This window comes from Hordeum vulgare, chromosome 4H, assembly GCF_904849725.1.
Source record: "Hordeum vulgare subsp. vulgare chromosome 4H, MorexV3_pseudomolecules_assembly, whole genome shotgun sequence".
NCBI classification, from domain to species: Eukaryota; Viridiplantae; Streptophyta; class Magnoliopsida; order Poales; family Poaceae; genus Hordeum; species Hordeum vulgare.
The window spans coordinates 514,679,301-514,751,389 of NC_058521.1; the positions used below are offsets into that span (position 1 = coordinate 514,679,301).

Consider the following 72,089-nt stretch of genomic DNA (forward strand, 5'->3'; position numbering starts at 1 on the left):
CTGATTTTAGCTGGTGTAAAGTAGATTATGAGTTTTTAATAATCTGTCCATCTAGTTTTTATAATCTACACCATAATCTGCTCTGTTTGGAGACATGATAGATTATAAAAACCGGATTATATAATCTAGGTGGTTCCAAACAGGGCCTATATACATTCTTTTTTTTTAAACGCGGTCTCTTAGGTACCGATCTCATTAAAAAAGGTCGAAGAGAGTTGTTCGGTTAATAATTGGAAAACCGGACTAAAACTGTCACAATGCGCCCGCCACGACAAGGCACACAGGGCGACCTGGCAACCTACACAAGAACGCACACACGCCGCCTAGGGGAAGAGCTTCGTCAAGGTTGTAATCTGGCGTCATCATCATCACGCCTTCGCGAGGGCGACTCCGACTTCACCATCGACGACCACCGATGTAGCCTCCACCGCAAACAAGCGTAGAGGCCTACGCCGGACAACGCCAAAAGTCCACCACACGCGCCGGCGACCAGGCAGCTTCGACTCAGCCGACGAGCATTGAAGGAAGAAAAGCACAGGACCTGCGTCGAGCCAGCGCCAGAACCGACCACCCGTCTTCACGTCATCGTCGCCGCAAGGATCCCCCTCAAACAGCTCCGACTTCAGAAGACAAGAGAGGGACGGCGACCCCTCGAACACGTCGGACGATACCGACTACCATAACCCAACAGCAAATCCTTCTCCGCTTGAAGGGGCCTATATACATTCTTATGTAACCCGTTAATAATACATCTAAAAAGACTTACATTTAGAGACAAAAGGGAGTATATGCAAATGCATATAGACATACTTTACAATATATATTCATTTATTTTGTTTTGTATAGTTCATAATGAAATATCTAGGATGATCCTTTTTTCTGATTTGCGAGGCTGTACAATGTGGGGAAAACTGATAGTAGCTGGATTTTTTTACTATTCTGACCCACAGGTTGTAAAAAATTCACAGAACGAACTCAATTTGAAAGTATTTTCGGATTTGACCCTTTTAGAAACTCCAGAACCCGTGGCGTTGCTGTTTCACGTAGAAACGCCAGTCTATCGTGGCGTTTCTGGTCCACATTCAAATGCCAGTCCACCGCTACGTTGTTGTCCACTTAGAAACGCCATAAATGTTGGCGTTGCTAGACAAGTTCAAAACGCCATGGACAATGGCGTTTGAGCACTACACATGTAATGCATGCTGCATTCTGAGAACTACCTGCCATCTTAAATCCCTAAGATATTTGCTACTAGCTACTAGCGTATAAAGCTGCATGCGGCTGGTCAGTCCAATCCGGCCCTAGTCACTAGCGTATAAAGCTACATGCATGCTACCAGCGTATATCCCTGAGATATTTGCTACTAGTTCGTTCTTCTCTCTGAATTGGAGGAGCATCAGCGCGCCATGGGAACGGGAGAGGAGGAGCAGGGGAAGAAGAATGGCGGCGATGCGGGTGGGAGGACGAACAAGTACGCGGTGGCCTGCTCCGTCATCGGCTCCATCATCTCCATCCTCATGGGCTACAGTACGTACGTGATCAGAACGAAACACCATGCATGCATGTCCTGTCGCCCGAACTCTAGCTGTCGAGAGAGGGCAGGGAGGAAGAAGCAGTGTGTTTCTCTGAAACAAGTTTTGTGCTGCTAAAAACCTACAGCGTTTTCAGTTCTTTCTTCCTCTTATTCGTTGCGAATACAACCGATCATGCCCGAGCTAAGTGCTCCACTACTGACCACGTCCATCCCCATGATCCGAGCTTCGAGCTGGGCCTACTACGACTAAGCCAGGGCGCACAAATCGCAACCAACTCGCGAGGGAAAAGTGCTAAGAGAAACAAGACACTAGCTAGACTCTGACGAAACTGAATGTGTCTAGCGACACTTATCTGAAGAAGAAAACGTGCAGACCAAGGGAGAGAGAGACAGGGTTTAAGCCAACAATCTCCCCCTCAACCCTGTCGAACGAACTTGACGTTGCCAATCCCAATCTTACCGAGCAGCTCCTCGAAGCGAACACGACCCAACGGCTTCGTCAATATGTCTGCCCTCTGCTCCCGCGTACCGATGAACTCCACGGCAACAAATCCCTTCTCGACATAGTCTCGAATGAAGTGGTACCGTAGGTCGATGTGCTTGCTGCGATCATGGAGGACTGGGTTCTTGCAGAGAGAGATCGCAGACTTGTTGTCGATGAACAAACTGAACGGCGCCGCTGCTTGGTTCATCAGCTCGCCGATGAGGCGCGCAAGCCAAATGCCTTGGCAAGCCGCCCTAGCTGCCGCGATATACTCCGCCTCACACGATGAGATGGCGACAACCTTCTATTTTTGGGATTGCCAGCTGACAGGGCTCCCCCCAAGAAAGAACAGCACGCCTGAAGTGCTCTTCCTGGTGTCCACATCGCCGGCATGATCTGAGTCGCTGAAGCCTGTCAGGATCTCGCCGTCGCCGTAACGATACATGCAGCCATAGCTTAGTGTACCAGCTATGTATCGAAGAAGCTGCTTAACTGCTGCATAGTGATCCGCTGCTGGTGCCTCCATGAACCTGCTTAGGAATCCCACGGCGAATGAAATGTCCGGGCATGTGTGTGTAAGGTACCTTAGGCTGCCGATCACATTGCGGTAGAGTGTGACATCCACCGCAGCCTCCTTGCTTTCCCTCCTCAGCGAGCACCGTGTCTCCATGGGAGTGCGTATCGGGTAGCAGCCGGTGAGCCCAGTCTTGTCGAGCAGTTTGCGTGCATACGCCGTCTGCGTGATTGTGGTGCAACCAGGCTCCTGCTTCACCTCCAAGCCAAGGTAGTAGCGAAGCAGGCCCACGTCGCTCATGGAGAAGACCTGCTGCATCTCCTTCTTGAACCCGAGCACTTCCTGCTCCCTTGCACCGGTGATCACCAGGTCGTCGACATACACCCCGACGATGAGCAGTTCTGCACCGGTTCCCCGTGCGTACACACCGTGTTCTGCGACGCTGCGAGTGAAACCGAGAGATGTTAGGCTGGCATCCAGCTTGGCGTTCCATGCCCTTGGAGCCTGCCGCATGCCGTAGAGGGCTTTGTGCAGCTTGTACACCTCTCGCTCACGCCCCTCCGCTATGAACCCAGGTGGCTGGGACACATAGACCACCTGTTGGAAATATGCCCTAGAGGCAATAATAATTAGTTATTATTATATTTCTTTGTTCATGATAATCGTTTATTATCCATGCTATAACTGTATTGATTGGAAACACAATACTTGTGTGGATACATAGACAAAACACTGTCCCTAGTAAGCCTCTAGTTGACTAGCTCGTTGATCAAAGATGGTCAAGGTTTCCTGGCCATAGGCAAGTGTTGTTAGTTGATAACGGGATCACATCATTAGGAAAATCATGTGATGGACTAGACCCAAACTAATAGACGTAGCATGTTGATCGTGTCATTTTGTTGCTACTGTTTTCTGCGTGTCAAGTATTTGTTCCTATGACCATGAGATCATATAACTCACTGACACCGGAGGAATGCTTTGTGTGTATCAAACGTCGCAACGTAACTGGGTGTCTATAAAGATGCTCTACAGGTATCTCCGAAGGTGTTTATTGAGTTAGTATGGATCGAGACTGGGATTTGTCACTCCGTGTGACGGAGAGGTATCTCGGGGCCCACTCGGTAATACAACATCACACACAAGCCTTGCAAGCAATGTGACATAGTGTAAGTTGCGGGATCTTGTATTACGGAACGAGTAAAGAGACGTGCCGGTAAACGAGATTGAAATAGGTATGCGGATACTGACGATCGAATCTCGGGCAAGTAACATACCGAAGGACAAAGGGAATGACATACGGGATTATATGAATCCTTGGCACTAAGGTTCAAACGATAAGATCTTTGTAGAATATGTAGGATCCAATATGGGCATCCAGGTCCCGCTATTGGATATTGACTGAGGAGTCTCTCGGGTCATGTCTACATAGTTCTCGAACCCGCATGGTCTGCACACTTAAGGTTCGACGTTGTTTTATGCGTATTTGAGTTATATGGTTGGTTACAGAATGTTGTTCGGAGTCCCGGATGAGATCACGGACGTCACGAGGGTTTCCGGAATGGTCCGGAAACGAAGATTGATATATAGGATGACCTCATTTGGTTACCGTAAGGTTTTCATGCATTACCGGAAAAGTTTCGGGCTCATCGGTAGTGTACTGGGAGTGCCGGGAGGGGTGCCGGGGACCATCAGGAGGGGTGTCACGCCCCAAGGGGTCTCATAGGCTATGGGAAGAGATAAACCATTCCCTAGTGGGCTGGAATAAGTTCCCACTAAGGCCCATATGGTTTGAGAAGGAAAAAAACACAAGGTGGAAAGAGTTTCCAAGTGGGAAGGTGGAATCCTACTCCAAGTAGGATTGGAGTAGGACTCCTCCACCTCTAATTTCGGCCAAACCTTTAGGTTTTGAGGCTGCCTCCTCCCCTCCCTCCCTCCTATATATAGTGGGGTTTTAGGGCTGATTTTAGACAACTTTTGCCACGGCAGCCCGACCACATACCTCCACGGTTTTACCTCTAGATCGCGTTTCTGCGGAGCTCGGGCGAAGGCCTGCTGAGATTAGATCACCACCAACCTCCGGAGCGCCGTCACGCTGCCGGAGAACTCATCTACCTCTCCGTCTCTCTTGCTGGATCAAGAAGGCCGAGTCATCCTCGAGGTGTACGTGTGCTGAACGCGGAGGTGCCGTCCGTTCGGCACTAGATCGTGGGACGGATCGCGGGACAGTTCGTGGGGCGGATCGAGGGACGTGAGGACGTTCCACTACATCAACCGTGTTTCTTAACGCTTCTGCGGTGCGATCTACAAGGGTACGTAGATCAAATATCCCCTCTCGTAGATGGACATCACCATGATAGGTCTTCGTGCGCGTAGGAAATTTTTTGTTTCCCATGTGACGTTCCCCAACAGTGGCATCATGAGCCAGGTTCATGCGTAGATGTCTTCTCGAGTAGAACACAAAAGTTTTTGTGGGCGGTGATGTGCGTTTTGCTGCCCTCCTTAGTCTTTTCTTGATTCCGCGGTATTGTTGGATTGAAGCGGCTTGGACCGACATTACTCGTACGCTTACGAGAGACTGGTTTCATCGCTACGAGTAACCCCCTTTGCTCAAAGATGACTGGCAAGTGTCGGTTTCTCCAACTTTAGTTGAATCGGATTTGACCAAGGAGGTCCTTCTATAAGGTTAAATAGCAATTCATATATCTCCGTTGTGGTGTTTGCGTAAGTAAGATGCGATCCTACTAGATACCCATGGTCACCACGTAAAACATGCAACAACAAAATTAGAGGACGTCTAACTTGTTTTTGCAGGGTATGCTTGTGATGTGATATGGCCAACGATGTGATGTGATATATTGGATGTATGAGATGATCATGTTGTAATAGATAATATCGACTTGCACGTCGATGGTACGGCAACCGGCAGGAGCCATAGGGTTGTCTTTAAACTAACATTTGTGCTTGCAGATGCGTTTACTATATTGCTAGGACATAGCTTTAGTAGTAATAGCATGAGTAGCACGACAACCCCGATGGCAACACGTTGATGGAGATCATGATGATGGAGATCATGGTGTGACGCCAGTGACAAGAAGATCGTGTTGGTGCTTTGGTGATGGAGATCAAGAAGCGCATGATGATGGCCATATCATGTCACTTATGAATTGCATGTGATGTTAATCCTTTATGCACCTTATCTTGCTTAGAACGACGGTAGCATTATGAGGTGATCTCTCACTAAAATTTCAAGATGAAATTGTGTTCTCCCCGACTGTGCACCGTTGCGACAGTTCTTCATTTCGAGACACCACGTGATGATCGGGTGTGATAGACTCAACATTCACATACAACGGGTGCAAAACAGTTGCACACGCGGAACACTCGGGTTAAGCTTGACGAGCCTAGCATGTGCAGACATGGACTCGGAACACATGAGACCGAAAGGTCGAGCATGAATCGTATAGTTGATATGATTAGCATAGAGATGCTTACCACTGAAACTATTCTCGACTCACGTGATGATCGGACTTGAGATAGTGGATTTGGATCATGTACCACTCAAATGACTAGACAGATGTACTTTTTGAGTGGGAGTTCTTAAGTAATATGATTAATTGAACTAATTGTCATGAACATATTCTAATGGTCTTTGCGAATTACGATGTAGCTTGCGCTATAGCTCTACTGTTTTTATATGTTCCTAGAGAAAATTTAGTTGAAAGTTGATAGTAGCAAACTTTGCAGAGGATTGTCCTCGTTGCTGCGCAGAAGGCTTATGTCCTTAATGCACCACTTGGTGTGCTGCACCTCGAGCGTTGTCTGTGGATGCTGTGAACATCCGACATACACGTTTCTGATGACTACACGATAGTTCAGTGCAAAATACTTAATGGCTTAGAAGCAAGGCGCCGAAGACGTTTTGAAACGTCACGGAACATAAGTGATGTTCTAAAGAGATGAAATTGTGATTTCATGCTTGTGCCCTTGTTAAGAGGTACGAGACCTCCGACAAGATTCTTTGTCCATAAAGTAAAGGAGAAAAGCTCAATCGTTGAGCATATGCTCAGATTGTCTGAGTACGACAATCGCTTGAATCAAGTGGGAGTTAATCTTCCAGATGAGATAGTGATGGTTCTCCAAAGTCACTGCCACCAAGCTGTGAGAGCTTCATGATGAACTATAACATATCAAGGATAGATACAATTATCCTTGAGCGATTCTCGATGTTTGACACTGCGAAAGTAGAAATCAAGAAGGAGCATCAATAGTTGATGGTTAGTAAAACCACTAAGTTTCAAGAAAGGAAAGGGCTAGAAGGGATACTTCGTGAAACGGCAAAACAGTTGCTGCACTAATGAAGAGACCCAAGATTAAACCCAAACCCGAGACTAAGTGCTTCTGTAATGAGGGGAACAGTCAGTGAGGCGGAGCAACTCTAGATACTTGGTAGATAAGAAGGCTGACAAAAGTCGAAAGAGGTATATTTGATATACATGATGTTGATGTGTACTTTACTAGTACTCCTAGTAGCGTGAGGGTATTGGATACCGGTTCAGTTGCTAAGTGATTAGTAACACAAAATGAAAGCTACGGCATAAACGGAGACTAGCTAAAGGTGAGGTGACGATACGTGTTGGAAGTGTTTCCAAGATTGATATGATCAAACGTCGCACGCTCCCTCTACCATCGGGATTGGTGTTAAACCTAAATAATTGTTATTTGGTGCTTGCATTAAGCATGAACATGATTGGATCGTGTTTATTGGAATACAATTATTCATTTAAAGAGAATAATGGTTGCTCAATTTGCTTGAATAATCACCTTCAATGGTTTATTGAATCTCGATCGTAGTGTTACACATGTTCATGATATTGGTGCCAAAAGATACGAGGTAATGATGATAGTACCACTTACTTGTGGCACTGCCGCTTGAGTCATGTTGGTATAAATTGCATGAAGAGGCTCCATGCTGATGGATCTTTATACTCACTTGATTTTGAATCACTAGTGACATGCAAATCATACCACATGAGCAAAGCCTTGTTTTCATTGAGATGAAACAAGAAAGTAACTTGTTGGAAGTGATGCATTTTGATGTATGCAGTCCAATGGGTGCTGAGGCACGCAGTGGATATCATTATGTTCTTACTTCAATGACGATTTGAGTAGATACAAGAGTATTTACTTAATGAATCACAAGTCTGAAATATTGAAAAGTTCAATTCTATTTCGGAGTGAAGTTCGTCGCAACAAGAGGATAAACTGTCTACGATATGATCATAGAAATGAATATCTGAGTTACGAGTTTTGGTATGCAGTTAAGACAATGTGGAAATTGTTTCGCAGTTCATGCCACCTGGAACATCATAGTGTGATGATGTGTCTGAACGTCATAGCCACGCACTATTTGGTATGGTGCATGCTATGATGTCTCTTATTGAATTACCACTATCGTTTATGGGTTATGCATTAGAGACAACCGCATTCACTTTAAATAGGGCACCACGTATTTCCGTTGAGATGACACAGTATAGACTGAGGTTTAGAGTAATCTAAACTGTCGTTTCTTGAAAGTTTGGGGGCTTCGACACTTATGTGAAAAGGTTTCAGTCTGATAAGCTCGAACCCAAAGCGGATAAATGCATCTTCATAGGATATCCAAAACAGTTGGGTACATCTCCTATCTCAGATCCGAAAGCAAAGTGTTTGTTTCTAGAAACGGATCCTTTCTCGAGGAAAGGTTTCTCTCGAAAGAATTGAGTGGGAGGGTGGTAGAACTTGATGAGGTTATTGAACCATCACTTCAACCGGTGTGTAGCAGGGCGCGGGAAGTTGTTCCTGTGGCGCCTACACCAATTGAAGTGAAAGTTGATGATGGTGATCATCGAGCATCGGATCAAGTTACTACAAACCTCGTAGGTTGACAAGGTCGCGTACTACTGCAGAGTGGTACGGCAACCCTGTCTTGGAGGTCATGTTGTTGAGCAACAGTGAACCTACGAGTTATGGAGAAAGCAATGGTGGGCCCGGATTCCGACAAATGGCTGGAAGCCATGAAATCCAAGAGAGGATCCATGTATGAAAACAAAGTGTAGACTTTGGAAGAACTACTTGATGGTCATAGGACTATTGAGTAAAGATGGATCTTTAAAAGAAAGACACACGATCATGGTGATAAGTCACTATTAAGAAAAGCTCGACTTGTCGCAAAGATGTTTCCGACAAGATCAAACAGTTGACTATGATGAGACTTTCTCACTCGTAGCGATGCTGAAAGTCTGTTAGAATTATGTTAGTAGTTGCTGCATTATTTATGAAATATTGCACATAGGATGTCAAAACATTGTTTCCTCGACGGTTTCCTTGAGCAAACATTGTATGTGATACAACCAGGAGGTTTTGTCGATCCTAAAGATACTAACAAGTATGCAAGCTCCAGCGATCCTTCAATGGACTGGTGAAAGCATCTCGGAGTTGGAATATACACTTTGATGAGATGATCAAAGATTTTGGGTTTGTACAAGGTTTATGAGAAACTTGTATTTCCAAAGAAGTGAGTGGGAGCACTATAGAATTTCTGATAAGTATATGTGGTTGACATATTGTTGATCAGAAGTAATGTAAAATTTTTGTGAAGCATAAAAGGTTGTTTGAAAGGAGTTTTTCAAAGGAATACCTGGATTGAGCTACTTGAACGTTGAGCATCAAGATCTATGGAGATAGATCAAAATGCTTAATAGAAGTTTCAACAAGATGCATGCCTTGACAAGTTTTTGAAGGAATTCAAAATAGATCGGCAAAGAAGGAGTTCTTGACTGTGTTGTAAGGTGTGAATTTGAGTAAGACTCAAAACCCAACCACGGCAGAATAAAGAGAATAGACGAAGGTCGTCTTCTATGCCTTAGCCAAGGACTCTAAAGTATGCCATGCTGAGTACCACACCTGATGTGTGCCTTGCAGCAAGTCTGTTAAGAGGTACACAGAGTGATCTAGAATTGAATCACTGATCAGCGGTCAAAATTTATCCTTAGTAACTAATGGACTAAGGAATTTTTCTCGATTATGGAGGTGGTTAAAGAGTTCATCGTAAAGGGTTACGTCGATGCAAGCTTTGACATTAATCCGAATAACTATGAGTAGTGAAACGGATTCGTATAGTAGGGTAGATATTTGGAGTATTTCCGAATAGCCCTAGATTATTGACTCTAGTGCAAGTGGGAGACTGTTGGAAATATGCCCTAGAGGCAATAATAATTAGTTATTATTATATTTCTTTGTTCATGATAATCGTTTATTATCCATGCTATAATTGTATTGATTGGAAACACAATACTTGTGTGGATACATAGACAAAACACTGTCCCTAGTAAGCCTCTAGTTGACTAGCTCGTTGATCAAAGATGGTCAAGGTTTCCTGGCCATAGGCAAGTGTTGTTAGTTGATAACAGGATCACATCATTAGGAGAATCATGTGATGGACTAGACCCAAACTAATAGACGTAGCATGTTGATCGTGTCATTTTGTTGCTACTGTTTTCTACGTGTCAAGTATTTGTTCCTATGACCATGAGATCATATAACTCACTGACACCGGAGGAATGCTTTGTGTGTATCAGACGTCGCAACGTAACTGGGTGACTATAAAGATGCTCTACAGGTATCTCCGAAGGTGTTCGTTGAGTTAGTATGGATCGAGACTGGGATTTGTCACTCCGTGTGACGAAGAGGTATCTCAGGGCCCACTCGATAATACAACATCACACACAAGCCTTGCAAGCAATGTGACTTAGTGTAAGTTGCGGGATCTTGTATTACGGAACGAGTAAAGAGACGTGCCGGTAAACGAGATTGAAATAGGTATGCGGATACTGATGATCGAATCTCGGGCAAGTAACATACCGAAGGACAAAGGGAATGACATACGGGATTATATGAATCCTTGGCACTGAGGTTCAAACGATAAGATCTTCGTAGAATATGTAGGATCCAATATGGGCATCCAGGTCCCGCTATTGGATATTGACCGAAGAGTCTCTCGGGTCATGTCTACATAGTTCTCGAACCCGCAGGGTCTGCACACTTAAGGTTCGACGTTGTTTTATGCGTATTTGAGTTATATGGTTGGTTACCGAATGTTGTTCGGAGTCTCGGATGAGATCACGGACGTCACGAGGGTTTTCAGAATGGTCCGAAATGAAGATTGATATATAGGATGACCTCATTTGGTTACCGTAAGGTTTTCGTGCATTACCGGAAAAGTTTCGGGCTCATAGGTAGTGTATTAGGAGTGCCGGGAGGGGTGCCGGGGACCATCAGGAGGGGTGTCATGCCCCAAGGGGTCTCATGGGCTATGGGAAGAGATAAACCATTCCCTAGTGGGCTGGAATAAGTTCCCACTAAGGCCCATAAGGTTTGAGAAGGAAAAAAACACAAGGTGGAAAGAGTTTCCAAGTGGGAAGGTGGAATCCTACTCCAAGTAGGATTGGAGTAGGACTCCTCCACCTCCAATTTCGGCCAAACCTTTAGGTTTTGAGGCTGCCTCCTCCCCTCCCTCCCTCAAATATATAGTGGGGTTTTAGGGCTGATTTGAGACAACTTTTGCCACGGCAGCCCGACCACATACCTCCACGGTTTTACCTCTAGATCGTGTTTCTACGGAGCTCGGGCGGAGCCCTGCTGAGATTAGATCACCACCAACCTCCGGAGCACCGTCACGTTGCCGGAGAACTCATCTACCTCTCCGTCTCTCTTGCTGGATCAAGAAGGCCGAGATCATCGTCGAGCTATACGTGTGCTGAACGCGGAGGTGCCGTCCGTTCGGCACTAGATCGTGGGACGGATCGCGGGACGGTTCGCGGGGCGGATCGAGGGACGTGAGGACGTTCCACTACATCAACCGTGTTTCTTAACGCTTCTGTTGTGCGATCTACAAGGGTACGTAGATCAAATATACCCTCTCATAGATGGACATCACCATCATAGGTCTTCGTGCGCGTAGGAAAATTTTTGTTTCCCATGCGACGTTCCCCAACACCACCTCCTCGAGGTCGCCATTCAAGAACGCCGATTTGACATCCATGTGGTGCACTCGCCAGCCTCGGTGTGCCGCCAATGCCAGAATGAGCCGCACGGACTCCAGTCTGGCCACCAGCGCAAACACCTCCTCAAAGTCCACGCCGGCGCGTTGTACGTAGCCTTTTGCGATGAGATGGGCCTTGTGCTTGACGACATTCTCGTTCTCGTCCTTCTTCAACTTGTACACCCATTTGAGGCCTATTGCACGATGATCTGGTGGGAGTGTGGTGAGAGTCCAGGTGTTGTTGTCGTCGATCGACTGCAGCTCATCGAGCATTGCCTGACGCCAGCAGTCCTCGTGCTCGGCTTCCTCAAATGACGTTGGTTCCTCCCCTGTCACCATGGTTAGCTCCTCATCGTCGCTGTCACCCTCCGCTGGCGGAGGCATGTCAGCACATTGTGATGTCGTCGAGGTTGCGCCAAGCAGGTCCTTGAGCAGACAGTATCGGCGCGGCGCGGAGCCGTCGTCCGCGTCGTCGAGCATTTCTGGGTGCACCGACGGTGGGGACACGAACTTCACCGGTGTGACCTCTGGTGTGGCTGCAGAAGCACTGTCATCGTGCACGGGCGACGACGTGGCCGCAGGCGTGCCGAGCACGGCACTCCCTGCGATTGGCGAGGCACCGGACGCACCCGCTGAGGCTGGCATTGGCATTGCTCCTTCTGCTGCTGCTGCCGCGGCAGTGACGCCTCTCGTGGCATACACGGGGTGTTTGACAGTGAAGGAGCTGCACACCGGCGACTCCCCCGGTGCCTCCCAATCCCAGCGCGCCGCTTCGTCGAACACAACGTCTCTGGACACGTGCAGCCGCTTCGTCGCTGGATCGTACATGCGATATGCTTTGCATCCGATCTCGTAGCCGATAAACACCATCGGGGTGCTTCTATCGTCCAACTTGCGGAGGTGAGGCCCGGCCACCTTGACATGGCCGACGCACCCGAAGATGCGCAGGAACCTCACGTCAGGTTTCCTTCCGTACCACGCCTCGTATGGTGTCATGTTGTCGACAGAGCGCGTGAAGCTGCGGTTGAGGATGAACGCAGCGGTGAGCATGGCCTCCCCCCAGAACTGGTTGGGTACCTGCTTAGCTTTGAGCATGCTCCTTGCCATGCCCAGGAGCGTCTGGTTGCGCCGTTCGACAACTCCATTCTGTTGCGGCGTGTACGGTGCAGTCAGGTGCCGCTGCACACCGCTCTCCTCGCAGTGTTTGTAGAATGTGGCCGAGGTGAATTCCCCACCATGATTGGTACGGAGTACACGGAGCTTGTGCCCGCACTCCACCTCTGCTGCAGTCTGGAACTTTACTATGGCGCGTGCGGCTTCGTCCTTCGTCTTGAGCAGCTCCACCCACATGAACCGACTGCGATCATCGATCAGGACAAGCACATAGCGCCGCCCGCCAGGTGTCGGTGGAGTGATGGGGCCGCATAGGTCGCTGTGCACAAGTTCCAGTGGTGTCGACGCTCTGTACTTGGCCTTCTGCGGGAGAGGCATGCGCCGCTGCTTCCCAGCGAGGTAGGCCTCGCACAGCTCCTCGATGTGAGTGATGTGCGGGAGCCCGTGCACCAGCTTCTTCTTGCTCATCTTCTCAATGCCGTCGAAGTGCAGGTGGCCAAGTCTCCCGTGCCATCGCCAGGCGTCAGAGACCACACCACAGCTAGGCACACGGGATGCACAGGCATGAAGGTCAGCTTGTACAAGCGATTTGTGGAGCGTTGTACCTTGACGAGGAGCTTCCCGCGGTCGTCGCGGATGGTGAGGATCCCGCGGCGGATGTGCACGTCGTACCAGCTCTCGTCAAGCTGTCCCAGGCTGACCACACTGTTCTTAAGTGCAGGGATGTAGTACACCCTGGTGAAGGCGTTGTGATCACCTGTCTCGGCAGCGAATACCACCGTACCACGGCCGCCGATCTTCACCGTGGAGCCGTCAGCGAAGCGCACCGTACCGGACACCGATCTGTCCAGCTCCGCGAAGGATTCCAGGGAGCCTGACATGTGGTTCGTGGCTCCGGTGTCGAGGAACCACGACTGTCGCCCCTGGTCGTCGTTGAGGGAGGGCGTGATGGCGGCCTTCTTTTCGTTGAGGAAGACTTGGCTGCCGTTGTGCACCGCAGAGTTGCATGATGCAGTCACTAGTGTTGATGCAGGGGTGATCGCGTGGTCGGCGCCCTCGACTACTTCCTCCACACACGCCATCATGAGGCCAGGTCCGCCGTCCTCTTCTGCCTCGGTGAGGTTTGCAGCAGCCGTCGGCGGTGGTGCACCTCCCTTGGCTGCCTTGGCGTCCTCGCCGCGCTGTTTCTTGCGGCAGTCCCTGGCCCAGTGGCCTTTCTTGCGATAGTAGCGGCACCGATCCTTCTCCACGCCCTGGGCCGAGCCAGGTGGAGACGAGGTGGGAGGCGGGTTGCCTCCTCTCTTGCCGCGATCGTCGTTCCTGGCGCCAGGGCCACCACCCCGGGGTTGGCGTCTCTGAGCCTCCCATTGTTCCCGGGTGAGGAGCAGCTCTCCGCCAGCGGGGCTGCTTCCCTGGTCCCCATCCATGCGTTCCTCAATCGCGTGCAGGTGGCCCGTAACCTCCTCGACAGTCAGTGATGCAGGGTCGAGGAGGGTTTCCATCGAGAAGGCGATCTGAGCGAAACGTGAGGGAACAACAGAGAGAAATTTTCTCACAATTTTTTATTCGTCGACGGTGTCCCCTAGCGAGCGTAGTGTGGCCACAAGGTTGGAGATGCGGATGGGGAAGTCCTGGATCTTCTCGTCGTCCTTGAACGCCACGGTCTCGAACTCAGTTCGAAGACGCCGCAGACGTCCATCACGCACGCGATCAGGTCCCTCGTACTGGACTCGGATCGCCTCCCATGTCGCCTTGGCTGATCCCTTCCCGATCAACATGCAGTGCATGTCGCCCGGGGTAGATCGAAGCAGCGCCGCCATGGTTTTCTTATCATCGACGCGAGGGAGGGGTCGTCCTCGATCGCGTCCCAGAGCGACGCGGCCTGAAGATTGACCTCCATGACCATCGCCCATTGTGTGTACCCGCCGCGCGTCAGCATCGGGAACCGCAGGTTTGCACCGGAGCCACTGCTGGACTCATGCACAACCTGCTGAACAACGACCTCGCCGCCACCACGCCGAGTTCTCTCCTACCACGGCTGAGCGAGCGCCGTCGCTCCTGCGCGGGAGGATTCCCCGACTGGTGCGGCGTTCCACCTGCCGATTTGTGTGACATGGCCGCAGGATCTAACCGGCTCTGATGCCAATTGTCGCCCGAACTCTAGCTGTCGAGAGAGGGCAGGGAGGAAGAAGCAGTGTGTTTCTCTGAAACAAGTTTTGTGCTGCTAAAAACCTGCAGCGTTTTCAGTTCTTTCTTCCTCTTATTCGTTGCGAATACAACCGATCATGCCCGAGCTAAGCGCTCCACTACTGACCAGGTCCATCCCCATGATCCGAGCTTCGAGCTGGGCCTACTATGAATAAGCCAGGGCGCACAAATCCAACCAACTGGCGAGGGAAAAGTGCTAACAGAAACAAGACACTAGCTAGACTCTGACGAAACTGAATGTGTCTAGCAACACTTATCTAAAGAAGAAAACGTGCAGACCAAGGGAGAGAGAGATAGGGTTTAAGCCAACATGTCCATGCTCATGATCGCGCCCGTCTACGCCGCTGAGATCGCGTCCGCGGACATCCGTGGCTCGCTCACCTCGCTCCCCGAGATCTGCATCAGCTTCGGCATCCTCATTGGCTACGTGGCCAACTACTTCCTCGCCAAGCTGCCGCTGGTCTACGGCTGGCGCACCATGCTGGGGCTTTGCCTATGCTTCGCTTCAGAATGCAGCATGCATGCATGTGTAGTGCTGAAACGCCATTTTCCATGGCGTTTGGAACTTGTCTAGCAACGGCAACATCATGGCGTTTCTAAATGGACTGCAACGCGACGGCAGACTGGCGTTTGAATGTGGATCAGAAATGCCACAATAGACTGGCGTTTCTACGTGGAACAGAAACGCCACGGGTTCTGGCGTTTCTAAAAGGGTCAGATTCGAAAATACTTTCAGATTGAGTTCATTCTATGAATTTTTTACAGTCCGTGGATCAGAACAGTAAAAAAAACCATAGCCACTAGTGGGGACAGGGCCTATAGCCCCGGCCCGTAAGGGGCTTTAGTCCCGGTTCACCAACCGGGACTAAAGAGGCGGGACTAAAGGCCTAACCTTTAGTCCCGGCCCTGTTCCAAGCCGGGACCAAAGGTGCTCCACGTGGGCGCCTCGGAGCGCCCTCAGGGGCAGGCCCTTTAGTCCCGGGTCTTAACACGGACCGGGACTAAAGAGTTTCAGATTTTGTTTATTTTTGGGTTTTAGGGTTTTAGGGTTTAGGTGTTCGGGAGATTAATGTGATGCCTCGTTTGGTGTTCGGGAATTAGTTTTGATATAATTCTAAATAGAAATAATTATGCATATATATATAAGATTAAGTTATCTTACAAGCGAGCATATATATACAATTATATGGAGATCTGAATTATCGGGACTAGAGCCCGTCTATTCGATTACATGGACCAACATCAGTAATGGCCCCTAGCTACACTAAATCGTCCTTTGTCATCTATAGCTTCCGTCCTCAGAAAGGTCGCAAGCTCCTCTGCAACAGCAATCGCGCGTTGCTCTGGTAGGGACTTCTCCCTCATGGCCGTGTACTATATAAGAAGAGGAGATGAATATGAATATCAATCATGATAACAAAGAATGACGGGTAAAAATAGAGGTGTGAATGTTCATTGCTTACGTCGTATCTGTGATCCTTGTGCTCAGAGGTAAACGTGCGAATGGTCTCGCAAACATAGTATCCGCATATATGCGTCTCCCGTGGCTGCTGGTCACACTTTACGAGAATAGAATATATATAATTAAAATAATAATCTAGCATCATAAATGTATTGAAATAGAAGTATATCATACTACTACTTACCTGAGTCGCTCTAAAGGTCAGCTTCTCGGGCTCGATACCGGAAGTCACGCACTTGAACCGCTTCCAAACCCTGCCCGACAAGGAAAATGATTTGCTAAGTTTTTCATTAATTGATATATCAGAAAATCATCGAAAGAGACCGATAGAGCGCAAGAATGATTGAAATTACCCTTGGAGCATGTCCTGCGGGCTTTGGAACTGTTCCAAGGGTCTCGATAATGGGTCGAAGGCATCAACTCTTCCCTTATCAATTTGAATATCCAACAGAATCCAATGGAAGCTGCACATGTATATATATATATGTGTGTGTCAGTAACTTATCAATTACACTTATAAGTGAATGGACACAACAGAGTAAAGACCCTCACCTGAAGTTGTATGGAAACAGTATGTGGTCACAGAAATTTTGATCTGTTAGAAACCTTAGAAGGTTTTCCTCCGTCTCCTTGGGTTTATCAGTTAGCGTCGCTATATGTATTTTATATGGGTCAATAAACCCAATATTTAGGATGTTCCTATTTTTACAATCCAGAATCTTCATTCTGCATAATAGAGTACAAGTTATATGTAGACAATGAATTGAAATAACTAAACAAGTTATATGTAGACAACGAATTGAAAAACTTACAGACAATAGCAACTCATAAGCGATTTGTCGAGGGCGTCGGCATTGTACATCTGGAAGAGTTCATCAAAGTCGATATGGATTTCTTCGGGGCGGCCATAGTACTCCCGTGGGACACTCACCACGATCATCGTTCTCCCATTCTTTGATTCACTTAAGTACCATGTATGCAAGTAACGCATATTTGTTGGGAGATCATCTTTGCTGACCAAAGGCGCTCCCATGACAAACTGTGGCTTAGGGGCTACCACAGCCTTGGGTAACCTGTCGTCTTGGGAAGCTAGAATATCTTCAACCGGGATACCCCATTCATCTGCCCACTTCTTTGCTAATTCCAAATCTTGCCCCTGCACCAGAGGGGGGACATTCTCGGGTAACACCCTGAGGGGTGGGATCGACTGTTTGGCCTGTTAGCTGAGGAACGTCTGATCTTTTTTTGCTTGTAGTTGAACTTGATTTGCTCCCACTTGCACTTGCACGTGATCTTCTCTTTTTCACTTCCTTCTACAATGTGCGTGTATAGTCATCAGGCTTATGGTATAAGTCATACTGTGATGGAAGGTTCGTGAAGTATTTTGCAAATGCTATTTGCTTCTCGGTGTATTCCGGGCGGGGCTCGGGTTCCTTCTTTTTCATCTGCGCATCATGATGTTCCTTTGCTATCCTGGCGTTTCCTCGGCGGTACGATCATAAGGTCTGATAGGAAGATTAGCATGAGGTACCTTTCAGAGGGGCGACAGTTTGCGCTTTGGGGGGCTCCGTCGCTTAGAAATCATCGGCGGAGCGTTCTTGCTGGCACGCTTCCGCTTAGTATCCGGAGCGGGCGGCGGCGGAGACGGACGGCCCAAGTCCGGCGGCGGTGATCGAGATGGACTCGTGTTGTGCTGGCCGACGTCATGTGGAGGGCTTGGAGGTGATGGAGGTGTAGGTGACCTGCGACGACTCGGAGGCGGTGTTGTCCTTGGGGCCGATCCTGGAAGCTTGATGTAGTTCTTGTCCCATAGGATGACTCCACCCAGTACTTCTCCGAGTGTCCTCTCATCTTCGGGTCCAGCTATGTCGAGCTCCATATCATGAAACCCCGCCATGATTTCATCCACCCCGACTTTAGCAAAGCCAGCTGGAATCTCACGGCCATGCGAGCGTGCATCAGGGCCAGAAGGTAAAGCTTGAACGACGGCCACCTTCATGGATATGTTCTTGAATTTCTGATGGAGTTCACATGATGTTGACTCCTTGATTCCATCCACGGGGTAGCCGGGACCGCCCTCTATCATTCTTCGTGCATCGTCGGGCGGGGCCTCTGATTCAACCACGCTGCTTTTCCGCTTAGATGGGGCGCCGGTAATATCGAGTGCAGGATCTTCCTGGCGCGCTACTCCTCTAAGCTCATCAATCTGCTTCTATTACTTGTTAATCCTGGCAAGCAACTGGTTGAACTTGTCATTCTCCTCATCCTGCTGCCGCTTCTTTCCTCTCGCTCGGCTTCTGTAAGTGTCTTGGTCTCTGGCAAACCCAAGCCACCACGGGTAAGAAGGACCGAAGCCTCGCGTTCGTCCTCCATGTTCGTCATTGCTGAGGACCAGTGTGAGCAAATCTTTCTCTCTATCTGCAGTGAACTGTCTTTTTCCCTCCTTAATTTCTTTCACTATCCTTTTCCAATTCTCCCTGGGTATCCTAAGACCGTCACTGCAGATGAGGTCCCCTGTTTCTTCGTCGTACGAACCACCATGCGCAAGGAACCAATTTCTTGCTCTCAATTCCCACTCATCACGGAGTGGTTCGGGTATGATGCCTTTAGCTAGCAGATCTTGCTCTTTCTCATCCCACTTTGGGATGGCAGTCTCATAGCCCCCTGGCCCCAGCTTTTGGTGATATTTCTTCTTGTCGGCATTTTTCTTGTTCTTTTCTGATAATGCCTGGGCATCTTCTGACTCCTTGTACTCTTGAAATGCCTTCCAGTGATTCGCCTCCTTGGCTAGATACCCCTCGAATACTGGCACTTTCTTTATCTTCAGATAGTTTTTCCATAGCTTCTTCTTCCAGCTACGGAACAGTTCGGCCAACTTCTTTAGAGTCCACTGCTTGACTTTGGCCCTCAGTTTTTTTGCGGCGTCTTCATTCTCACATTCTGGCAGGTTGAAATGTGACATGAGATCATTCCAAAGATTATCTTTGTACCTTTCGGCGACATAGTCACTATCGGCTGCCCCTTTGCGCTTGTTCCACTCCCGGACACTGATCGGGACGTGATCCCTAACGAGAACTCCGCATTGCTTCTTGAATGTGTCAGCAACATTCTTAGGAAGATTGGGTTCGCCCGTAGGCAATATCACCTCAAAGGTGTAATGCGTCCGTGCATCCAACTTTCTAGTCGGGCCTCGTTTCGTAGCTTTGCTCGATGTGGAGGCCTAAGAGGGAGAAACATTCGTCAAATGAATGTATATGTATACAATATAGAGCTATCTCCAATATTTTTCACATATTACAAGTGATTGTCGAACTTCATATGTATACCTCGCCGGACTTTATTATTTCTCCACCGGCTTCTCCATCAGTGGAGCTATCACCTTCTCCGTCATTGGACCTATCTCCTGCCCCATCGGCTTCATCTTCGTGTCGGTCGACCTCCATTCCATATCTGGAGGGGTTTAGATATGACGACGGAGATTCAGCTGGTTCAACGTCGGGGCCGTCTTTGATTACATCTTCGAGAAGTTCTTCCTCTTCGAGGTTCCTGATATGTGGATCCATATTTCTGCAAAAAACGGACATTTGATTAACTAATAAACTAACAAACTATATAAGAGGGGTTGGAAACTTCGAAGTGTCATTTTATATAGGAGGACCTTTAGTCCCGGGTCTTGGCTAGAACCTAAACTCTAAAATATGTCTAACGGATTCTCTTAACCTTTAAGGATTTAACAAAATGGCGACATTCTAGATGTGTAGAAAATGATCCTATTTTTCCTGATCTCATCTACCCTTCTATATGTCACATTGTCTAGTGTCAAAGGACTTTGTTGAAATTTGTACCAAAAAAGAATTATTCTATCAGGAACTCCGTTCCAAAACAACTTTAGTCCCGGGTCGTGGCTCCACCCGGGACTCCTAGATTTCTGCATAGTATTCAAAGTAGGAGTACTTTTCCAATTTGAGCATTCAATAAGCAAAACCAAATCGTAAAATAAAATAATATTCAAATTAGCATGCATTCGATTATAAGCAAAACTACATCATCTCTTTTGTCCGTACATCGTCGAATATTATCACTAATACTCCTCGAATACTATCATACATATAGCATCACTGATACGGCTAGAACCGTAGCGCCCGACGGGTATCGTCGCGGGTGGTGGACACCCAAAGAGAAGGAACCATCACAGGATCATAGCTCCAGTGAGATCCCTGAAGAACCTGCCAGGTATGCTCGAACCTGCCCTCCAACGCAACCATGTAGCGACGGACGTGCTCATCCTCCTCGCTGACACGGTGACGTACCACCTCCGCGGTGTCCGGAAGCCTCGGCACCGTCACTGGCCCACACGACCGCCACCAAACAAGGATCGGGTCAACAACGGGTTGGCTCCTCACCAACCTACGCCCCCCCGGAAGGTAGCACCTCCCAATACCAGCCGGGCGGAGCCCAGTCCCGGACATGGCCCCTCTGATCAAGCAGGTGTCCTCCGCCGAGTCGACGACGAGGATGCGGGATAGGCATCGTAAAATGAACTAAAAAAATAGTTCTATTAATTTCCTTGCTAAAAATAAACTAATTGTATATATAGTAAAATAAACTATTAACACTTAAGCATATACAATAGCAAAATTAAGCAATAATCTAAAAAACACTAATTAAGCATCTATATATGTAGAAATGTCTTCTTCTTCTTCTTCTTCTTCTTTCTTATTTTCTTCTCCGCTTCTTCTTCAACTTCTCTTCTTCTACTTCTCTTCTTCTACTTCTCCTCTTCTTCTATTTTTCCTCTTCTTCTCCTCTCCTCCTCTTCTTATTCTCCTTTTTCTTCTTTTCTTCTCCTCCTCTTCTTATTTTCCTTTTCCCTAATCTTATTTTCTTATTTTTGTTCATCTTTCTTCTTCTTGTAACCCTAACCTAATTCTAAATATTACTAACCCTAATAATCTAGCATAAACCTAATAACAATAGGAATTAAATGACAAAAAAATCTTTTCTTCTCCTTTTTCTTCTTTTCTTCTCCTTTTTCTTCTTTTCTTCTCCTTTTTCTTATTTTCTTCCCTTTTTCTTCTTTTCTTCTCCTTTTTCTTCTTTTCTTCTCCTTTTTCTTCTTTTCTTCTCCTTTTTCTTCTTTCTTCTACCGGCCGGAGTGTTGGGGAGGAGGGGGCGGGGGGCTTACCGGCCGGAGGCGTCGACGATGGCGAGGAGGACGGCAAGCAGCGGCGAGGAGGACGGCGGCGGCGAGGAGGACGACAAGCGGCGGCGAGGAGGACGGCGGGCAGCCTGACGGCGTCGTCGAGTTCGTCGGTGCCGCGCCGGGCACGAGAACGAGGAAGAAGAGAGAACGAAATGCGATTTGGGTTGGAAATTTTCTAACTCCCGCTTATATAGGTGGATCTTTAGTCCCGGTTCGGGGCTCAAACCGGGACTAAAGACACCCTTTAGCCTTTTTCGGTAGACCAAAAGGTGGGAAGCAGGGGCCTTTAGTCCCGGGTCGGGGCTCGAGCCGGGACTAAAGACACCCTTTATTCCCGGGTGGAGCCACGACCCGGGACTAAAGGCCTGTGCTCGGCAGGCGGCAGGCGAGGGGCTTTAGTCCCAGGTCGTGGCTCCACCCGGGACTAAAGCCCTCCGCTGGCTGCAGGATAAGTTTAGTCCCACCTCGCCCAGCGAGGGGGGCTAACACTAGTTTATAAGCCCCGTCGCAGCATCACCATCGAGCTCCTCTCTAAAGCAGGCTTACGAGACTAAACTAACTGTAAATTTAAAAATTGAAACTATATTTGGAATTATGGAGAAAATTAAACCTGAATTCAAAGTGAGGTCACTTTGAATTTAGGTTTAATTTTCTCTATAAATTATCATATAGTTTCAATTTTTTTCTATTTTCAAAATTAACTATTTTGTTATTTTCAATTAAAAACTATGTTTATTAAAATTCTTTTTTGCATATTTGAGAATTTGACAAAACTATGATAATGAAAAGTGTTTGAAATTGAATAAATAATTCAAAACTATTTCTATTTTCAAAATTAATTATTTTGACTATCCAAACTATTAACTATTTTGTTATTTCCAATTAAAAACTATGTTTATTGAAATTATTTTTGCATATTTGAGAATTTCACAAAACTATGATAATGAAAAGTGTTTGAAATTGAATAAATAATTCAAAACTATTTTCTATTTTCAAAATTAATTATTTTGACTATTCAAACTATCAACAATTTTGTTATTTTCAATTAAAAACTATGTTTATTAAAATTCTTTTTGCATATTTGAGAATTTGACAAAACTATGATAATGAAAAGTGTTTGAAATTGAATAAATAATTCAAAACTATTTTCTATTTTAAAAATTAATTATTTTGACTATCCAAACTATTAACTATTTTGTTATTTTCAATTAAAAACTATGTTTATTAAAATTCTTCTTCCATATTTCAGAATTTGACAAAACTATGATAATGAAAAGTGTTTGAAATTGAATAAATAATTCAAAACTATTTTCTATTTTCAAAATTAATTATTTTGACTATCCAAACTATTAACTATTTTGTTATTTTCAATTAAAAACTATGTTCATTGAAATTCTTTTTGCATATTTGAGAATTTGACAAAACTATGATAATGAAAAGTGTTTGAAATTGAATAAATAATTCAAAACTATTTTCTATTTTCAAAATTAATTATTTTTACTATCCAAACTATTAACTATTTTGTTATTTTCAATTAAAAACTATGTTTATTAAAATTCTTTTTGCATATTTGAGAATTTGACAAAACTATGATAATGAAAAGTGTTTGAAATTGAATAAATTATTCAAAACTATTTTATATTTTCAAAATTAATTATTTTGACTATCCAAAATATTAAATATTTTGTTATTTTCAATTAAAAACTATGTTCATTAAAATTCTTTTTGCATATTTGAGAATTTGACAAAACTATGATAATGAAAAGTGTTTGAAATTGAATAAATAATTCAAAACTATTTTATATTTTCAAAATTAATTATTTTGACTATCCAAAATATTAACTATTTTGTTATTTTCAATTAAAAACTATGTTCATTAAAATTCTTTTTGCATATTTGAGAATTTGACAAAATTATGATAATGAAAAGTGTTTGAAATTGAATAAATAATTCAAAACTATTTTCTATTTTCAAAATTAATTATTTTGACTATCCAAACTATTAACTATTTTGTTATTTTCAATTAAAACTATGTTTATTAAAATTCTTTTTGCATATTTGAGAATTTGACAAAACTATGATAATGAAAAGTGTTTGAAATTGAATAAATAATTCAAAACTATTTTCTATTTTCAAAATTAATTATTTTGACTATCCAAACTATTAACTATTTTGTTATTTTCAATTAAAAACTATGTTTATTAAAATTCTTTTTGCATATTTGAGAATTTGACAAAACTATGATAATGAAAAGTGTTTGAAATTGTATAAATAATTCAAAACTATTTTCTATTTTCAAAATTAATTATTTTGACTATCCAAACTATTAACTATTTTGTTATTTTGAATTAAAAACTATGTTTATTAAAATTCTTTTTTCATATTTGAGAATTTGACAAAACTACGATAATGAAAAGTGTTGGAAATTGAATAAATAATTGAAAACTATTTTCTATTTTCAAAATTAATTATTTTGACTATCCAAACTATTAATTATTTTGTTATTTTCAATTAAAAACTATGTTTATTAAAATTCTTTTTGCATATTTGAGAATTTGACAAAACTATGATAATGAACTCCATACTTTTTGTGTGTTCAAAATGCACCATTCAAAGGCACATCACAAAATTTCAACAATTTCTGACTTCATTTGGTATTCTTCGTGCATTTACTTATTTTTTTTGAGCTAGTTGACCCTGAAATTAAAAAGCACTACAAATGAACTCTGAAAATGTTGAAAGTTGGCATGATATCATCATTTCACCCACATAGCATGTGTTAAAAAGTTGAGAGGGCTACGACAAAAAATGGATGCACTTCGTGTATAAAACGGACAATCTCTCTCGAAGTATCAGGGTTTCGAACGAGAACTCGTCTCTTACAAAGGGATTTCATTTTTTTGAACTTATTTGAACTCCATACTTTTTGTGTGTTCAAAATACACCATTCAAAGGCACATCACAAAATTTCAACAATTTTTGACTTCATTTGGTATTCTTCATGCATTTACTTTTTTTTGAACTAGTTGACCCTGAAATTGAAAAGCACTACAAATGAACTCTGAAAATGTTAAAAGTTGACATGGTATCATCATTTCACCCACATAGCATGTGTTAAAAAGTTGAGAGGGCTACGACAAAAATTGGATGCACTTCGTGTTTGAAATTGAATAAATAATTCAAAACTAAAAGGTTTAGTACATTCCATACATGCATTACATAAAAGGTTTAATACATTATTACATTATTGCACCAATATTCCTATCTATTATTTCTGTTTTCTTCTGGGTCGTAGCCATTGAGAATCTTCATCATTCAGTAGGATGCTTGGGTCTGTTTTCACTTTGAAGGGCGTAATTTCATGAAACTTATTATAATCTACTGACATGTCTGTCTTGTCATCTACTTCCACGATGTTTCTTTTCCCTGAAAGAACTATGTGGCGTTTTGGCTCATCGGACGATATCTTCTTTTGCTGATTTTTTTTCTCGTTTTTGTAGACATGTCCTTCACATAGAAAACCTGAGCGACATCATTGGCTAGGACAAATGGTTCGTCCATGTACGCAAGATTGTTGAGATCCACTGTTGTCATGTCGTACTTTTGGTCTACAACTACTCCGCCTCCTGTCAGCTTCACCCATTTGCACCGAAACAAAGGGATCTTAAAAGTAGGTCCATAGTCAAGTTCCCATATCTCCTCTATGTACCCGTAATATGTTTCCAAATAGTGCCCATTCTCGTCTGTTGCATCAAAGCGGACACCATTATTTTGGTTGGTGCTCTTTTTATCTTGGGCAACCGTGTAAAATGTATTCCCATTTATCTCATACCCTTGAAAAGTACATATAGTCGAAGATGGTGGCCTGGCCAAACAGTACAGCTGATCTCCAACGGTGTCGTCATTCATGATATGTGTGTGCAACCAACTGCCGAAAGTCTTCTCGTGTTCCCCTTTAATCCAAGAGTCAGCCTTCCCCAGGTTTTCGGAGCGTAGAATATTCTTGTGTCTCACGATATACGGAGCCACCACGGTGGAATTGTGTAGAACTGTGTAGTGTGCTTGAGAGAAAGAATGCCCGTCCATACATACTTTTGCTTTCCTTCCTAGTGTGCCTTTTCCTGTGAGCCTACCCTCATACCGAGATTCAGGAACACCAATCGTCTTAAGGTCGGGAAGAAAGTCCACACAAAACTCAATGACCTCCTCTGTTCCATAGCCCTTGGAGATGCTTCCTTCTGGCCTAGCACGGTTACGAACATATTTATTTAAGACGCCCATGAACCTCTCGAAGGGGAACATATTGTGTAGAAACACAGGACCAAGAATTCTAATCTCTTCGACTAGGTGAACTAGGAGGTGTGTCATTATATTGAAGAAGGATGGCGGGAACAACAACTCAAAGCTGACCAGACATTGGACCACATCAATCTGTAACCCTGATAGACTTTCTCGATCGATTACCTTCTGAGAAATTGCATTGAGGAATGCACATACCTTCACAATTGCCAGGCGAACATTTTCTGGTAGAATTCCCCTCAATGCAACCGGAAGCAATTGCATCATAAGCACGTGGCAGTCATGAGACTTTAGGTTTTGAAATTTTTTGTCTTTCATATTTACGATTCCCTTTATATTAGACGAGAAGCCAGTCAGGACCTTGATACTGAAAAGGACTTCAAAGAAGATTTCCTTCTCTTCCTTAGTAAGAGCGTAGCTGGCACGCCCTTGAAACTGCCCTGGATGCATGTCATCTCTTCCTTTATGACGTTCCTGGTCCTCCCGTGCTTCCGGTGTATCTTTTGACTTCCCATACAAGCCCAAGAAGCCTAGAATATTCACGCAGAGATTCTTCGTCAGGTGCATCACGTCGATTGCCGAGCGGACCTCATGGACTTCCCAGTAGGGTAGCTCCCAAAATATAGATTTCTTCTTCCACATGGGTACGCGCTTATAAGGGCCGGTAGAAACAGGTTGGCTGCCAGGACCCTTTCCAAAGATTACTTTTAAATCTTTGACCATATCAAATACTTCAGCACCAGTACGGATGACAGGCTTCCCCTGGGGTTCTGCCTTGCCATTGAAATGCTTGCCTTTTTTCTTTAAGGGATGCTTGGGCGGAAGAAAACGACGATTGTACGGGTACACATTCTTCCTATATTTGTCCAGATATATACTTTCTGTCTGATCCAAACAGTGCGTGCATGCATTGTATCCCTTGTTTGACTGTCCTGAAATGTTACTAAGAGCAGGCCAATCATTGATGGTTACGAAAAGCAACGCTCGAAGGTCAAATTCCTCTTGTTTGTGCTCGTCCCACACACGTACACCTGGGTCGGCCCACAGCTGTAGAAGTTCATCAACTAATGGCCTTAGGTACACATCAATATCGTTGCCGGGTTGCTTTGGACCTTGGATAAGCACTGGCATCATAATGAACTTCCGCTTCATGCACAACCAAGGAGGAAGGTTGTAGATACATAGAGTAACGGGCCAGGTGCTGTGACTGCAACTCTGCTCCCCAAAAGGATTCATGCCATCTGTACTCAGACCTAACCATAAGTTCCTTGCGTCAGCTGCAAATCTCGGGAACTCTCTCTCGATTTTTCTCCACTGCCCACCATCAGCGGTGTGCCTCAACTTATCGTCTTTCATACGATCTTCCATGTGCCATCGCAACAACTTCGCATGATCTTTATTTCTGAACAGACGTTTCAACCGTGGTATTATAGGAGCATACCACATCACCTTGGCAGGAACCCTCTTCCTGGGTGGCTCGCCCTCAATATCACCAGGGTCATCTTTTCTGATCTTATACCGCAATGCAGTGCATACCGGGCATTTATCCATGTTCTCGTACTTCTCACCAGGGTAGAGGATGCAGTCATTAGGGCATGCATGTATCTTCTGCACGTCTAATCCTAGAGGGCAGACAAGATTCTTTGCTTCGTACGTGCTGGCGGGCAATTCGTTCTTTCTTGGAAGCATCTTCTTCATCAGTACCAGCAACTTTTCGAATGAAGAGTCAGTCACACCGGTCTCTGCCTTCCACTTCAGCAATTCCAGTGTGCTACCCAGCTTCTTCTCGCCATCTTCACAAGTTGGGTACAACAATTTGTTGTGGTCCTGTAACATCTGCTCGAACTGCAGCCTCTCCTTTTCTGTGTCGCAACCTCGCCGTGCATCAGAAATGACCCGGCCAAGATCATCAGCGGGCTCATCTGGTTCCCGTTCTTCATCCTGATCTTCTGCTTCATTGTCTTCCATTGCGGTATCAGCATACTCAGGGAACATAGATCGGTAGTTGTCATCATCGTTCTCTTCTTCATCGTCGTCTTCCATCATAACCCCTCTTTCTCCGTGCTTGGTCCAAACATTATAGCCCGACATATAACCGGACCGAAGCAGGTGGCTCTGAATGACTCTTGAGGAAGTGTAATCCTTCTCATCCTGACATTGAACACATGGACAAAACATATAGCCATCACCATGTTTGTTCGCATCGGCTGCATCTCGAAAAGAATGCACGCCTTCTCTGTAAGCGGTTGTGCATCGATCACGGTACATCCATGGATGGCTTATCTGCGTTATACGACAGTATATCAAATACAATCACGATTCTAAAAATTAGTACTGCACGGTCTAAACGAGGAAATATAGTTGCTAACCTTTTAGAATAAGTAGAAATAAAGAGGAAGAGGTTTAAGCGTGGCTTGGACATCTCATATCGTAGTTGTGTTCGGTGAACTGAAGCGACATCGCTCTAACACACATTTCAACAAACACCTCTAGTACATCCAAGAAAAATGGAGAGATAGCACACACCCACACTCTTCCATTCAAGAAAAATGCAAGGAAGGGGGGAGAGGGGGTTGTGGCCAATATATATAGGCAGAGGACTTTAGTCCTGGTTTAAGACACAAACCGGGACTAAAGGTGGCGCACATGTGGGCTGCACACCGGTAGCCCTTTAGTCCCGGTTTGAGACACAAACCGGGACTAAAGGCTCCTTACGGGCCGGGACCAAAGCCTCATGGACGGCATTGCGATTTGGGGCGACGTGGCCGGGCCTTTAGTCCCGGTCCAGAGGGAGGCCGGGACTAAAGGGTCCAGGCAAAAGGCCCGTTTTCCACTAGTGAGCAGCTAGAGTCTTGCGTCGACTTCGCCGTTGTCGAAGTTGTGGGCGTAGCTGACGTAGTCGTACATGAAAGTCCTGCACGGAGGCGCCTCCGAGCGGGAGGCCGGCGCGGCCTAGGAGGCGGCTCACCGCGACGCGTGCTTTATAGAAGACGTGCCGGAGCGTCACGCGGTAGTGGCACCCGAGCACGACGACCTCGTCCTTGCTCATCTCGAGCCCATACAACAGTCCAACAATCCAACAATGTTACACTGGTGATGGATAAGTACAGGTACACTTCGGTGAACGGAAGTTTGAGACTCATCATCATCAGCAAGGATTGCCTTGAAGCTAGTATCTCTAGAGGGCACAACCATCGGCTTGAGAAGAAGAAAAACCCAACACCTTCGTTAAGAGCATCTCCAACGGGAGTTCAAGAAAGATCTCGCACGTTAAAAATCAATGTTCTTGTGCGCGACAAAAAACAATGCTCCAGCAAATATTGTAAAATAGAGCGTACATAAAAAAGGTCAGCGCGCGGTAAATGTTGGGTGTGCTATCTACCGGAGTGCATATTTGAGACGTCGGATTATGCGCGTTGTTCGCTGCAGGTGAGGGCGTCGGATCGGACGCCATATTTTACAACGTCTATTGAAGCAAACGTTCTCCAACGCACTAAAAACGTTATTTCGGCGCTGAATAATGTTTTTAGCGAGCGGTTGTTGGAGATGCTCTAACAAATCCCAAATAAATCAGGGACGAAATAGCTCCCAAGTTTCCCAACACCTCGATCCTTACGCACCCGCGCGTCGGCCGCCTGACGCTTCCTATGTTCCCTGGCGGCGACGGTCAATCTAATGCGGGTGAGCACCGTGCTCAAGAGCGACGGCGAGGAGATCTGGTACTCGTTCATGACCTAGCCGATGGGGTCCTTGTTGCCCGCACACTTGTAGGTGAGGTACCACGACAGCGGCCCCTGCGACACGACATCATTCTCCGACTCGTCCCCCTCTTCTCGTTCTCTTCTCTCCCCTGCTTCTTCTTCCTCTGCTCTTCCCCTTTCTCTTCTTTGCTCATTGTCACACATGACGCCATGACCGCCTCGGAAGGTCACCTCGCCTTTACGGTTGAAGAAACTACGAACCGATCGCCTGAATGAAATCATGACATCGATGTGCATCTTTTTCGTATAGACTTTATCTCAATTCAAAGTACTGTTGTGTAGATTAGAAGGGACGAAGAAAATGGGATTAGGGAGGAGTTTAGTGGAGGGAGAAGAAACCACGCCCAAAGCTTGCATCCCTATTCTCTCGTGCAAGGGGACCCAGCACTAGCGCTAGAGGTGGCTCGACTCAGCCCGATTCGCTGAAAACTGTCGATTTGACCGTTCATAGTGAAGTTGGCTGAGGAGTGCTTAAGTTTCGTTCGGACTAACATTTGTATGCGACCCGACCAACCAAACAGCCCAAAAACATCTCGTGCGGGGTCTGGTCGGGCCTGGTACAAGCAACCAAGCGCATCCTAAATGCATGTCATCTCGCTTACTTTGTTTTTTTTTTCTATTTGTATGCTATTCGTATCCTATAAATCGGAGGAGGCCTTAGTATAAGACTGTCCATAGTGGGAGTAACTTTACTAGTAACATCGGGTCCAACTCGGTAAATTCGCTTATGTGACAATGATTTAATGAGGAAAGAAATGAGTAACATAGCTAGTTATTCATACTATGGAAAACATCACACATATCAAAACAAGACGAGTCTATAAGCTAAAAAAATAAAGTGTTGTATGACATCACATATATGTTACCCCTTTATGAAGGTAGTAACATAGACTAGTAACATAGCATGTTGGTAGTTGAAGTTAATCCCCATTATGACTAGTCTAACAGTATGACATAGCAAGTTCGGGGCATTCACTAGGAAAACCCTCACATGAAACGTTCACAAGATAACATTAATTAGAAAGTTTTGCAATTACATAAGTTTGAGAGGGCATGTATGCAATACACTAATAGAATGAAGACTAATGGCTACTCTGCCGGAGGCAGCAGCAGAGATTATCTTTGTTGCTTCGCCGTCGCCTCCTCTCTGGCTTCAGTAATTAAGTAAAGGTGGTGGTTGCACAAAGTCTCCAAATAAGCAGGAGTCAACTCACCGTTCATCGAGCATTCCAAGTTTTATTCGAAGGGAAACAGCCCTCGGAGCTTCCCAAGCCGCATTCATGGGTTCGTCGCTAGGGGAAGAGGAGGAGGAACGGATGCTGCTGGTGCGCGCGACGCCGCCGGAGGTACTCCCGTCTTCTCATCCCCCCTCCATGAAATTTCTAGTCGTTCTGCTTGCTTGTTCCATCAAGATTCAAGAATCCCGAATAGGGTTTGGACTTTGGATTTCCCCAATCCCCTTTAAGCACTCCCCAGCCAGGTTCGCTAGGAACGGCCGAATCGCTTTAGGATTGCGGTATACACCCCCCCCCCCCCCCCTTTTTTTTATCGAGTTTCTGATATAGTATCCCGTAATTGGATGTAGTATATGGATTATATTGGAGGCTTGGAGCACGCAATTCTTCTGAGGCCTGCAGAATTATTGACTTGTACAGATTATACCACTTAAAATCGAAGTTGAGCAAATTATTTTTCCTAAAATTAATATTTGCTGTTCGAAGTGAACTTCGCTGATGTTCTTGCTTGTTAGGTCGGATGGTTAATTTGACTGGTAGGTTCTTTGATGGTTTGGTTGAAAGCGATGGAATAGAATGCGATAAACGTGTTTGACTGGAAGGTTAAGGTTGTGATCGTTATATTATGGATTGCTGTCTTTTCAATCAACTTATCTGCGGGGAGAAACTTCTAATATTGATCAATGGGCTATTCCAGATTACTACGTAATGAAAGTAGAACATTCTAAAGTTTGGAGTTATATGCATCTAGGATGAAAATTGGATATCGGATTACTGTTGTTTTATCCAAAATGATTGTCAATTTTTTTTATGCTATACTGTTTTATCCATAAAAAACACTATAAAGTGACAATCGGACGTACACTGTCTCTCTATCCAGTTGTCATATCTGAACTATTGGATCCATTTCCAATCTATCGAAACATGTAATGACTCCCTACTTTGTGTTCTTGGAAAATATACTCTTTTAGTACTAGAATTCTTAAACTGTAGCTGCAGTAATCTGTACTTGAGTAACAACCAGGAATTGCTCTGTGAAATGTTCAACTCTTTAGACTGGTCATTCATTTTGGAAAATAATGTACTCCATAACATTTATGAAGTTGAAAATTTGCTCCATGGCTGGAATTTTCCAGATGGATAACTCTTTGGTCTGAGCATCTCAGAATTTTTTTTCCCACTTCATGCATTTTTTCTCAAGGATATATGCCTTGTGCATACATACATGCTCCTAAACTATCAAGCATGTTGGGAGCTCTTTTTTGCACGTTTGAATCTACATTTATTCTGAATGCACAATGTTTTTTTCCTTTACTTTTTGAGTTAACACAAAGCTTTGTATATCAATGCACTGATAGATGGGAAAAGTATTTACATGGTTACAAGTATCCAGTCACAACAACCACCTGTGCCACAGCCTTAAGCGCTAAGCTCCTCCATTACTGATGCTTGGAGTCTAGTCACTTCTGCTCAGATACACAACCTTGCCTCCTGTGGCCTAGTGGCACAAGCCGATGAACGCGTCTCCAATGGCAGGAGGGCACCCAGTCAATCAGATCCATGAGAGCACCTTGTTCCACAATGGTGTCCCATGGAAGCTAGGGCCCTGTCCAGAGAAACCCATTTAGAATCTTGTCAACATGTTTTTGCACCTTCTTGTAGATTCGGGGCACCATAAGCTAGCAAAGTGCATAGTCATCAACAATGATTTGACCAGGACCAGTCATCATGCCTGCTTTCCAGTATGTTAGGCGGCCTGCAAACCAATCCACCAGCTGCCTAGAAGGCTTGCTGGGTAATTTGCGAACCATCACTGGGATCCCTAGGTACTTCACCAGGAAGGTGGTAACATGGCATCCCATTATCCTTCTTGTTATATGTTCATGCTGTCCTTCTGAGACTAATCTGGGAAGAAATCTGTCCGTATGAAAATAAGGACAAAGTTCCTTCTTATTCTGCGTGTGCTAGTTCTACTTCTAGTACAATTATTGATCAGTAATTTGATAAGGATCAATACAATGTACATGATGGTATTAAATGTGTCTGAACAACATATGATGATCATATGGACACCTCCTAGGACATCATCTCATATTGATTCTGAGAAAATCAGGCATCCTCTGCTGTACTAGTTTTAGGAAACATGCTTTACATAATTGATCACTATGAGAATGCTGGGTCATATGTTCTGCAATTAATTGTAGTGATCTATATTAGATTTATTTTATCTGTGGGGTCAATTATTATTTTTCAGTGAGGCAAATCATTTTTAGAAATGCAAATATTCACGTTGTCACACTGTCACAGGCTCACAACCTCTGCCAATGTATGTGTTCTTTTCGTTTCGCGCAACAGCTTTTTCATGGTTACATTTTCTGCTGACTTCGATGGAGCTATGAAAAGCTTCTACTTGTCAAATGATTTGTAGATCAACCATTAACAACTTGTTTTATTCACAAAACTTTTCACAGAACTTTGATGAATACACAGGCGATGGCTCAGTTGATTTCAGAGGTCACCCTATTTTAAAGCACAATACAGGCAACTGGAGAGCATGCTCATTGATTCTTGGTAATAATTCATTGAGAAATCTCCATTAGGGAGTAATGTAACGCTCTTGTTTGTTTGGGACAAAACCATTAAGATTCCTGTGAGACCATCTTTAAGAAAATATATTCTTTGTTGACTTGCAAAACTGTAATCTTGCACTTCATTGAATTGGAAATGTTTTCTTATGTTTAAGGATACAAGATTATCATGAAACATAGACCGAATTCTGGAAAAAAAAATCCTCAAACATAGTCTCTTAAGCTCACAAATGCTTACATAGACTTTAATGAATACCCTTTGTACTTCTATGATTATATGTAATGTTAAATTCACATGACATTTGTTTATTTGTTACGTGACAGGGACTGAAGTGTGTGAACGCTTAGCCTACTATGGGATCTCCAAAAGTTTGGTCACTTACCTTTCAACAAGACTGCATGAAGGCAATGTGTCTGCAGCTAGAAACTTCACGACCTGGCAAGGAACTTGTTATCTCACACCACTTATTGGAGCAACCTTAGCAGATTCTTACTGGGGAAAGTATCGGACTATTGCTGTTTTCTCAACTATTTACTTTCTTGTAAGTTTCAACTAACCACATCGAAATGTACCTCAAAATTTCTTACTGGGGGAAAGAAACTCTCTTTCCCATTGGTTCAGTTGAATGGGCTGTGTTTAGTACTTCACACATGTTAATGTATACGGGGCCAAATAATCATGTTATGGTGCTATTTTCGTTGGTATTTCGTGATGGATGAAGGGTTAGCCATAGACAAGGTGAATGTGGACATGTAGATCTTATCTTTTTCTCGAACACCCATATATAGCTTATTTTATCGAACACACGTATAGAGGCTATTTCATAACAAGAGTATGAACACTGCATCATAGTGAGTTTAGATATATTTCTTAACATGATACGTACATAACTAGCATGTTTCGCATACGTTTACAAACCTACTTGTCTTAGTTGTGCATCTGATGTCCCAGTACGTGCTTATTTCTGCTGATATATTGTGCTAATGACTCCTCAATGTGCATTTTGACTGAAGGGGATGTCAGCATTGACACTTTCAGCATCGGTTCCTTATCTCCAGCCCCCTCAATGTATTGGGTCTTTTTGTCCACAACCAGCCTTACACCAGTATTTGATATACTTTGTTGGACTATACATGATTGCTTTAGGGGCTGGAGGTATCAAGCCATGTGTTTCGTCGTTCGGTGCAGACCAATTTGATGATACCGATCCAGTTGAGCGAACAAAGAAAGGCGCTTTCTTCAATTGGTTTTATTTCTCCATAAATATTGGTTCATTGATCTCTGGCACTGTTCTTATTTGGGTACAAGAAAAATATGGATATGGCATTGGATTTGCAATCCCTACCTTTTTCATTGCCTTAGCTATCGGAAGCTTTTTTCTAGGCTCAGAGGTATACAGATTTCAGATACCTGGAGGAAGCCCGCTTACAAGAGCATGCCAGGTAGTTGTTGCAGCCATTTACAAGCGAAATGTGGACTTGCCAGTTGATAGTTCTCTTCTCTACGAGTGTCATGGTAAGAGATCAGCTATTGAGGGGAGCCGCAAGCTGGAGCACAGCAGTGAATTCAGGTACTTTTCTGGGTTATCATCAGGAATCATTTGTTGTGCAAGATGCTTTTACCTTACCAAATTAATTAGTTGCAAAAACCATTCATGTTGGTATTAATTAATTAATTTGGTGGAGTTCAGATTGCTGTTCTGGAAGAAATAAAAACATATTTTAAAAGTTCAAGAACTAAAATAAAATACTTTACAATTTAACAAAGCTTACACGGATTTGCAAAGTATGCTACTCTTTTGGTCTGACATTCATATGCTTGCAAAGCTTGTGTCTTGGGACTTCCTGGACACAGCAACCCTTTTTCAGAACCGTAACAGGTAAACCTTGCACAAGATGTAACTAGCATAAGATTCACATGCCCACTGATGCGATGCATATTTTTCCTCTACAGTTTCCTTGACAAATCAGCAGTCATTTTGCGGAGTGAATGTGGCGATTTTCATAATCCTTGGAGGCTTTGCACTGTCACACAGATTGAAGAGCTCAAAATATTATTGAGGATGTTTCCAATCTGGGCAACAGGCATCGTGTTCTTCACTGTCTGCGCTCAGAATTCATCAATGTTCATAGAGCAAGGGATGGCACTCAACAACCAAGTGGGATCATTTAAGATCCCACCGGCCACCCTGTCATCGTTGGACGTAATCAGCATCGTGGTTTGGGTCCCTATCTATGAGAGGTTCATCGTGCCGATAGCCAGGAGATTGACTGGTAAGGAGAGGGGCTTCTCGGAGCTCCAGCGCATGGGGATCGGTCTCTTCGTGTCCACCATTGCAATGGCAGTCGCAGCAATTGTCGAGATAAAGCGTCTGGAAAGCGCAAGATCTGAGGATCTGGTCCATCAGAAGGTGCCTGTTTCCATGAGCATCCTCTGGCAAGCGCCTCAGTACCTGCTAATCGGTGTCGGTGAGGTGTTCACGTCCATCGGGCAGGCTGAGTTCTTCTACAACCAGTCTCCGGACTCCATGAGAAGCCTGTGCTCGGCTTTCGCCCTTGTCACCGTGTCGCTCGGAAGCTACCTTAGCTCGTTCATACTGACCCTGGTGTCATATCTTACGACGCGGGGTGAGGAGATGGGGTGGATTCCTGACAACCTGAATGAAGGCCACCTTGACCGCTTCTTCTGGCTCATTGCTGGCCTCAGCTCCCTGAATCTTCTCGCTTTCCTTTATTTTGCACAGCAGTACAAATGCAAGAAAGCTTCTGTACTTTAATATTTCGGCCTTTGCCATGTCTTGTATACAGAAAGTTTGTGTGCATATCTCCCTCATGAACAAGCTAACAATGTACAGGCTCCCATCAACAGGCTACAATGTACAGTCTGTAACGTACAATCTTGTATGCTTTGATAGTCTTTCTGTAACAGGATACATTTGTTTACTTGGACAGTGGGAATAGTTTACTTTCCCACCTTGTTAATGAAGCTTATAACCATGTAGCTTTAGCTAACACGCCTGCTGTGTCAATCATTTCAGTTTGTGACCTCAGGTGTCAGAGATCTGCGTGCTTTCTAGCGGCAGAATAACTGACCTAGAAAGTGATTGCAAACATACAATGGTGGGTAGCACTACAGTGTACCCAGATGTCTTGAGTTAATGCATTACGAAGGGTTTGTAATTACTCCCTCCGTTCACTAATACTTGTCGTGGTTTTAGTTTAAATTTGAACCAAAACCATTTTCTGAATGGAGATAGTAATGATGTGTGGTCTGTAGGTACGAGATTAGAGTGGTCTGTAGTGCCCCCCTTATTTTAGAAAATTCAAAACTGAGTTGAAGCTTTTCGAAATAGTCCAAAAAAGTATGGTCTGTAGGTACGAGATTAGAGTGAGTCGTGCATCAACTTTTTTTTATGGGAAAATCAATTGGTTTGTGGCCTACGTAGAAAATCAGTCGGTGATACGTTTTCAATAGAAGGAGACGTTCCCGTCGACGATGAGGCGACTACGATGACTTCATAAATCTCAAGATGACATGACGACTCAGTCTTTCGAAGGTGCTCATAGGTGTAGGATGCGCGTGTGTGCGTTCATAAGGATGAGTGTATGTGCGTGTATATAAACGCTTGCGTCTGTACTGTATTAAAAAACATCCAAAAAAAGAAGAAAAAGAATCGAGCCTTTAATGAAACTTGAGATCTAATAGAAAAGCCGCATTAAAAAAATAAAATCTAGAAGAAAATTGATTCACTAATCACTAGCATGTGAATTTTGGTAGATCTTTAAGACAAATATAAGATAAAGTTTTTTTCTTTTGAAAAGGGAGCACTTGATGGTTTTCTCTGGGAAGGCGCATAGCAGTTGTTGATCTCGATCTTGGTGAGTGCTAGTCTTTAGAGATCTTGATCTCTCTCTCTTTTTTTTTAACTTAGAGATCCTGATCTTGGTAAAGTGCTGGTCTGTAGAGATCCTGTGTACTGTGGAATGGTGATTAGGATGAGCGTGCTACTAGTGGACAGCCATTACAGCGGCGGGCCAGCGCTACGGTCCACCCAGCTACTTTTTTTCTTCATTCTGAATAACTTGCCAATCGTCGCTTTTGATAAGCTTTGGTCACAAGCAAGTGTAACTTACTTATCTTCAAGTTAAACTTTCCAAAGGCCTCATTCCGAGCTCAAAACCGGTTGAGCATTTTTTTTCTTCCAATATAGATACATTGTTAAGAGTTTGGACACTGGTCAGGGATTGGCTTCAACTTGTCTATTTGGGTACTTCAATTTGAACGGCTTATGCAAAGCTTTTGCCTCTGTTTAAAAAAAAATCAAACGGCTTATAGGAGCATCAAAGATCGGTGGTGTGAATCGGCTTTCCTTCACAATTAGTGGCAAATTCAAGGAGGATGCTTCGACAGGTTTGAGCCCCACTCCAAAAATTAAAAGACAAAATTTATTAGTATTCATCATAAAAAAATTAACATTATCTTAACTAACAAATTGAAAGTTAGGGGTTGTTTGGCAATCCACCGACTTCATGAAATTCAAGGATCTATGAAGTACCTATTGGCCAGCTCTACAGTTTTCAACTGCAGCTCCACCCACTCCTCGAGCGGAGTAGTGGAGTGGAGGGACTACGAACACGTCTTTAGTGTTTTTTCTTCACATTGTTAACATGAAGCCTCTCCTTTATTTTTTTTCAAGATTTGTCACTGCTCACAATGCACACAAGAAAGCGGATCGACATCCCTCTGGTCATCCAAGTGTTACACGATCCACGTCGACTAGCCCATGTCCGATCATCACATGAGACAGACTAGTCATCAATGGTGAGCATCTCCATGCTGATCATATCAACCATACGACCCATGTTCGACCTTTCGGTCTCCTGTATTCGAGGCCATGTCTGTACATCCTAGGCTCGTCGAGTCAACCTAAGTGTTCTGCGTGTGTAAACTGGCTTACACCCGTTGTATGCGAACGTTAGAATCTATCACACCCGATCACCACATGGTGCTTCGAGACAACGATCCTTCGCAACGGTGCACACTTAGGGGAATACTTTCTCAAAATTTTCATGAGGGATCATCTTATCTTTGCTACCGTCGTTCTAAGCAATAAGATGTAAAACATGATAGACATCACATGCAATCATATAGTGACATGATATGACCATTATCATCTTGCTCCTTTGATCACCATCTTCGGGGCACCATGATCATCATCGTCACCGGCATGACACCATGATCTCCATCATCATGATCTCCATCACTGTGTCTCCGTGAAGTCGTCACGCCAATCTATTACTTCTACTACTATAGCTAAGGTTTAGCAATAAAGTAAAGTAACCAACATGGCGTTGCATCTCATACAATAAATTAAGACAACTCCTATGGCTCCTGCGGTTGTCATACTCATCGACATGCAAGTCGTGAATCGTATTACAAGAACATGATCAATCTCATACATCACATATGCAACATCACATTCTTTTGACCATATCACATCACATAGCATACCCTGCAAAAACAAGTTATACGTCCTCTAATTGTTGTTGCAAGTTTTACTTGGCTGATTTGAGTTTCTAGCAAGAACGTTTCTTACCTACGTGACAACCACAACATTGATATGCCAATGCTATTTACCCTTCATAAGGACCCTCTTCATCGAATCCGATCCAACTAAAGTGGGAGAGACAGACACCCGCTAGCCACCTTATGCAACAAGTGCATGTCTGTCGGTGGAACCATTCTCACGTAAGAGTACGTGTAAAGTCGGTCCGGGCCGCTTCATCCCACGATGCCGCCGAATCAAGATAAGACTAGTAACGGCAAGCAATTGACAAAATCAGCGCCCACAACAACACAACCATACAAGGATCTATCTATAGAGAGGCCAGCAACGAGAGAGGTTGTAGAGCATCTTCATACCTTTGAAGATCGCTAAGTGGAAGCATTACTATGAACGCGGTTGATGGAGTCGTACTCGCGGCGATTCAGATCGCGGTGTGATTCCGATCTAGTGCCGAACCACGACACCTCAGCGTTCAACACACATACAGCCCGGTGACGTCTCTTGCACCTTGATCCAGCAAGGAGGAGGGAGAGGTTGGGGAAGATCTTCGGCAGCACGACGGCGTGGTGTCGATGGAGAGACGAGGTCTCCCGGCAGGGCTTCGCCAAGCACCGTGGGAGAGGAGGAAAAAGAAGAGCAGGGCTGCGCCGAGAGAGAGATGGAAAACCGTGTCTCCGATGGCCAAAAACCCCGATATATATAGGGGGAAGGGATGGTGGCGCCCCCTTTAGGGTTTCCCCCTGGAGGGGGGGGGGCAGCCCTAGATGGGGAAGAGGTGGCGGCCAGGAGGGGAGGAGGGGTGTGGCGCACCCCTGGTGGGCCTTAGGCCCACCTGGATTAGGGTTTGCCCCCTTCCCACTCCCATGCGCCTTGGGCCCCTGGTGGGAGGCGCACCAACCCACTCTGGGCTGGTTCCCTTCCACCTTTTGGCCCATGTCACCTTTTGGTGCTGGTGGCCCTTCCCGGCGGACCCCCGGAACCATTTCCGGTGGTCCCGGTACGCTATCGGTAACGCCCGAAACATTTCCGATGTCCAAAACCTTTCATGGTACATATCAATCTTTACCTTCGGACCAATCCGGAGCTCCTCGTGACGTCCGGGATCTCATCCGGGACTCCAACAACCTTTGGTAACCTCGTATAACAATTCCCTATAACCCTAGCGTCATCGAACCTTAAGTGTGTAGACCCTACGGGTTCGGGAGGCATGCAAACATGACCGAGACACCTCTCCGGCCAATAACCATCAGGGGGTCTGGATACCCATGGTGGCTCCCACATGTTCCATGATGATCTCATCGGATGAACCACGATGTCAAGGATTTAATCAATCCCGTATACAATTCCCTTTGTCTATCGGTATAGAACTTGCCCGAGATTCGATCGTCGGTATCCCTATACCTTGTTCTATCTCGTTACCGGCAAGTCTCTTTACTCGTTTCGTAGCACGTCATCCTGTGACTAACTCCTTAGTCACATTAAGCTCATGATGATGTTCTATCGAGTGGGCCCAGAGATACATCTCCGTCACACAGAGCGACAAATCCCAATCTCAATTCGTACCAGCCCAACAGACACTTTCGGAGATACCCGTAGTGCACCTTTATAGCCACCCAGTTACATTGTGACGTTTGATACACCCAAAGCACTCCTACGGTATCCAGGAGTTGCACAATCTCACGATCGAAGGAAAAGACACTTGACATTAGAAAAACTTTAGCATACGAACAACACGATCTAGTGCTATGCTTAGGATTGGGTCTTGTCCATCACATCATTCTCCTAATGATGTGATCCCGTTATCAATGACATCCAATGTCCATGATCAGGAAACCATGATCATCTATTGATCAACGAGCTAGCCAACTAAAGGCTTGCTAGGGACACATTGTGATCTATTTATTCACACATGTATTGCTGTTTCCTGTTAATACATTTATAGCATGAAATATAGACGATTATCATGAACAAGGAAATATGATAATAGCCATTTTATTATTGTCTCTAGGGCATATTTCCAACCGTGGGGCCCCTCATCCCCCAATTACCAATAACAATCCTACACATTAGTTTGCACGTAAAATCTTTAAGTAAGCCTTTGTAGATATAGCATTACTCTTCCTGGCCTATGCGAGTGAGTTGTTGCATAGTATTACGATGCAGACTCGAGTTGATTTCCGAGATCGTAGCCAGACTTGAGTTGGTTTCCCATATCATGACGGCAAATAGGTTGATCACGGGAAAAAGAATAAGGCCACCAACAAAAGTTGTTGGAAATATGTCCTAGAGGCAATAATAAATTAGTTTTTTTTTCATGATAATCGTTTATTATCCATGCTATAATTGTATTGATTGGAAACTCAAATACATGTGTGGATACATAGACAAAACACTGTCCCTAGTGAGCCTCTAATTGACTAGCTCGTTGATCAAAGATGGTCAAGGTTTCCTGGCCATAGACAAGTGTTGTCACTTGATAACGGGATCACATCATTAGGTGAATGATGTGATGGACAAGACCCAAACTATGAACGTAGCATATGATCGTGTCAGTTATTGCTACTGTTTTATGCATGTCAATGTATCTCTTCCTATGACCATGAGATCATGCAACTCCCGGTACCGGAGGAATTCCTTGTGTGTTATCAAACGTCGCAACGTAACTGGGTGACTATAAAAGTGCTCTACAGGTATCTCCAAAGGTGTCTGTTGGGTTGGCATGGATCAAGACTGGGATTTGTCACTCCGTGTGACGGAGAGGTATCTCGGGGCCCACTCGGTAATACAATATCACAATAAGCCTTGCAAGCAATGTGACTAAGAAGTTAGTCACGTGATCTTGTATTACGGAACGAGTAAAGAGACTTGCCGGTAACGAGATTGAACTAGGTATAGAGATACCGACGATCAAATCTCGGGCAAGTAACACACCGAAGGACAAAGGGAACTGCATACGGGATTATCCGAATCCTTGACATAGAGGTTCAACCGATAGAGATCTTCGTAGAATATGTAGGATCCAATATGGACGTCCAGGTCCCACTATTGGATATTGACCGAAGAGTGTTTTGGTCATGTCTGCATAGTTGTCGAACCCGCAGGGTCTGCACACTTAAGGTTCGATGACGTTTCGGTATAGTTGAGTTATAGGTGTTGGTAACCGAAGGTTGTTCAGAGTCCTGGATGAGATCGTGGACATCACAAGGAGGTCCGGAATGGTCCGGAGATAAAGATCGATATATAGGAAGTCCTGTTTTTGTCACCGGAAAAGTTTTAGGCTAATCGGTAGTGTACCGAGAGTGCCGGGAGGTTACCGGGGGGCCATCGAGAGGGGTGTCTCGACCCAAAAAGGCCTCATGGGCTGTGGGAGGAGTCAAACCAGCCCCTAGCGGGCTGGCCGAACTAACCACTAAGGCCCATGCGGCTAGAGGTGGGAAAACCCAAAGGAAAGGAAGGGAAGGAGTCCAAGTAGGAAAGGAATCCTACTTGGAGTAGGATTGGAGGTGGACTCTTCCACCTCCTCCTAGTTTGGCCGAACCCCTAGAGGGTTTTTGGGCTGCCTCCTCCCCTCCCTCCTATATATACTAGAGGGTTTAGAGGGAAGAGCTAACCCTAATTGGCACGTGCTCCCTGTACTTCATCTAGATCGGTTTCTCCTCTAGTCTAGTTCGGCGGTGCTTAGGCGAAGCCGTGCTGGATTAGTTCACCACCACCATCACCACGCTGCCGTGCTGGAGAACTCATCTACCTCTCCGCCGCTCTTGGTGGATCAAGAAGGCGGGGATCGTCATCGAGCTGTACGTGTGCTGAACGCGGAGGTGCCGTCCGTTCGGCTCTAGATCAGGATGGATCATGATGGAATCGCGGGACGGATCGTGATGAGATCGCGGGACGAGCTGTGATTTGGATCGCAAAGATGTTCCACTACATCAACCGCGTTATATACGCTTCCGCTTAGCGATCTACAAGGGTATGTAGATTCACCCTCCCCTCTCGTAGATGATCATCACCATGGATAGGTATTGCGTGTGCATAGTAATTTTTTTGTTTCTCATGCAACGTTCCCAAACAGAAGTAGCAGGTGATCGCATCACATGAGAAAAGAGACGAGGGCTGGCTCTCTTTCGGAGTTTTAGCAATCGAGCGACCAGGATCTGCAGAATTGCACAACGATTAGTATCGTGGCGACATCCATGATGACACAACACCGACGAACGTGCTGCATGAGAAGAGGTGAAGCGAAAGCGAGGGATCTATCCGGCGGCGAAGTTGAGTGCGGCGGAGCGTGTTGTCGATCAACATCACCCAGCGGCGGTGAACCTAGCTCGGATGCCAATGTAAGAAATTTAGGGTTGTGGTCTACCCCCTATTCCTCTGTGCTTATCCGTGGTGCCGCTCACAATTCGCATATTTGAGGCTAGGGAGTAGGGACCTTCTTATATTGTCTTTTTAAAGAGTCCACCTCTTATACACATAAGATTTCTAGTCTTTTTTAACTAGTTTTCCAGGATAGACTCCAGACCAAATTACCAACCACGATCATATTTGTCTGTTAACGGATTTTACACGTTTATGTCCCTGGAGCACATGCTTGTGAGCAGCGCGTCATAATAGAATATAAATTGCTCTAATTATGTAGATCAATATTAGGGTTGTAATTTAACTATACGATCTATCTCGTTCCAATCATCATTGTACCCGGTAGTCTTTTCAATACAAATAGTATATTGTATTCCAATGATAATCGACCAGCTTCCTTAAATATATAACTTAAGTATGTTCCAACAAGTAATAATTCCATCATAATCATGTAAAGTAATTCCATGTATAAATACATGTATAATTTCATAACGAGGTATTCTGAATATTAGCAATTCTTATTATTTGAATTTAGTTGAAGGACACATAATTCCAACACCTCCGGGATGAGGACGACGACGTGATTGGGGGCGGCCGTGGCCGGGCTGGTGATGGCGCCGAGGAGCGTCATGGTGTCGTGCTCCAGCGCTGCGTCTTTGCGCCGAGCTGCCCGCCAGTGCCTCTTTGCTCCGTGCTGGCGCAGCGACGGACGACGAAACCGGCCGCCTATGGCCCCGAGCTGCACGCACTGGAGAAAGAGAGAAATGAGTTAGTTTGTGCACATGAAGTGCTTGATTGAAATGCCAAAGAAGAAGGAAGGAAGGAGGAAGAAGAAGACCAAGTTAATTTTAACTACGTGGCGTTTTTTCCTGCCAACTCAGCACGACGGTGGGCCTAGCCGATTAGTTACGTCATTCAAATGCTTAGCATCTATTATTGGTATTTTTTATCACTGTTAATTTTTCGTTGGATGTAAAATGTTACTTTCTCCGTTTCTAAATATAAGTCTTTTAAGAGATTTCATTAAATGACTACATACGGATCAAAATGAGTGAATCTACACTCTAAAATATGTCTATATACATCCGTATATAGTCTTTTAGTAAAACTTCTAAAAAGACTTATATTTAGGAACGGAGGGAGTATGTTTTATAAAGTGGTGGTTTTTCAAAGCTAAGATACTAATGGGGTGGTGCTATGCATTTTGATCCGAGAATGCTACACCTATGCACTGTTACGTATAAGACTTACCTAAATAAACTTTTATTCCTAATCCCCACTAATCAAATAAGGCCAGTACTGGGCGTCGGCGCGAATGCTCGCGCCGGTCGCAGCGCGACCGTCAGATCTACAGGGCGCACTGTTAGATCTATTCATGCAACAATTTTTCCTCGATGCAACAAATTTCGTCCGCGATGCAGCAATTTTAGTCAACGGTTGCAATAAAAATATAATTGTAGCAAAAAAATAATATCTACGTGATTGTACCAAAAAAACGAAACTGATGATGCGTAGTAGCAAAACAAAATAAAGGTTGTAGCAAAACAATCTGGTGAACTCGGGTTGCAACTCTGACGAACGTGTATGCAACTTTTTTAGTGAACGGTTGCAACAAAAAATGATGCCCGTCATAGCAAAAATTAACACGATTGTAGCAAAAAAATTCAACGAACTCGAATTGCAACCAAACATGGATGTAGCTTTTTAAATGAACAAATTATAGCAAAATAAAAAACGTTTGTATCAAATTTACACATGGTTGCAACAAATCTGATGAAAAAATGTTACATACCCTGACCAGCGAGGCGCACGGCCCGGACACGACCGGCCGAACGATTCGGTCGACGTGTCGGATGAAAGCGTTTCCCATCAGATAAGGCCACTTGACCATTTACGTAAATTTTGTTTCCTTTTGTACGCGTAGCAAAGCTCCCGAAGCCCACCCTACGTTCCAGCTTGGCTTATCATCATCGTCGTGCCACAAGAGCCGCCGCGCTAACCGCTGCCGCCTCCTGTTCTGGAGAGCTTATCGTCAAAATCATGCAATGCAGTCAATGCAGAAGGGATCTACAGTAACAAATACGGAGTACACGGTGCATGCATGTTTATGATACGTGCACAGCCGACCATGATCTGCATTCTGGCTGAAAATAATACTCCTTTCGTTTTTAAATATAAGACCTCTTATTATTTTTATTATATACTCCCTCTGTAAACTAATATAAGAGCATTTAGAACACTACTTTAGTTATCTAAACGTTCTTATATTAGTTTACAGAGGGTGTACTAGATACGAAACAAAATGAATGAATTTATATTTTAAAATATGACTAGATACGAATTATAATGAAATTTTAAAAAATACATTTAAAAACGGAGGGAGTAAATGTGAGTGGCCTGCAAGCCTGCAACAGCAGGGATACAAACATGCGCGGTCGTCCTATTCGAATTGTTTAGTAGGAAAAGTTAGTGGAGTATCACCGTTCGTATGTTTTAGATGCACTCTCAGGCCAATGTCAGCTGGCGGATGCTTTATTACTCCCAAAGTTCTACGGAAGCACTACGTTTTGTTTTCAATAAGCACATGCACGCGTTAGAATTATATATGGTCGATTAGCGTATGGGTTGCTAGTGGACAGAACGATTGGTCTTGACAGACATTACATGTACTAACATCCTCCTGTTCGATGTCCTCAAGCTTTTTGTAAGAGGTGCAACAAGTTGGCCCATCTTGCATCGGTTTATAGTAAATTTCTTTTTTGGGAGTATATTGCTCCCATGTATGCCTTCCAATCTAAGGGTCAGGATTTCTATTATATTTATGATTCTTGTATAGTCAGTCAGTTGAAAGAAAGGTCGAATAGTATTATGGTCACGATTGTGGAAGCGGAAACTTCCACTTGTGAGATGGAGTTAGACCTGAATGATTATCTAGCCACTTGATGGCGATGCTATGCACATGCTATTGGTCAGGGAGTTTTTGTTGTGAGGTTCCCTAATCCTCGTGGAGTGGCACATATATGATATGTGGGGATAGTCAAGCTTATGACCGGTGGGGTTGTTATCCATGCTACCCAATGGTCATCGACGATGGGTTCTAAGGGGGTTATGGAGGTGGCTTGGGTTAAAATTAGTAATGTTCCGCTCCATAAAAGGAGTGAAAGAAACTTATCCTATGTTACTTTGCCGGTGGGAGTTCCCCTTGAAATTGATGCTGCCACCCTACATCGTCCAACTTTTACTCGGGTCAAACTGGGATGTAGAAATGTTGATGAAATCCCTGTGATTGTTGAAGCTATCCTGGGTGAACATTTCTATGATTTCTTTTATGATGTGGATCAGGTTTTGGTGCGGGGTCCTCATAGAGAGAAAAAAATTGTCCATACATCGATGAATCCTGAGAAAAAGTCTCCCGAGAAAAGTATGTCTGGCATGAAAAAAGCATCTGATCTGGGTGGCTCTTCGACTGGGCTTGGGGGAAATCTTCCTCCATTTCCGGGATGGAGAAAAGCACAATCATATTCGAGAATCGCAAGAGACACTAGTAGAAAATGAGGCTTTCGGCCGAAGCCCCAAATCCCATTAGACTCGGGTCCAAGTAAAACCGGAACCAATGCCAGGCATTGGTCCCGGTTCGAGCTGCCAGGGCCTTGCGGGGCAATAGTCCCGGTTCGGTTCAAAGCATTAGTCCCGGTTCGTGCCAAAAACCGGGATTAAAGATCCAACGACTGACACGTGGCATGTCGCGGTGGTGGCAACCGTTCGTATCCCCCTTTAGTCCCGGTTGGTGGCTCAACCCAGGACTAAAGGTCCAAACGATTCCCCTCTCGCGTCGTTTCGAGCGATGAAAAGCACGAACCGAAGCAGAGTTTCGCCATTTCTCTGTTTGTCTCCTCTCTCGCTCTCCTCTCTTCTTCCCCTCTCTTCTTCCCCTCTCTTCTTCCCTTCTCTTCTTCCACCATGCCAACCACTCGCTATGGACAGGTGCTCGCACATGGCACGCACGAACTCAATGTTGTGTACACGAACGACAACGCCATGGTGCCGGGTTTTCTTTCCTATTTCCAGGAACGGCTTGAAGAGGCGAAGGAGAATGAGAATTTCATGGGGCTTGATCCGGAGTAGACGGCCAATCAACAAGGTGTTGCCGTCATTCAACTATGTTTCAAGAGAAATGTCATGGTCTTCCAATGGGCGAGGTAAGTTTTGAGGCTTTCTTTGATACAAGGTTATGAAAATTGCATATAGTGATCTAGGTTCCATTGGATAGCAATATGCAGTTTCTATGTTCCATTGGATAGCAATTGCATATAGTGATCTAGGTTCCATTGGATAACAATATGCACCCTAGAAACTATATAGGATAGCAATATGTTCCATTAGGAACCTAAAGATCAATTTCTCTTAAGTTGTAGTGAAACAATTTTCCTTGTTGCATATTGGCAAAACCGTGGGAGAACTTTTGTATATGTGTCATAGTTAATTTAGGGTTTCTTGATCAATTCATAGGATATGAAAATTGCATAGGATAGCAATATGTTCCATTTGAATCCTAAAGATCAATTTCTCTTTAGTTGTAGTGAAACAATTTTCCTTGTTGCATATTGGCAAAACCGTGGGGAATATATATATATGTCATAGTTGATTTAGGGTTTCTTGATCAATGCATACGATATGAAAATTGCATAGGATAGCAATATGTTCCATTTGAATCCTAAAGATCGATTTCTCTTTAGTTGTAGTGAAACAATTTTCCTTGTTGCAGCAGTATGTAACATTTGTTCCATTTTAATTTGTTGCTGTTGCAGTAGTGAAAAGCATTGTCCAGAACTCATGGACTTTCTTCGCAGCGGCATACATTTTGTTATTGTTGATATAAGGAACAACATGCTCAAGATGAGGCACAACTTCGGTATTGAGATACCAGCTGCCTGCCACATTGATATCCAAGACAAATTCAAGCTTGAACATGAGAGGATTTCGATGGCTCATATAGCAGTCTCCTTGATCGACGAGGAGTACGCTGATATGAAGACCAAATTGCCAAAGTATCAACACAAAAAGTGGGAGAGGAGCCCACTTGACGATATCAACATTGAGTATGCAGCAAAAGATGCATACGTTTCATACGAGTTGTACCGCAAGATTCGAGTCATGAACTATGGCCAACGTCACCTCGCACCAGCACCACCACCACCAGTTTGGGGACTTTCTGATTCAGACAAGTAGTGTTCACAATGGCGAACACTTGTATATATATATGTGCTAGCTATTATTATGTACTGCTTGGACGAGTATTATTATGTACTGCTTGGACCAATTTATGTCTAGTTTCTGTTTGTGCCATTAGTTTCCAAAATTGAATGGTTTAACCCTTTCTAACTTCATTTGCTACTTTTCATGGTATCATGCATTTCGACCACATATATAGCACGCTTTATTTGCTCGTACAAACTAATGACCTTGAAATTGAAAAGCGTTAAAAATGAACTACATCCAGTTTGTGTGTTTTGTAACAGATGAGTTTTCGTATGGAACCCCAATACTTCAAAAGAGATTGTCCGTTTTGTACACAAAGTGCATCTAGTTTTTGTCGTAACCCTCTAAACTTTTTAGCACATGCTATGTGGGTGAAATGGTGATACCATGCCAACTTTCAACCTTTTCAGATTTCATTTCTAGTGCTTTTCAGTTTCAAGGTCATTTAGCTCAAAGAATGAAACTAATAGCAAAAAGAGTGAACTAGAAAACTTTTATGAAACTCTAATAGCAAAAAGAGTGAACTAAAAATAATCAATTAAAATATTCTGTTATGATCAACTAAAACAAAAGTACAATATTCTTGAATAGCAAAACGAATCAACTAAAAAGCTTTTATACAACTCTAATAGCAAAAAAGAATCAACTAAAAAGCTTTTATAAACTTGTAGTCTTTTTGACACTAAAATTATATAAAATTTATGCAACTAAAATTATCAAAGTATTTTTTGTTCAAAACATTAATAGCAAAAACCATTTTCATAAAGTATTTTTTTGTTAGAAACTTTAATAGAAAACCAAAATAACAAAATCTGTTTTTGATTAAAACACCCATTTAAAATAACCTAAAAATTACCAAAATAACCCTCTCAAATTTTTAGCACATGCTATGTGGGTGAAATGATGATACCATACCAACTTTCAACCTTTTCATATTTCATTTGTAGTGCTTTTCAATTTGGGGGTCATTTAGCTCAAAGAATCAGTAAATGCATTGAAAATACCAAATGAAGTGAGAAAGGGTTGAAAATTGATGACGTGGCTTTGAATGGTGCATTTTGAACACTCAAAAGTGTGGAGTTCAAATAAGTTGAAGAAATGAAATCCCTTTGTAACAGATGAGTTTTCGTATGAAACCCTAATACTTCGAAAGAGATTGTCCGATTTGTACACGAAGTGTATCCAGTTTTTGTCGTAACCCTCTTAACTTTTTAGCACATGCTATGTGGGTGAAATGATGATACCATGCCAACTTTCAACCTTTTCAGGTAGCTGAAAGAATCAGTAAATGCATGAAAAATACCAAAGGAAGTCAGAAAGGGGTGAAAATTGATGATGTGGCTTTGAATGGTGCATTTTGAACACACAAAAAGTCTGGAGTTCAAATAAGTTCAAGAAATGAAATCCGTTAAGAGATGAGTTTTCATATGAAACCCTGATACTTCGAAAGAGATTGTCCGATTTGTACACGAAGTGCATCCAGTTTTTGTCGTAACCCTCTCAACTTTTTAGCACATGCTATGTGGGTGAAATGATGATACCATGCCAACTTTCAACATTTTCAGATTTCATTTATAGTGATTTTCAATTTCAGGGTCATTTAGCTCAAAGAATGAACTAGAAAAATATGAAACTCTAATAGCAAAAAGAATGAACTAAAAATAATCAATTAAAATATTCTGTTATAATCAACTAAAACAAAACTATAATATTCTTCAATAGCAAAAAGAATCAACTAAAAAGCTTTTATAAAACTCTAATATAAACAAGAATCAACAAAAAAGCTTTTATAAACCTCAAGTATTTTTGACACTAAAATTATATAAAATTTATGCAACTAAAATTATCAAAGTATTTTTTGTTCAAAACATTAATAACAAAAACAATTTTCATAAAATATTTTTTTTGTTAGAAACTTTAATAGCAAACTAAAATAACAAAATCTATTTTTGATTAAAACACTTATTTAAAATAACCTAATAATTACCAAAATGAATATAATGATAAAACAACTACGAGAACTAAAACAACTACAAGTACGAGAACTAAAACAACTACGAGAACTAAAACAACTACGAGAACTAAACCCTAAACAACTACGCCAACTTTTAACCTTTTCATAGCCCATGAGTAGTGCTTTTGAATTTCTGGGTCAATTATCAAAGAATAAACTAATAGCAAAAATAATGAAGTAAAAAGAATCAACTAAAACATCAACTAAAAAGAATGAACTAAAAACAATCAACTAAAATTATCAAATTGTTTATATGTTAAAAAGAATCAAGTAAAACATTAACTAAAAAGAATAAAAAAAATCAACTCAAAAGTATTTTCATAGCTCATTTGTAGTGCTTTTTAATTTAAGGTCAATTAGCTCAAAGAATAAACTAATAGAAAAAATAATAAAGTAATAAGAATGAACTAAAAAGAATCAACTAAAACATTAACTAAAAAGAATCAACTAAAATTATCAAAGTGTTTATTTGTTAAAAAGAATCAAGTAAAACATTAACTAAAAAGAATCAAAAAAATATCAACTCAAAAGAGTTTTCATAAAGTTTTTTTGTTAAAATATTTAATAGAAAACTAAAATAAAAGAGAAAAAAAAATCTTTAATAGAAAATAATTAAAATATAAACTGGGACTAAAAATTATTAAAGTAAAATAAAAATAAAAAATGCCATCTACTAGGCCATCACGGCGTGCATACGACTAGAAACCCTAGAAGCTAGATGGGCAGGATGGAGGCCCGCAGAAGGCCTAGTAGGACCACAAGGCAGAGAGAGTGCGTTTAGGCCCGTAGGCCTGCGTTTGAGAGGAGCTCGAGAGGGTTGGCACAATGGGGCTTATAAACTACTGTGAGCTCCTCTCAACTAGGGAGGTAGGACTTAACATTTGGCCGCGGCATCACCCCCCTTTAGTCCCGGTTTGGGGCTCCAACTGAGACTAAAGGCCCCCCTTTAGTCCCGGTTGGAGCCACCAACCGGGACTAAAGGCCTCTGCTTCCCGCCCTTTGGCCTGCCGAAAATGAGATTTAGTCCCGGTTGGTGGCCCCCACCGGGACTAAAGGTGGGCCTTTAGGCCCGGTTGGAGCCCCAAACCGGGACTAAAGGTCCACCTATATAAGTTGGTCGATGGAATTCTTCCGATTCACATCGCGTGTTCCTTTTCCCCCTCTCGCTTGAATGCATCGATGACCACCTTGACGCTGCCAGGCTGTCCGATCGTGCAGTCGCCAATGCCCTGTCGTCCCCGAGCCCGGTGACCATCGCCGACGCCGGACCTCCTCGCGCGCCCTCCTCCCCATCGCCGAGCCCGCTTCTCGTTGTCGCTGGCCTCCACATCTAGCTCCATCCCCAGGCCTCTGATGACCCACAAGTGCAGGGGATCTATCGTAGCCTTTTCGATAAGTGGAGTGTGGAACCCAACGAGGAGCAGAAGGTACTGACAAGCGATCTTGAGCAAGGAATAACTGCAAGTACTGAAAGGTAACTTTTTATGGGTTTTCTAATAATAGAAACAAGGAAAGTAAATGGTGCCGAGGTGCAGCAAGTGGCCCAATCCTTTTGAACACAAAGGATAAGCCGAAGAACTAAACTTATAAAGACTAAGGCGTTCCCGAGGACACACGGGAGAGATAGTCAAGTGCTTTCGCCATATTCCGTCTAGTACTATGTTTTGTATCGATAAGTGTTATGTGGATGGATCTTAACTAGTGCACCGTATAGGCTAAGACAAGTACACTCTTATGATTAATCCCTCTTGCAAGCATTCACAAATACAAGAGATAAATTAAGGCAAAGCCTAACCATAGCAATAAGCTTTAGGATCCAATACTCCCTCATGCATAAATATGCGAACTGGGCTTCAGGTTTCTGTCACTCCGACAACCCACCATAAGCATTCTTTATACACAACGCATTCCCCTAGGTCCTTAAAAAGGCGAAGTGTTATGTAGTAGACGTTCACATAACACCACTAGAAGAATAACACTATAACTTAAATATCAATCAACACATATTACTTCAACATCATATGACTACTAGCATGTAGACTTTTCCCATGTCCTCAAGAACTAACAGAACTACTCACAAGACATAAAGAGATTATGATCAGAGGTGATGAAAATATGATTAACAATCTGGTCATAATAATAATCCTCCAACAAAACTCAATAGCATTCACCACAAAAGAGTAATCAACACCGTAGAGTAGAGGGGATGAATAGTGCAAGGTACAACTCCGATTGCAATGGTGAAGTGAGATGGGATGAAGATGGAGATGGTTCTGGTGGTGGTGATGATGGTGATGATGATCTCGATGATGACCGTGACGATGAGGACGATCTTCCCTTCTGTGAGGAGTTCTCCCCAGCGGAATCTGCCCGCCGGAAAGGTCTTTTCTTTTGTGTAGGTTTTCGCCGCGGAGCGGCGGCGGAACTACGAAAACTCTTGTGTCCCCGTAAATTTTAGGTCAAGAGGATCATATAGGCCAAAGGAGAGCACCGGAGGCAGGACCCACCACTAGGCGGCCTCTGGGCGCGGCCTAGTGGTGGCCCGCGCCAGCAGGTCGCCTGGGTGACCTGTGGCCCCCCTCCGGCCCTTCTTTGTCCTGTCTTCGGGATATGTTTGGAAACTCCTTCCCTCCAATTTTCAGTGCAGTTGGAGATGTTTTGATATTGCAACTCTTCGTGCTAGTTTCTCCGCTGAATCCTGCGTCTGCTGTTTCGGCACCGAAAAGTTGTAAACTGTGTAAAATAAGCCAAAACGCTATAAGTACATCATCATAATGTGAAATATATCAATTAATAGAGATAAATTATGATACAAAATAGTGATGCATTTTGGACTTATCAACTCCCCCAAGCTTAGACCTCGCTTGTCCCCAAGCGAATACTGAGCTTAGTAAACCTGTCCACAAGTTTAGAGAGTGAAATGTCGATAAATAAGAATACAGACAAAAGCATCATAATTTCTCTACTATACTCAACCATCCTCAACAACAATCTCAACTCATAAGGCCCTTATGAAAGAGTAATATCAATTACAATCAAAAGTAGGGATAAGGAAACTCATCAAACCATGGCAAACATGTCCTTGGTCAAATAACAACTAGTAACTTTTAACTTTTGCTCTTCCTCTTATATTTTGATGACACCAATTGAAGCTTTTTGAAAGAACATGCAATTAGTCAAGAAGTGAAAATGCTAACACAAAGGAAGATGTTTGCTTTAGCTAGGCTTTAACGAACAACTTACTTATCTTAATGATAATGTCAACAAAGGTGTGATATGGCAATTCTCAATGAAACAATATAAATGCATGCATCTTTGTCAACATAAGGTGTCTGCTCTTTTTTTATAATAGAAAGAAGTAGGTTTTACTGACTCAACATAAAAGTAAAGGATTGGCCCTTCACAGAGGGAAGTAGGGAAAACTCATGTGCTAGAGCTTTTAGGGATTTTAAAAATCAACAAGATTGTAAAACAAGCTTTTGAGAGGTGCATAATTTGTCAATGAATGCTAGTAGATAGCCCAATAATTCTCATACTGGACAAGTTTTGAGGAACGGATCCCAAAGTGGGGATGGTCACATCCCCTTAGTCTCCTTTGTTTATCACTACCAAAGTTTTCTGATTTCTCATCAACAAAGTGTGAAGGAGGTTTTTTTTGTTGTTATTATCTTTTACGAGCTGGGGGCGCTCATGCCAGTCCCTTTTGGTATTAGGGGTTTGCAGATTAAACATGCAAACCAAGGATACAACTTGTCCAGTATGAGAAGATCATGAATTATCTACTACTTCCTCATGAGCTAAAACAGAGGCACAAAACAGGGAGTAATATTTGATGGTTTAATGATAGTGCATGAGTAATATACTTTAGGAGTGGCGGTGAAATACCACGTATAGGGAAGGTATGGTGGACTCTTGGGAAGGTTGAGGTTTCAGGGTATGGATGCACAAGCAGTATTCCCGCTTAGTGCAAGTGCTGGCTAGCAAAGGCTTTTGAGACCAGACAAATAATGTTGACTTGGATGCAAAACAATATAAAGTTTAACATAAATAATTGGCATAAAACATCAAGTTGTCTTCCTTGTCACCATAACACTTCAAGCATAAGAACATAAAGGTTTTGGCTATGTCGCTACTAGAAAAACTCATGCTTGTTGTTATGACCAATGCTATGTTTGCCAAGATTAAATAAAGTTTTCAAAGCCATACCTGATATGTAAGATCAATACTCCCATAAGAATCAACATATAAGATCGATTGCATGAAGAGAATACCAAGTGCAGCAAAGAAACCAATAGACTTCTCATTAATATTCCATCATAGACACTGTACGCTCACGGAGACAAGACTCTCCACAAAGGAGTGATAGACCTCAATGCAAACACCTATTTCATAAGATAACTTCCCTAGACATGATACACCACTAAACTTGACCATAAAAGGTAAATGATAAAAATAAATAAAGATACCGGGCACTCCCTCAAGCTTGGAACAAGCTAAGGGAACACCATTACACATGAAAATTTCACTCTTCATCCTTGCTCTTGTTCTTTAGGTAATCCTTAGCAAAAAGATTCCATGGCAAAGGTCCTTCCTCCACACAGGATTCTTGAGTCTCCACGATCCTGCTATCGGCAGATAAGCCTATGCGCAAAAACTTAAGTTCATACTCATAGTTCTGGTTTTGGAGATCATAGATGTGCCCTTGAAGCTCGAACACTTTGGTTTCTAGTGTGGATATGATTGATCGCACTTCCTTCATCTCCTCCTCATGTCCCCTCTTCAGCTCGGCGATCATATCACAGTTGGCCTCGACACCACGCTCGATCATCAACTTGTACTTGAAGACTTCTTGCTCCACTTCTTCCAGCCTGGCCCTGGTGCTCCCCTCCTTGACAGGTCCCTTCAAATATTTGTGGCGGACACCATCCTCCTGTTGGAATTATGCCCTAGAGGCAATGATAAACAAGTTATTATTATAATTCCTGAATCAAGATAATTGTTTATTATCTATGCTATAATTGTATTGAATGAAGACTTAGATACATGTGTGGATACATAGACAAAACACTGTCCCTAGCAAGCCTCTAGTTGGCTAGCCAGTTGATCAAGGATAGTCAGGGTCTTTTGACTATGTACAAGGTGTTATTGCTTGATAACTGGATCACATCATTAGGAGAATCATGTGATGGACTAGACCCAAACTAATAGACGTAGCATGTTGATCATGTCATTTTGTTGCTACTGTTTTATGTGTGTCAAGTATTTGTTCCTATGACCATGAGATCATATAACTCACTGACATTGGAGGAATGCTTTGTGTGTATCAAACGTCGCAACGTAACTGGGTGACTATGAAGATGCTCTACAGGTATCTCCGAAGGTGTTCGTTGAGTTAGTATGGATCGAGACTGGGATTTGTCACTCCGTGTGGCGGAGAGGTATCTCGGGGCCCACTCGGTAATACAACATCACACACAAGCCTTGAAAGCAATGTGACTTAGTGTAAGTTGCGGGATCTTGTATTACAGAACGAGTAAATAGACTTGTCGGTAAACGAGATTGAAATAGGTATGCGGATACTGACGATCGAATCTCGGGCAAGTAACATACCGAAGGACAAAGGGAATGACATACATGATTATATGAATCCTTGGCACTGAGGTTCAAACGATAAGATCTTCGTCGAATATGTAGGATCCAATATGGGCATCCAGGTCCCGCTATTGGATATTGACCGAGGACTCCCTCGACTCATGTCTACATAGTTCTTGAACCCGCAGGGTCTGCACACTTAAGGTTCGACGTTGTTTGATGCGTATTTGAGTTATGTGGTTGGTTACCGAATGTTGTTCGGAGTCCCGGATGAGATCACGGAAGTCACGAGGGTTTCCGGAATGGTCCGGAGACGAAGATTGATATATAGGATGACCTCATTTGATTACCAGAAGGTTTTCGGAATTACCGGGAATGTACCGGGAATGACGAATGGGTTCCGGATGTTCACCGCGGGGGGGGGGGGGGGGGGCAGCCCACCCCGGGGAAGCCCATAGGCCTTAGGGGTGCCGCACCAGCCCTTAGTGATCTGGTGGGCAAGCCCAAAGAGGCCCCTGCGCAGGAGATAAGAAAATCAAAGAGAAAATAAAAAAAAGGGAAGTGGGAAGGAAGGGAAGGACTCAACCTTCCATTCCTAGTTGGACTAGGATTGGAGGAGGAGTCCTCCTCCCCCCTTCGGCCGAACCCCTTGGGGCTCCTTGAGCCCCAAGGCAAGGCCCCTCCCCTCCCACCTATATATACGGAGGTTTTAGGGCTGATTTGAGACAACTTTTCCACGGCAGCCCGACCACATACCTCCACAGTTTTTCCTCTAGATCGCGTTTCTGCGGAGCTCGGGCGGAGCCCTGCTGAGATTAGATCACCACCAACCTCTGGAGCGCTGTCACGCTGCCAGAGAACTCATCTACCTCTCCGTCTCTCTTGTTGGATCAAGAAGGCCGAGATCATCGTCGAGCTATACATGTGCTGAACGCGGAGGTGCCGTCCGTTCGGCACTAGATCGGAGCGGATCGTGGGACGGATCGCGGGACAGTTCGTGGGACGGTTTGCGGGGCTGATCGAGGGACGTGAGGACGTTCCACTACATCAATCGCGTTTATTAACGCTTCTGTTGTACGATCTACAAGGGTATGTAGATCTGAAATCCCCCTCGTAGATGGACATCACCATGATAGGTCTTCGTGCGCGTGAGAAAATTTTGTTTCCCATTCGTCGTTCCCCAACAGTGGCATCATGAGCTAGGTTCATGCGTAGATGTCATTTCAAGTAGAACACAATAGTTTTTGTGGGCGGTGATGTGCGATTTGCTGCCCTCCTTAGTCTCTTATTGATTCCGCGGTATTGTTGGATCGAAGCGGCTCGGACCGACATTACTCGTACGCTTACGAGAGACTGGTTTCATCTCTACGAGCAACTCCGTTGCTCAAAGATGACTCGCGAGTGTCGGTTTCTCCAACTTTAGTTGAATCGGATTTGACCGAGGAGGTCCTTGGATGAGGTTAAATAGCAATTCATATATCTCCGTTGTGGTGTTTGTTGGAAATATGCCCTAGAGGCAATAATAAATTAGTTATTATTATATTTCTTTGTTCATGATAATCGTTTATTATCCATGCTATAATTGTATTGATTGGAAACACAGTGCATGTATGGATACATAGACAAAACACTGTCCCTAGTAAGCCTCTAGTTGACTAGCTCGTTGATCAAAGATGGTCAAGGTTTCCTGACCATAGGCAAGTGTTGTCACTGGATAACGGGATCACATCATTAGGAGAATCATGTGATGGGCTAGACCCAAACTAATAGACGTAGCATGTTGATCGTGTCATTTTGTTGCTACTGTTTTCAGTGTGTTAAGTATTTGTTCCTATGACCATGAGATCATATAACTCAATGACACCGGAGGAATGCTTTGTGTGTATCAAACGTCGCAACGTAACTGGGTGACTATAAAGATGCTCTACAGGTATCTCCGAAGGTGTCCGTTGAGTTAGTATGGATCAAGACTGGGATTTGTCACTCCGTGTGACGGAGAGGTATCTCGGGGCCCACTCGGTAATACAACATCACACACAAGCCTTGCAAGCAATGTGACTTAGTGTATGTCACGTGATCTTGTATTACGGAAACGAGTAAATAGACTTGCCGGTAAACGAGATTGAAATAGGTATGCGGATACTAACGATCAAATCTCGGGCAAGTAACATACCGAAGGACAAAGGGAATGACATATGGGATTATATGAATCCTTGGCACTGAGGTTCAAACGATAATATCTTCGCAGAATATGTAGGATCCAATATGGGCATCCAGGTCCCACTATTGGATATTGACCGAGGAGTCACTCGGGTCATGTCTACATAGTTCTCGAACCCGCAGGGTGTGCACACTTAAGGTTCGACGTTGTTTTATGCGTATTTGAGTTATATGGTTGGTTACCGAATGTTGTTCGGAGTCCCGGATGAGATCACGGACGTCACAAGGGTTTCTGGAATGGTCCGGAAATGAAGATTGATATATAGGATGACCTCATTTGATTACTGGAAGGTTTCCGGAGTTACCGGGAATGTACCGGGAATGACGAATGGGTTCCGGATGTTCACCGGGGGGGGGGGGGGGGGGGGCAGCCCACCCCGGGGAAGCCCATAGGCCTTGGGGGTGGCGCACCAGCCCTTGGTGGGCTGGTGGGACAGCCCAAGAAGGCCCTATGCTCCATAGATAGAAAATCAAAGAGAAAAGAAAAAAAAGGAGGTGGGAAGGAAGAGAAGGACTCCACCTTCCAATCCTAGTTGGACTAGGATTGGAGGAGGACTCCTCCTCCCCTTGGTGGCGCAGCCCTTGGGGCTCCTTGAGCCTCAAGGCAAGCCTCCCCTCCCCTCCTCCTATATATATGGAGCTATTAGGGCTGATTTGAGAGAACTTTTGCCACGGCAGCCTGACCACATACCTCCACGGTTTTTCCTCTAGATCGCGTTTCTGCGGAGCTCGGGCGGAGCCTTGCTGAGATTAGATCACCACCAACCTCCGGAGCACCGTCACGCTGCCGGAGAACTCATCTACCTCTCCGTCTCTCTTGCTAGATCAAGAAGGCCGAGATCATCGTCGAGCTGTACGTGTGCTGAACGCGGAGGTGCCGTCCGTTCGGCACTAGATCGGAGCGGATCGTGGGACGGATCGCGGGACGGTTCGTGGGGCGGATCGAGGGACGTGAGGACGTTCCACTACATCAACCGCGTTCACTAACACTTATGCTGTGTGATCTACAAGGGTACGTAGATCGGAAATCCCCTCTCGTCGATGGACATCACCATGATAGGTCTTCGTGCGCGTAGGAAATTTTTTGTTTCTCATGCGACGTTCCCCAACAGTGTTTGCGTAAGTAAGATGCGATCCTACTGGATACCCATGGTCACCACGTAAAACATGCAACAACAGTTAGAAGACGTCTAACTTGTTTTTGCAGGGTATGCTTGTGATGTGATATGGCCAACGATGTGATGTGATATATTGGATGTATGAGATGATCATGTTGTAACAGTTAATATCGACTTGCACGTCGATGGTACGACAACCGGCAGGAGCCATAGGGTTGTCTTTAAACTAACGTTTGTGCTTGCAGATGCGTTTACTATATTGCTAGGATGTAGATTTAGTAGTGATAGCATGAGTAGCACGACAACCCCGATGGCGACACGTTGATGGAGATCATGGTGTGGCGCCGGTGACAAGAAGATCGTGCCGGTGCTTTGGTGATGGAGATCAAGAAGCACGTGATGATGGCCATATCATGTCACTTACGAATTGCATGTGATGTTAATCCTTTTATGCACATTATTTTGCTTAGAACGACGGTAGCATTATGAGGTGATCTTTCACTAAAATTTCAAGACAAAATTGTGTTCTACCCGACTGTGCACCGTTGCTACAGTTCATCGTTTCGAGACACGACGTGATGATCGGGTGTGATAGACTCAACGTTCACATACAACGGGTGCAAAACAGTTTTACACGCGGAACACTCGGGTTAAGCTTGACGAGCCTAGCATGTGCAGACATGGCCTCGGAACACATGAGACCGAAAGGTCGATCATGAATCATATAGTTGATATGATTAGCATAGGGATGCTTACCACTGAAACTATCCTCAACTCACGTGATGATCAAACTTGAGCTAGTGGAATTGGATCATGAACCACTCAAATGACAAGAGAGATGTACTTTTTGAGTGGGAGTTTAGCAAGTAATTTGATTAAGTTAAACTCTAATTATCTTGAACATAGTCTAAGTCCACTTTGAATATATTTGTGTTGTAGATCATGGCTCACGCGACAGTCACCCAGAATTTGAATACGTTCCTAGAGAAAGCTAAGTTGAAAGATGATGGAAGCAACTTTGTAGACTGGGCTCGTAATCTTAAGTTTCTCCTGCAAGCTGGGAAGAAGGATTATGTCCTTAATAATGCGCTAGGAGATGAGCCACCCGCTACGGCTGACCAAGATGTTAAGAACGCTTGGTTAACACGTAAGGAGGACTACTCAGTAGTTCAATGTGCAGTCTTGTATGGCTTAGAGCCGGGACTTCAACGTCGCTTTGAGCGTCATGGATCATATGAGATGTTCCAGGAGTTGAAGTTTATCTTTCAGAAGAACGCCCAGATCGAGAGGTATGAGACCTCCGATAAATTCTATGCTTGCAAGATGGAGGAGAATTCGTCTGTCAGTGAACATGTGCTCAAAATGTCTGGGTACTCAAACCGTCTAGCTGAGTTGGGGATAGAACTCCCGCAAGAGGCTATCACTGACAGAATTCTTCAATCACTGCCGCCAAGCTATAAGGGCTTTGTGTTGAACTACAACATGCAAGGGATGAACAAGTCACCCGACGAGTTGTTCACGATGCTGAAAGTCGCAGAGTCAGAACTCCGTAAAGAGCATCAAGTGTTGATGGTGAATAAGACCACTAGTTTCAAGAGAAACGACAAAGGAAAGAAGGGTAATTCAAAGAAGAGCGGCAAGCCTGTTGCCAATCCGATGAAGAAACCCAAAGCTGGACCAAAGCCTGAAACAGAGTGCTATTATTGCAAGGGTATGGGTCACTTGAAGTGCAACTGCCCCAAGTATCTGGCTGATAAGAAGGCGGCCAAAGAAAAATCAGGTATATTTGATATACATGTTATTGATGTGTACTTAACCAGCTCTCGTAGTAGTGCGTGGGTATTCGATACCGGTTCTGTTGCTTATATTTGCAACTCGAAACAGGAACTGCGGAATAAGCGAAGGCTGGCAAAGGATGAAGTGACGATGCGCGTGGGAAATGGTTCCAAGGTTGATGCAATCGCTGTTGGCACAGTTTCACTTCAATTACCATCAGGATTAGTTATGAACTTGAATAATTGTTATTTAGTGCCTGCGTTAAGCATGAACATTATATCTAGATCTTGTTTATTGCGAGACGGTTACTCGTTTAAGTCAGAGAATAATTGTTGTTCAATTTCTATGAGTAACACCTTTTATGTTCATGCACCCAATGTGAGAGGATTGTTCATATTGAATCTTGATAGTGATAATACACATATACATAACATTGAGACCAAAAGAGTTATAGTTAACAATGATAGCGCCATGTTTTTGTGGCACTGCCGCTTAGGTCATATTGGTGTAAAGCGCATGAAGAAACTCCATACCGATGGACTTTTGGAGTCACTTGACTTTGATTCACTTGATACATGCGAACCATGCCTCATGGGAACGATGACTAAAACTCCGTTCTCCGAAACAATGGAGCGTGCTAGTGACTTGCTGGAAATCATACATACCGATGTGTGTGGTCCGATGAGCGTGGAGGCACACGGCGGATATCGTTATTTTCTCACCTTCACTGACGATTTGAGTAGATATGGTTATGTCTACTTGATGAAGCACAAGTTTGAAACATTTGAAAAGTTCAAGCAATTTCAGAGTGAAGTTGAAAATCATCGTAACAAGAAGATCAAGTTCCTACGGTCTGATCGTGGGGGTGAATATCTGAGTTTCGAGTTTGGTGCTCACTTAAGACAATGTGGAATTGTTTCACAGTTGACACCGCCTGGAACACCACAGCGTAATGGTGTGTCCGAACGTCGTAATCGTACTTTATTAGAGATGGTGCGATCTATGATGTCTCTTACCAATTTGCCGTTATCGTTTTGGGGTTATGCATTAGAAACAACCGCATTCACTTTAAATAGGGCACCGTCAAAATCCGTTGAGACGACACCATACGAACTGTGGTATGGCAAAAGACCAAAGTTGTCATTTCTTAAAGTTTGGGGATGTGATGCTTACGTCAAAAAGCTTCAACCTGAAAAGCTGGAACCCAAAGCGGAAAAGTGCATCTTCATAGGTTACCCGAAAGAGACAGTTGGGTATACCTTCTATCTCAAATCTGAGGGCAAAGTGTTTGTTGCCAAGAACGGAGCTTTTCTCGAGAAGGAGTTTCTCTCGAGAGAATTGAGTGGGAGGAAGATAGAACTTGATGAGGTTGTCGAACCTCTCATCCCTCTGGATGGTGGCACAGGACAAGGGGAAACCCCTGTCGTTGCGATGCTGGTTGAGGAGGAAGTTAATGATGATGATCGTGAAACTCCAGATCAAGTTCCTATCGGACCTCGCAGGTTGACGAGACCGCGTACTACTCTAGAGTGGTACGGTAATCCCGTCTTATCAATTATGTTGTTAGACAACAATGAGCCTGCGAATTATGAAGAAGCAATGGTGGGCCCGGATTCCAACAAATGGCTGGAGGCCATGAAGTCCGAGATAGGATCCATGTATGAAAGCAAAGTGTGGACTTTGGAAGTACTACCTGAGGGCTGCAAGGCTATTCAGAACAAATGGATCTTTAAGAAGAAGACGGACGCTGACGGTAATGTGACCGTTTATAAAGCCCGACTTGTGGCAAAGGGTTTTTCACAAGTTCAAGGAGTTGACTACGATGAGACATTCTCACCCGTAGCGATGCTTAAGTCCGTCAGAATCATGTTAGCAATAGCTGCGTTTTTCGATTATGAAATCTGGCAGATGGATGTCAAAACGGTGTTGCTTAACGGTTTCCTTAAGGAAGAGTTGTATATGATGCAACCCGAAGGTTTTGTCGATCCTAAGAATGCTAACAAGGTGTGCAAGCTCCAGCGATCCATTTATGGACTGGTGCAAGCATCTTGGAGTTGGAACAAACGCTTTGATGAGGTGATCAAAGCATTTGGGTTTATACAAGTGGTTGGAGAATCTTGTATTTACAAGAAAGTGAGTGGGAGCTCTGTGGCGTTTCTAATATTATATGTGGATGACATATTGCTGATTGGAAACAACGTAGAGTTTTTAGAGAGCATAAAGGATTACTTGAATAAAAGTTTCTCTATGAAGGACCTAGGAGAAGCTGCTTACATTCTAGGCATTAAGATCTATAGGGATAGATCAAAACGCCTGATAGGACTTTCACAAAGCACATACCTTGATAAAGTTTTGAAGAGGTTCAAAATGGAACAGTCCAAGAAAGTGTTCTTGCCAGTTCTACAAGGTACGAGATTGAGTAAGACTCAGTGCCCAGCAACTGATGAAGATAGAGAGCATATGCGCTCCGTCCCCTATGCTTCAGCCATAGGTTCTATCATGTATGCAATGCTGTGCACTAGGCCGGATGTTAGCCTGGCCATAAGTATGGCAGGTAGGTTCCAGAGTAATCCAGGAGTGGATCACTGGACCGCGGTCAAGAATATCCTGAAGTACCTGAAAAGGACTAAGGAGATGTTTCTCGTGTATGGAGGTGACGAAGAGCTCGCCGTAAAAGGTTACGTCGATGCAAGCTTTGACACATATCCGGACGACTCTAAGTCGCAGACCGGATACATATTTATTTTTAATGGGGGTGCGGTAAGCTGGTGCAGTTCCAAGCAAAGCGTCGTAGCAGATTCTACATGTGAAGCGGAGTACGTGGCTGCCTCGGAGGCGGCTAAGGAGGGTGTCTGGATGAAGCAGTTCATGACGGATCTTGGAGTGGTGCCAAGCGCACTGAATCCAATAACCTTGTTCTGTGACAACACTGGTGCCATTGCCTTAGCAAAGGAACCACGGTTTCACAAGAAGACCAGACACATCAAACGATGCTTCAACCTCATCCGCGACTACGTCGAGGGAGAGGACGTGAATATATGCAAAGTGCACACGGATCTGAATGTAGCAGACCCACTGACTAAACCTCTTCCACGGGCAAAACATGATCAACACCAGAACTGTATGGGTGTTAGATTTATTACAATGTAATTCGCATGGTGATGTGAGGGCTAGATTATTGACTCTAGTGCAAGTGGGAGACTGTTGGAATTATGCCCTAGAGGCAATGATAAATAAGTTGTTATTATAATTCCTGTCTCAAGATAATCGTTTATTATCCATGCTATAATTGTATTGAATGAAGACTTAGATACATGTGTGGATACATAGACAAAACACTGTCCCTAGCAAGCCTCTAGTTGGCTAGCCAGTTGATCAAGGATAGTCAGGGTCTTCTGACTATGTACAAGGTGTTGTTGCTTGATAGCTGGATCACATCATTGGGAGAATCATGTGATGGACTAGACCCAAACTAATAGACGTAGCATGTTGACCGTGTCATTTTGTTGCTACTGTTTTCTGCGTGTCAATTATTTGTTCCTATGACCATGAGATCATATAACTCACTGACACCGGAGGAATGATTTGTGTGTATCAAACGTCACAATGTAACTCGGTGACTATAAAGATGCTCTACTGGTATCTCCGAAGGTGTTCGTTGAGTTAGTATGGACCGAGACAGGGATTTGTCACTCCGTGTGACGGAGAGGTATCTCGGGGCCCACTCAGTAATACAACATCACACACAAGCCTTGCAAGCAATGTGACTTAGTGTAAGTTGCGGGATCTTGTATTACGAAACGAGTAAAGAGACTTGCCGGTAAACGAGATTGAAATAGGTATGCGGATACTGACGATCGAATCTCGGGCAAGTAACATACCGACGGACAACGGGAATGACATACGGGATTATATGAATCCTTGGCACTGAAGTTCAAACGATAAGATCTTCGTCGAATATGTAGGATCCAATATGGGCATCTAGGTCCCGCTATTGGATATTGACCGAGGAGTCCCTCGGGTCATGTCTACATAGTTCTCGAACTCGCAGGGTCTGCACACTTAAGGTTCGGCGTTGTTTTATGCGTATTTGAGTTATATGGTTGGTTACCGAATGTTGTCTGGAGTCCCGGATGAGATCACGGACGTCACGAGGGTTTCTGGAATGGTCCTGAGACGAAGATTGATATATAGGATGACCTCATTTGATTACCGGAAGGTTTTCGGAATTACCGGGAATGACGAATGGGTTACGGATGTTCACCGGGGGAGTGGGGGCAGCCCACCCCGGGGAAGCGCATAGGCCTTAGGGGTGCCGCACCAGCCCTTAGTGGGCTGGTGCGCAAGCCCAAAGAGGCCCCGTGCGCAGGAGATAAGAAAATTAAAGAGAAAAAGGGGAAGTGGGAAGGAAGGGAAGGACTCCAGCTTCCAATCCTAGTTGGACTAGGATTGGAGGAGGAATCCTCCTCCCCCCCTTCAGCCGAACCCCTTGGGGCTCCTTGCGCCCCAAGGCAAGGCCCCTCCCCTCCCACCTATATATACAGAGGTTTTAGGGCTGATTTGAGACAACTTTTCCACGGCAGCCCGACCACATACCTCCACGGTTTTTCCTCTAGATCGCGTTTCTGCGGAGCTCAAGCGGAGCCCTGTTGAGATTAGATCACCACCAACTTCTGGAGCGCCGTCACGCTACCGAAGAACTCATCTACCTCTCCGTCTCTCTTGCTAGATCAAGAAGGCCAAGATCATCGTCGAGCTGTACGTGTGCTGAACGCGGAGGTGCCGTCCGTTTGGCACTAGATCGGAGCGGATCGTGGGACGGATCGCGGGATGGTTCGTGGGACGGTTCGCGGGGCGGATCGAGGGACGTGAGGACATTCCACTACATCAACCGCGTTTATTAACGCTTCTGCTGTGCGATCTACAAGGGTACGTAGATCTGAAATCCCCCTCGTAGATGGACATCACCATGATAGGTCTTCGTGCGCGTAGGAAAATTTTGTTTCCCATGCGTCGTTCCCCAACACCTCCACCCAAAGTGTTTGAGGGTGTGTCTTTACCTCTGCGAGGTAAGGGTTGATGATGTTGACAAGGAACTTGTCCTTGGGAGATTTTGGGGAAGCCATGGCACCTAGGTTTGCTGAAATTTCTCCTAGCACAAACAGATCGAAAAGAAAACGCACGGAATCGCAAGATACAAAGCCGGGAAGATCCGGGAAAATATATAGAAAATTTTTTGCACCAAAAGGAAGGTAACAAGCCAAAGTTGAGTCGGAGACGGACTCCGGGTGGTCCAGGCGGCCTCCTGGAGCGACCAGGAGGTAGCCCGCGCCCACGGGTCGCGTGGAGCACCTGGGGCTCCTCTCCGGCTGGGAATTTTCCTAATTTTGCAAAAACAGATAATTCGGAAATTTTATTGATGTTCGTGAATTTTCCTTATTGTATCTCATACCTATTCTTATTCTGCTTCTGCCGGTGTGTGATACAGTGTTGCAATATGTTCTTCATGAGTGGATACCTGTATCACATCCACCTCTACATTTATGGGGTCTCCAGCCATGTAATCCTTTAGTCTTTTCCCATTCAGAACATGTGGTTTTGTGCCTTCAAAATTATTAATCTTGATTGCACCGGAGCGGTAGACTTCTTCGATGTGGTACGGTCCTTCCCACTTGGAAAGTAATTTACCTGTAGAAAACCTGAAACGAGATCTATACAACAAAACTTTATCACCAACATTAAACTGACGTTTCAAAATTCTCTAGTCATGCCACTTCTTTACCTTTTCTTTGAACATTTTTGCGCTCTCGTAAGCTTCACTTCTCCACTCATTTAGAGAAGTCAAGTTCATGAGACGCTTTTCACCAGCAAGTTTTGGGTCAGCATTAAGCTCTCTAACAACCCAGAAAGCTTTGTGCTCTAACTCTAGAGGTAGATGGCATGCCTTGCCATAGACCATCTTATACGGAGACATCCCCATGTGATTTTTGTAAGCAGTTCTATACGCCCACAAGGCATCTCCTAGATTATTGGACTAGTCCTTCCTAGAACTGTTCATTGTCTTTTGCAAGATCAACTTGATCTCTCTATTTGTGAGCTCAACTTGCCCACTTGTTTGAGGGTGGTAAGGTGAAGCAATTCTATGATTAACATCATATTTGGCTACAGCTTTTCTAAAAGCACCGTGTGTAAAATGTGATCCTCCGTCGGTCATGAGGTACCTAGGTACACCAAACCTGGGGAATATTACATCCTTGAGCATTTTCAAGGATGTCTTGTGATCAACACTTTCAGTGGGGATTGCTTCAACCGACTTGGTCACATAATCAAAAACTACTAAGACGTGAGTGTATTTGTGTGCAGGAGGGAAAGGACCCATAAAATCAAAACCCTAGCAATCAAAAGGATCCATGACTAGAGAATAATTCATAGGCATCTCATTCCTCCTACTAATGTTACCAACTCTCTCGCACTTATCACAAGATAAAACATAATTTCTAGCATCTTTAAAGAGAGTAGGCCAATAAAAACCTAACTGGAGGACCTTGTGTGTGGTCCTCTCACCGGCATGATGTCCTCCATAAGGACTGCTATGACATTGTCTCAAGATATCCTTCTGCTCATGCTCTGGTATGCATCTCCTCACAATTCCATCCGCACCTTCTCTAAAGAGATGTGGGTCATCCCAAAAGTAACACCTCAAGTCGTGGAAGAACTTCTTCCTTTGCTGGAATGTTAAACCTGGAGGCAAAAACTTTGCAACAATAAAGTTAGCATAATACACATACCATGGATTGGAATTAGATTGTACTTTCAAAACAACTAACTGTTCATCAGGAAAACTATCGTTGACCGGAATAGGATCATGTGGTGTGTCATCCATCCTGGAAAGGTTGTCTACTACGGGGTTGTCTGCTCCTTTCCTATCAACAATATGCAAATCAAATTCTTGAAGAAGAAGGACCCATCTGATAAGCCTTGGTTTGGCATCCTTCTTTTCCATAAGATACTTAATAGCAGCATGATCAGTATGAATGATGACTTTAGAATCAACAATGTAAGGCCTAAACTTATCACAAGGAAACACTACCGCTAAAAGTCCTTTCTCAGTAGTAGCGTAATTCTTTTGAGCATTATCAAGGGTTTTGCTAGCATAATGTATAACATTCAATTTCTTATCAACCTTTGTCCTAACACAGCTCCAACAGCAAAATCACTAGCATCACACATGATTTCAAAAGGCAAATTCCAATCAGGTGGTTGGACTATAGGGGCGGTTATCAAGGCTTTCTTAAGAACTTCAAAGGCTTCCTTACAATCTTCATCAAACACAAAAGGAATATCCTTCTGGAGAAGATTAGTGAGGGGTTTCAAAGTCTTAGAAAAGTCTTTAATAAATCTTCTATAGAAACTAGCATGACCGACGAAAGTACGAAGACCTCTGATGTCCTTTGGATAAGGCATCCTCTCGATTGCTTCGACTTTTGCCCTGTCCACTGATAACCCACAATTATAGGGGATCGCAACAGTTTTCAAGGGTAGAGTATTCAACCAAAATTTGTTGATTCGACACAAGGGGGAGCAAAAGAATATTCTCGAGTATTAGCAGTTGAGTTGTCAATTCAACCACACCTGAAAGACTTAGTATCTGCAGCAAACTATCAGTAGCAAAGTAGTGTGATAGTAACAGTAGCAATGGTAACAGTAGGAGCAGTGACAACAGTAGCGGTAACAGTAGCAGCAGTGACAGCAGTAGCGGCAAAGTAACATAGCAAGGACCAGTAGGAAATACTCGTAGGCATTGGATCGGTGATGGATAATTATGCTGGATGACATTCATCTTGCAACAGTTATAACAAGGGGAGATATGTAACTAGCTCCAGTTCGTCAATGTAATGTAGGCATGCATTCCGTATATAGTCATACGTGCTTAGGGAAAAGAACTTGCATAACATCTCTTGTCCATACCTCCCGTGGCAGCGGGGTCCTAATGGAAACTACGGGATATTAAGGTTCTCCTTTTAATAGAGAACCGGAACAACGCATTAGCACTTAGTGAATACATGAACTCCTCATACTATGGTCATCTCCGGGAGTGGTTCCGGCTATTGTCACTCCGGGGTTGCCGGGTCATAACACATTGTAGGTGACTACAACTTGCAAGATAGGATCAAGAACACACATATATTGACGAGAACATAATAGGTTCAGAGCTGAAATCATGGCACTCGGGCCCTAGTGACAAGCATTAAGCATGGCAAAGTAGTAGCAACATCAATCTCAGAACATAGTGGATACTAGGGATCAATCCCCATCAAAACTAACTCGATTACATGATAGATCTCATCCAACCCATCACCGTCCAGTAAGCCTACGATGAGATTACTCACGAACAGTGAAGAGCATCATGGAATTGGCGATGAAGGAAGGTTGGTGATGACGATGGTGATGATCCCCCCTCTCCGGAGCCCCTCCAGAGGAAGAACAGGTGGCGGCGGCGCCTCCGTATCATAAAATGCGATAAACTCTTCTTGATTTTTTTCTGGATGAAAGGGACTAAATAGAGCTGGAGTTGGAGGCGGCGGAGCCCCGAGGGCCCCACAGGCCTGCTTGGCGCGGCCAGGGGAGCCCGCGCCTCCTGGGCTTATGGGCTCCTCGCTCCACGCCTTCGGTTGATTCTTGCGCCAGTATTTTTTGTATATTCCATAAAAAATCCTCGTAAATTTCTAGGTCATTCCGAGTACTTTTATTTCACCGCAAAAACAACACCATGGCAATTCTGCTGAAAACAACGTTAGTTCGGGTTAGTTCCATTCAAATCATGCAAATTAGAGTCCAAAACAAAGGCAACAGAGTTTGGAAAAGTAGATACGACGGAGACGTATCAACTCCCCCAAGCTTAAAGCCTTGCTTGTCCTCAAGCAATTCAGTTGACAAACTGAAAGAGACAAAATAAAAACTTTTACGAACTCTGTTTGATCTTGTTGTTGCAATTATATCTAACTCATATTCAGATTTTCAGCAAGATCATAAGCTAACCACATAAGCAATGACATTTAGGTCTCAAGAGGAACTCATATAAATGGCATAATCAACTAGCGAGCAATAATAATGAGTTTCAAACGTCAACACTTCAATCAAAACAATCATGAAGCAATATGAACAGTTGGTATCTCGCTAGCTCTTTCTGAGACCGCAAAACATAAATGCAGAGCACCTTCAAAGACCAAGGGCTGATTGAACATTGTAATTCATGGCAAAGAAGATCCAGTCAAGTCATACTCAATAATAATTAAAAGCAAATCATAAAAATGACGGAGGTGCTCTCTAATTGGTGCTTTTTGAATGAAGAGGATGACTCAACAGAAACATAAATAGATAGGCCCTTCGCAGAGGGAAGCATTGATTTGCAGAGGTGCCAGAGCTCAAGCTCTGAAGATAGAGATAAATAATTTTGGGTGGCATGCTTTCATTGTCAACGCAATGACCAAGAGTTTTCACCATCTTCCATGCTACACACACTATAGGCGGTTCCCAAACAGAAAACTAAAGTTTTGAGTCCCCCACCACCGATCAATCACATCCACGACTAGGCGAATACTCGGGTGCCGTCCATACCAACAACAATCCAGGGGGAGTTTTGTTTGCAATTATATTTTCGATTTGAGCATGGAACTGGGCATTGCAATTACCGGCCCCTTTCTCGTGAGTGATAGTGAATAAACACATATCGAGGATGACATGCCTAGCATGGAAGGTACTGATCGCCCCTTGTCACCATATGAGCGGTTCGGGCATGCAAAACAGATTATTTCTTGAAGGTTTAGAGAGTGGCACATGCAAATTTACTTGGAACGGCGGGTAGATACTGCATATAGGTAGGTATGGACTCATATGGAACAACTTTGGGTTTATGGAAGTGGATGCACAAGCAGTATTCCCGCTTAGTACAACTGAAGGCTAGCAAAATACTGGGAAGCGGCCAACTAGAGAGCGACAACAGTCATCAATATGCATTGAGATTAACCAACATTGAGTGCAAGCATGAGTAAGACATAAATCACCATAAACATGAATATCATAGAGGCTATGTTGATTTTGTTTCAACTACATGCGTGAACATGTGCCAAGTCAAGCCACTTGAATCATTCAAAGGAGGATACCATCCTATCATACTACATCATGATCATCTCAAAATCCATGTTGGCAACGAAGACAAACCATTATAAGCTCCTAGCTAATTAAGCATGGCATCAGAAACTATGATCTCTAAGTTGTCATTGCAAACATGTTTCTCTCACAACAAAGCTGAATTAGGAACGATGAGCTAGTCATATTTACAAAAACAAAATATATCGAGTTCATACCAGCTTTTCCAGGCTCAGTCACTTCATCATATATCGTCATTATTGGTTTCACTTACACGACCGAATGATGTGAACAATAATAAGAGTGCTCGTGCATTGGACTAAGCTGGAATCTGCAAGCAAACACAAAGGAAAAGACAAAGTAATATGGCTCTTTGACAGGTAAACAGATATGCATGCGAGAGCCACTAAACATTCTAACCATGGTCTTCTACCTTGACCCAAAGAAAAAGAAAACTATTTACACGGGAAAGCTCCCAACAAGCAAAAGAAGAATGAGAAATATTTTTGGGTTTTCTCAATCTAAACAGACACACGAGAAGAAAGCGAGAAAAAG

General features: G+C 44.0%; 1 protein-coding gene across 1 annotated transcript; it reads left to right on the forward strand.

The window, feature by feature from the left end:
- The first annotated feature begins 30,742 nt into the window (after positions 1-30,742).
- Positions 30,743-36,492, forward strand: LOC123449211 (protein NRT1/ PTR FAMILY 8.3-like). The gene is made up of 5 exons (XM_045126348.1): positions 30,743-31,003; positions 33,364-33,463; positions 33,805-34,022; positions 34,495-35,051; positions 35,435-36,492. Exons 1-5 carry the CDS (start codon positions 30,938-30,940, stop codon positions 36,255-36,257), a joined length of 1,764 nt encoding a protein of 587 aa, XP_044982283.1. The 5' UTR covers positions 30,743-30,937; the 3' UTR covers positions 36,258-36,492.
- Positions 36,493-72,089: the final 35,597 nt, after the last annotated feature.

What these genes read in the sequence shown, in the direction of transcription:
- LOC123449211 (XM_045126348.1), top strand. Translation starts at nt 30,938, where the DNA reads ATGGGTTCGTCGCTAGGGGAAGAGGAGGAGGAACGGATGCTGCTGGTG. An exon ending in TCTCAACTATTTACTTTCTT is followed by an intron (nt 34,023 to 34,494) that starts GTAAGTTTCAAC and finishes TTTTGACTGAAG; the next exon opens with GGGATGTCAGCATTGACACT. An exon ending in GAGCACAGCAGTGAATTCAG is followed by an intron (nt 35,052 to 35,434) that starts GTACTTTTCTGG and finishes TTTCCTCTACAG; the next exon opens with TTTCCTTGACAAATCAGCAG.